General features: G+C 48.3%; 2 protein-coding genes and 1 long non-coding RNA gene across 3 annotated transcripts; 2 read left to right on the plus strand and 1 right to left on the minus strand.

The window, feature by feature from the left end:
* Window positions 1-13,540: 13,540 nt before the first annotated feature.
* LOC104358039 (olfactory receptor 14A16-like) lies at window positions 13,541-14,506 on the minus strand. The gene has a single exon (XM_032990717.2). It carries the CDS (start codon window positions 14,453-14,455, stop codon window positions 13,541-13,543), a length of 915 nt encoding a protein of 304 aa, XP_032846608.1. The 5' UTR covers window positions 14,456-14,506.
* Window positions 14,507-37,596: 23,090 nt separating this feature from the next.
* LOC122153841 (olfactory receptor 14J1-like) lies at window positions 37,597-38,508 on the plus strand. Its single transcript, XM_042797212.1, has one exon. The coding sequence runs from the start codon at window positions 37,597-37,599 to the stop codon at window positions 38,506-38,508; it is 912 nt and encodes a 303-aa protein (XP_042653146.1).
* Window positions 38,509-48,384: 9,876 nt separating this feature from the next.
* Window positions 48,385-50,050, plus strand: LOC122153842. Its single transcript, XR_006165697.1, has 3 exons — window positions 48,385-48,449; window positions 49,009-49,142; window positions 50,027-50,050. It is a non-coding gene; the product is annotated as an uncharacterized LOC122153842 (long non-coding RNA).
* The last annotated feature ends 10,898 nt before the right edge of the window (window positions 50,051-60,948 follow it).

Consider the following 60,948-nt stretch of genomic DNA (forward strand, 5'->3'; position numbering starts at 1 on the left):
GTAAAAGCCATTTGATTATTTCTTTAGCTTGATTCGTGTGACAGGGAAGGGCTTCTGGCCATCCAGAAAAGGTATCAACCCCAACCAGATCATACTGATATCCTTTACATTTGGGTAATTCTGTAAAATCAATTTGCCAATAGTCACCAGGTTCTACTCCTACTTTCAGTTTGCCCATTTGGACTCTCTTCTGTACCACTGGATTATTCTTTAAACATACATTGCATTTTGCAGCAACTGATTTAGCCATCTCTAACATCCTTACTGATACTATGTGCCTCTTCAGGAATGTCACCAGGGCTTCTACACCCCAATGGCATTCCTGATATTTTACTTGTAGTATTTCCCTCATAATTAATGGGGGCCCAACAACCTGGCCTTCAGAGGTTGTCCACCATCCTTCTAAATTTTTCTTTGCATTTAAAAATTGAGCTAATTTCTCATCTTCCTTCGAGTATTCTGGTGGTTCCTTTGGGAGACTTACAGTTCTAGTAGGAATTATTGCCATTTGTAATGTTCGCTGTTGAGCTGCTTCCTTGGCAGCTTGACCTGCTAACCTATTCCCTCCTACTATTTCTGTATTTCCAGATTGATGTGCTTTACAGTGCATGATTGCTATTTGGTCCGGTTCCTGAACCGCCAATAACAACTGTAAAATTTCCTTCTGATGCTTAATATTTGCCCCCTGGGAGGACAATAGTCCTCGTTCTTTCCATAATGCTCCATGGACATGAACCACTCCAAAAGCCTATTTTGAATCTGTCCAGATGTTCACTTTCTTTCCCTTACTTAATTCCAATGCTCGTGTTAAGGCAATTAATTCTGCTTTCTGTGCTGATGTAGTGCTGGGCAGTGCATCTGCCTCTACCACTACTTCCAGTTGTTACCGCATATCCTGCTTAGCGAGTTCCATTCTGTACAAAGCTGCTGCCATCTGTAAACAGCTCCCATTCAGGATATTCGAGAGGGACATCCTTCAAATCTCCTCGACTAGAATATGTATGCTCAATAGTCGTTATACAATCATGTTCAGGTTGTTCTTCCTCCTGTGAAGCACTCAGAAAAAACTGCAGGATTTACAAGATTAGTTTTTTTCACAATCATGTCATCTTGCTCCGTAAGGATTAGCTGATATTTCATCATTCTGCTAGGGGACAGCCAACACCCCCCTTTTTGTTCCAACACTGTAGCAACCATATGCGGAACACAGATTGTGATGGTTCTTCCAAAGGTGAGCTTTCTGGCTTCTTGTATCAATATTCCTGTTGCCACTACTGCCCACCGGCAGGAAGGCCATCCTTTGCTCACCGTGTCCAGTTGTTTAGAAAAGTACCCCACAGGTCTCTTCCAGATTCCCATCCTCTGGCTGAGGACTCCCAGGGCAAGGTGCTGTCATTCATGGACAAACAACTGGAAATCTTTAGTTAAATCAGGTTATCCTAAAGCTGGTGCTGTCATTAAAGATCGCTTAAGCTTTTTAAAGGCCTCCTGTTGTTGTTGACCCCATATGAAAGGGGGTGGATTTTTGGGCCTCGTATAATGGCTTGGCGAAGAAACCATAATCCATAATCCAAAGACGACACCACCCGACCATTCCCAAGAAAGCTCTTAATTCGTGTACAGTCCGAGGTTCCGGAATAGCACAGATTGCTTCCTTTTGATCAGTTCCCAATCTTCTTTGTCCCTTTTAAATCTCAAAGCCCAAATATATCACTGTTTGGCTTGCTATTCAGGCTTTCTTCTTAGACACCTTATACCCATTAAGTCAAAAAAAAAAAAAAAATTAAAAGTTCAATGGCTACCTGTATACAGGCTGTCTTTTCTTCTGTAGCTATTAAGATGTCATCCACGTATTGTAAGAGTAGATGTTCTCATCGCAGAGTCACTGTCTTTTCATTTGTCCATATGTCTAGTTCTTTGGCTATTTGGCTACCGAAGATTGTTGGGCTGTTCTTATAATCCTTGGGGTAGTCGTGTCCAGGTTAATTGTACTTTACGCCCTGTTTGTGGGTTTTCCCACTCAAAAGCAAACAGCTTACGACTTTCCTGTTCCAGGGGTATGCAAAAGAAAGCATCTTTCAAATCAAGCACTGTGAACCACTGATATTTTTCATTAAGGGCTGTCAATAAGGTATATGGATACTACCGGGTGAATGTCTTTTACAATTTGATTTATAGCTCCCAAGTCCTGTACTAATCTATACTCACCTGTGGGCTTTCGGACTGGTAAAATAGGGGTATTATATTCTGACTCACATTCTTCTAAAATCTTATATTTCAAGAATTTGTCAATCAGCTTTTTAATTCCCTGTTTTGCCTCAGGTTTAATTGGGTATTTTTTGATCCTAACTGGTTTCGGTCCTTCCTTTAATTCAATTTTCACTGGTTGTGCCAGTTTAGATTTTCCAGGGACATCAGTTTCCCACTCCATGGGGACTACTGCATAACTCACTTCTGGGGGGATTTCTTGTATCTTTGGTTTTTCCTATATCATCAGAGTTTCCCCTGTTTTTGATTCTGGTATTTTTAACAACAATTCTCCATTTTCAAAAACTATCTGGGCATTTAATTTGGATAGCAAATCTTTTCCCATTAAGGGTACTGGACATTCTGTAAAGTACAGAAATTCATATGTTATGATTTTAGTTCCAAATTGTAAATTCAACGGTTGTAAGAATGGCTGGTTTTCCTACGTCCCTGTGGCTCCCACAATATTTACCATTTTAAATCCTATCATCCCCTTCTGTTTGTTCAGAACTGAGAACGTTGCTCCAGTGTCCACCAAAAATGTAACCTCGTTTTCTCCCAGTTTAACTGTAACCAGAGGCTCAGCTGGTTTCACCTCTGGTCCCCATCAATCTGCATACTCTTGTAGAATCATCACATTAGCTGCTGTTTGCTGACCATTTAATTTCCTTGGACAATCATTTTTCCAGTGCCCCTCCTTCTTACAAAAGGCACATTGATTTATTCCGAGAAGGGTTCTGACAGTCAATCTTCCTCTTCCCCCTTGTATTCCTCCCCTTAAAGGACCTCTTGAGATCTGTAAAAACAATTGCAAAAATGTAGTGTGTGCCCTTCTCTTAAATCAGCACCCTGGGATGATTGCCCAGTCGGATGCCAAGGTCCGGAGTCAGGTCCACGTTCAGGGAAAGGCAGTGGAATGGGGGGGTAGCTGGGAACTGCAGGAATTATTGGGGCAGTAGGAGCAATATCTAATTAAGGACCTGTTTCTGTATGTCCCCTTCCCTTCAGTGCCAAATGTTTAAAGCACATTTTGGTGGAAGTACATGCGAGGCAACGTTCCTGAACCTTTTTATCCTTTACCATTGTTGCCTTTCAGAGGCGTGGTGACCTGGTTCAGGAATGGCATGGCGACCAACCCCAGGCCGCTCGGGCCATCAGCTCACAGACACCAATGTGGTGGATGACAAATGGCGTTTTATTGAGGAATATACAGGCCTTATATAGCTTGGGTTTACAACGTCACTTCCGTCTGCTTACATCACAGCTACATTACTATTGGCTATCGGGCTATCAGAAAAAGGGGCCCTATCTTTCCGTACAACGTGATATCTTCCCACCACCAGGCCCTGACTACCTACATTTCCCCCCTCCCTATGCTAAATCAAGCAAGCTGATTTAATAAGTTACTTTAAAATGGATTTTAAAAAGTTACTTTAAAAAACAAGCCCAATGTTACTACTGAGTCAAATTCATAGATATTGCATGCGACAACAGGCATAAGACACATTGGGCGGGTGGCAATAGGGGAATAATTAGGAATGTCTAAATAACTAGGGATGACTAAGGACAATTGAGAAATACGTTCTTAAAGCAGTTGTTGACGTTCCACTAACATGATGTTAACCGTCTCTAACTGGTTCTTGACCAACGTCATGAGTTTATTCAGTATGCAGGGTCCAAAAACTAATGCCAATATGATCATTGCGATTGGTCCCATTAAGGTAGATATCAAAGTGGTTAACCACGATGAATGGCTAAACCATGATTCAAACCACCCTTGTTGGGCTTCCCTGTCTCTCTTTCTTTGAGCTAATCTTTCTCTTAATTTAGCCATCGAATCTCTAACCAGTCCGGTGTGGTCCACATAAAAGCAACATTCCTCTTTCAAGGCGGCACAAAGGCCTTCCTGTTGCATGAACAGGAGATCTAATCCCCGTCTATTTTGTAAAACAACTTCTGAGAGCGAAGAAAGGGATTGTTCCAAAAAAGTAATGGATTTTTTGATTTTGTCCAAATCTTCGTCGATGGCGGTTTGTAACTGAGCTAGGCCTTGTTGTTGGGTCACCAGGGAGGTCACTCCTGTGGTCGTGCCGGCTGCTCCCAGACCAAGCAGCATCGCTATCGTTACAGCTGTCAGTACTTCTCTTTTTTGAAATCTGCTGTTAGTTTCTCCCCAGTGATAGTACATCTCTTCTTCCGGATGGTATAAGATCCTGGGAACAATCAAAATTTGTATGCAAAAATCAACAGAGTCATTAAAAAGTTCAAGAGACACACAGGGGGTTACCCCTGTTTGGTGGCAAATCCACATCCCAGATGCGGACGGGATCGCCCATTTATGGGTTCTATTAATTACAACAGTTTTTACGCAAACAGCACTTTCCCAGTTTGCCAGTGTGATGTTACTAAAACACACACCCTGGCCTTTGACTTGGCTCAGGCTAATTCCTTTTCATGGTGTGTCCCATCTACACTGGGTCGGGCTGCTATCTGATGAATAGTCAAAGGGAGTATCGAGGGCAACACCCTCATAGAAAGGGGGATATACATCATAACATAACCAGCAAGAACTCGTAAGGTTCGGGTTTGACTGTTTCAGCGACCGGAAGGTAGCATCTAACACATTAAAAAATGGCTTGTTGGGCAAGAGGTGAAAATTCACATTTGATTTACTGAAAGGAACTATTTGCTTATTGTGCAGGGGGCTAGTTGGAATGGGGGTGGAGATCGGCAAGCTCTCTTTTCTCTGCTGGTTATCGTTTTTGATTACAACATTGGGACCAATCGCCGTACCGCTCTTCACTTCCTGTTTTTTGATAAAAAACAGTCCTCCTCTATCTGTACCGGATTCCCAATATCTAAAGCCCCAGGTTTTGCCAACAATCCATCCCAGGTCATTTTAATTACTTACATTCAATATAAGATATTCACACCATTCTTTACCCCTAGGTTTTGCCCACACTCGACTACAGTAGCCCAGCTGCGGTTGATTGTCGCGCCTGATACACTTATGCGGACCCCATGGCACCTTCAAGTATTTATCTGGCAATGGTGGCTTCCAGTCTGAGGCTACAGTTTCGCATCCCCAATAGGAACAATAATACTGATTGGGGGCGTTGCAGTAAGATTTGCCGGGATTAGAGCTAGGGCACATGTAGTACATCATATGTTTTAAACAGGGGTCTGTGGGGGTTAGATTGCAGGGGGATACCTGGAAGCTAGGGGGTCCTGGGGTAACAATCCTTTGTAATATCGTCTGATCCTCCCATCTCACCAACACCCATTCCCATGGTTGATGTTCATACAAGCCGCCGGCTAGCATTACGAGCCCCAAGATTAGAATCACATAAAGGCTTCGCCACCCCGCCCCCCGCAAAGGCTGTTTTGTTGTTGTCTGAAATCTGCCAGTGCGGAACTCTCAGGCTTGGACCAGGTGCTCGCCGACTCGTCAACTTCCCCCGGCACCGGGGTATATGGATTACAGGGGTGTCCGATGCGCCGGTCCTGTGAACAGAAGCTCACAGTTTTCATTAGTTTTATTCTGAAGGTCTGGTTTAATAGACTTAAGCGGACACCATTTGACTCTGCCATCTTTTCTGACAGCAGCATACCCTCATCCTGTTAGAACTAGTCTCCACCCTTGTTCCCATTCCCCCAACTCATTTCTAATTGTAACCGGTGGGCCTTCTTCCAGTGCTCGAGTGGCCCAGTGTTTCTGAATGGGGCTATTCACCTCTTCTCCCCTAGGGAATTGGTTCAAAGCTAACAAAGGGGTCATCAAAAGACGTGTTTGGTCTCTTGAAGGAATGGCATTAGTAAAACCTTCTGTTTTTGCCAAAACCTCCAATTTGGCTTTTAGAGTTTGGTTTGCCCGCTCAACTATGGCTTGCCCTGTACTATTATATGGGATACCATGTATTAGAGTAATACCCCATTTCAAAACGAATGCTTGGACTGATTTAGAAACAAAATTCGGGCCATTGTCTGTTTTAATTTGACTGGGGACACCTAGCCATGCCATGGCTGTCAGCCAATGTTGAATGGTTGCTTTAGAGTCGGTCTTGAAGTGCTGTGTGGCTACAATCACTCCACTATACGTGTCTACAGTTACCGCTAACCACTCTTGAGGCTTTAGCAGCTGACAAAGTGTAAAATCCGTTTGCCACACCTCAGAAGCTTTAAGACCTCTGGGATTAACTCCAGTGGACCACAGTGGCGCTTTCTGACAGTGGGGGCACGTAGCTACTACGTGTTTTGCGTCCGCAACCGAAATCCCACATGTCTTCACTAGTGCCTTTGCTCCAATATGAAGAGACTCGTGTAACTGACGGGCGTCTCTCAGCGTCCACAGTCCTTTTGCAGCGGCATCTGCTTTGTCATTACCGGTTTGAAAAAACCCTTTGATTGGGCTATGGCTATTAACATGGATAACTGATATGGTGCCTTTTCGGGAAGAAAGCTCTTCTTCTAGCATCAATGCTGTTGCAGATATTGACACACCGGGTCCCGACATGGCTAAACAAAGTTTAGCCACGAACATTGAATCAGTCACAATGTCAAGGTGTTCCGTTGGGAACAGTCCGCATGCTAGCACTACCGCTGTTGCTTCTAGCTGTTGGACTGAAAGTGCACGATCGATCATTTTAACGCAGTGCCATTCTCCTTCTGATTGCCATACTGCTGCCGCGGTTGAGGTTGCTGAGGATGCATCTGTAAAAACCGTTGGTCCCTGTTGGGGTCGGTCCATGATTTTCTGTGGAAGATCGATGTCAACAATTGCCAACATTTGAGTCTAAGGGGGCTTTTCATCGTAGCGGATCTCTCCCCCAAATCTGACGAGGGCTATAGCCAAGTACTCTGACATCGCCACTGATTGTGTTGGAAGCTGTTTGCAGAAGGGTAGGTATGTTCTGGCAGGTTCGATGCCTAGATGTCTTAGGGCAAATTTTCTACCTTTCACGATGAGGTTGCCAAGACACTCAACTCCTGGAGAGAATGCATGTGACGGTTTCCCCAGGACTATCCATTGTATTGGTCGTGCTTTTTCTGGGGGACCCTGGGCTAATGCCCCTACCCCCCCTTTTTCCGTGAAGTGTACATACAGATCGAGCAGTGCATCTGGGTTCCATCTGGCGAGTGTGCTTGACGATACCTGTTGCTCGATAAAATCAAGAGAATTCATTGCTTCCGTCGTCAGAGTTTTTCGCTCCCATGGGTTCTTTCCTTTTAGAAGATCATACAAGGGGACCATGGTCTCGGGAGGGATCAGGACGACATTGTGGAGCCATTGCAAGGACCCCACCAACTGTTGCATATCATGGAGCATCTTGATGTGCCGACGGATTTTTATTTGGGGAGGGGTTACGTAGGAACTTGTGATCCCCACTCCCAAAAAACTCACACATGGTCCTCTTTTAACTTTCGCACTTGCAATTTCAAACCCATTTGTTTTTAGAGTTTCTGAGATCGTTGACACTAGCTGGTCCACCTGACCCCTGGACAGCGCGGCGATCAAAATATCGTCCATGTATTGGATGATAGTCGCAGTCGGGTTGTTGTGTCGAACCGGTGCCAGAGCTCGATCCACTGTAATCTGGCAGATAGTAGGCGAATTCACCATTCCTTGGGGTAACACTTTCCATTGAAAGCGCAAATTGGGGCGTTGGCTGTTTGGAAACACAACAGAAAAGGCAAACCGTTCCTTGTCTTCCTCATGCAGGGGTATCGAAAAGAAAGTCCTTAATATCGAGGACGGCGCAAGGCTGTCCCTCTGGTATCATAGAGTTCATAGGTAACAGCGTTTGGACAGGGCCCATTGGTTGAATTCTCTTTTTTACTTCGCACAGGTCAGTCATGGAGGAGGCGAAACCCTTTGCTGGATCGTTTGGGTATTACAAAAACTGGGGTGTTCCATGGGCTAGTAGAAGGTTCAATATGGCCTTGTTGTAGTTCGTGATCAATTAGCTCAAGAAGTGCATCCATTCGAGGCTTTGACAGGAGCCACTGCTCGACCCACACCGGGTCTGACGATTTCCATATCAGTCTGATCGGTGGAAGCGGGTGTGCGGCAGTGGCCCTCACGGTAAATTTGTCACCCTAGCTTTCAATAAGACTAGAGCATCCCTTCCCAACAGGGGTGGAACACCTGGCATGACATATGGGAAGAGGGTAATAGTTTTTTCTGGTCCTTTTTCAGTGTGAACCGTTATTGCTACCAACTGGGCACTCTTCCGAGCCCAGGTTAGTCCTCCGACTCCACCCACCAGGGGGGCGTTTTCCAATTTCCAATGTGGGGGCCAATTTGTCTCAGGGATAACTGTAACATCTGCTCCGGTGTCAATCAAGAAGGGAACATTAATGGTGGTATCATTTGAGGTATTATAAAGGGAACAGATCCCCCACACCACTGTTGGGTCGTCACACTTTACTGCCAGGGCCACCCTGGGGTCTCGCCCCCAAAGGGTGGTCTTTGCTGCCCCTGATATAGGGGAGGATTCGGCTGGATCATCGGTTGAACCATGGAGTTGGTTGCTTCTCGAGGGGGAAGTGGGTTTTGGGACCTCGCCCCATCCGGGGTTGACATAATTGTTGATCGGCATAGAGTTGGGCCGCCTTGTGTTCCAGGTGGGAGAGGGCAGTGCGCGGCCCAGGTGCCCTCTCCCCTTCCCATTTCCCTGACTTTTAGATCTGCACTCCTTGGTGAAATGTCCTTTCTTTCCACAGGCCCAACACGGTCCTCTGGGCCAGTTTTGGCGCGAAGGGAGTGCTGTTGACAGGTTCCCCAATCGAGTGCAATTCACTGAGACGTGACCCGCCTGGCCACATTTAAAACATGCCATCACATTAGCAATTGCAGTGCAAACAGCTGCCTGGATTGGGGCTAAATGCTCTTCCTTCGCGACATGCTTAATCATGTTCGTGATGCTTGACCCCACTGGCAATGATCGCAAGATTTCTTTAGTTGCCGAATTACACTGCTGGCGTAGGCACTCTGCTACAACTGGGCCTTTTGATTCTGCAGGTAGGGACGAGGAGTCGACCGCTGCTTGGAGGCGATCCACAAAATGTGTGAAGCTTTCGCTTTCATTTTGCTTTATTGTGGCCCATGGCGGTGGTTTGGCTATGACTCTAGAAGCTGTACGAATAGCTTCTCTGGCCGCACGAGTAGTTGTAAAAACCTCATGGGCCCACAAGCCCTGGGCTTGCGCCTGTGGGGTAATCATTGTTGGGTCTGTACCCATTAACCGTTGCAGGCTGGAGCCATGTAGCGGGTGATCCGCCCCGGTTACTTGGACTAGCTGCCTTGCACAGTTATCTTCCCATTCTTGTTTGAAAACAATCATCCCTGCCCCATCAAAAATCAGTCTACAGGTTTGTTTTATATCAAATGGGAACATGTCGTCTCCCCCAAAGACACTGTCTATGAGGGCAGAGACCATGGCAGAATTAAGCCCTTTATCCGCAATTGCTTTAACAATCACTTGTATATCCTTAGGGTTTATTGGTGAGTAAACCCTCTGTCCCCCATCCGTCACTCGGACCGGGAACACCAGCGGGGTTGAAGGGGCCCAGTCGGCGCATGCTATCTTGATCTTCCTCCAGTCTGTGAGAGGGAGTTGTTCCCCTTGTGGCTCTTCTTTAATTTGGGTGGAGGTGTGCTGGCTTTTAGCCCTATCCACCCTTCTTCCAATCCTCACTCCCCTTTTTGCTGCAAGCCGCTCTTCCCAGCTACTGTCTGAGTCGGAGCCGGAACAAGACTGACTGGTCACTGCCGGATTCCAGTCCCTTTTCGTTGGGCTCCGGCCCCACCCACTTCCCTTGCAGGCGGGCTGTTCCCTCCCTCTTGACTCTCCCTCATTCTCCTCCCCTTCCCTTTCACGCACGCTTGTTAGTTCTAGCACTTCCTCCCTTTTCCCGCCGAAAACATCTTTGCCCCGCCCTTCCCTCTTGTGCTCGGCGCCATTTTGAGGCACATAGGGTGGTGGTGTGGGCCAGACTTCCCCAGATTCTGATTTCTCCGCGGCTCCCCTAGCTTCCTCCGTTAGCCCGCCCCAAAAGGACTTTGCTCGTTTCTCCTCCTCCGTAAGTGGGTCAGGGTTTGGGGATTGGGGGGGTGCATCGCTCTCCCGCAGGTCCTTAGTCTCGGCAGGATTGTCACTATCTGGAGGGCACGAAGTCTGTGTAGCCGTCCCGACTCCCAATTTCGGGGTGGTTTGCAAACAGTCCCTTGCCGCCCTCCAGGTCTCCTGCTCTTGCAAGGCCTTCTGTAAGGCCTGTACAAGTTTCCCACTACCCGAGAACATTGTCTCCTCGGCTAATGCTTTAGTGCATTTATCCCACACTTCAGGGTGGAGGATATCGACCGGCTGGTCAATGACCCCAATTTTTAAAAGTCTCTCTACAGCGAGAGTAAAATCTTTGGGTTTACAATCAATACCCCACTGCTTATGAATTTGTAATACGACCTTCACAAGGGCTTCCATCCTCCTTGTTGGTCTGGGAGCGTCGTCCCCGCCGGGCTGGTCCTGCCGCTCCGGCCGCCGTTCACCCGATTCCAGGAGATTCCTGGGTTTTGGCACCGCTTGTTGCCTTTCAGAGGCGTGGCGACCTGGTTCAGGAACGGCACGGCGACCAACCCCAGGCCGCTCGGGCCATCAGCTCACAGACACCAATGTGGTGGGTGGCAAATGGCGTTTTATTGAGGAATATACAGGCCTTATATAGCTTGGGTTTACAACGTCACTTCCATCTGCTTACATCACTGCTACATTACTATTGGCTATCGGGCTATCAGAAAAAGGGGCCCTATTTTTCCGTACAACGCGATATCTTCCGGCCGCCAGGCCCTGACTACCTACATACCATAAGAGACATCATTTGATTAATCAGCCCACATTCTTTTTGCCACTCTGTTTTTTCTCGCAGATAAAAGAACAGATCTACATATGGAACCTCATCCCATTTTTCTTCCCTTTTACAAAATAACATTAATTGCAAAATAGTATTATAACTTATGGTCCCATTCAGGGGCCACATTTCTCTGTCTTCTAATTTATACAATGGCTATTCATGATTACAAAATTCAGTATTTTTTCACTTTTACTTAATTCATCATGCATCTCTTTCCAGTGAGCTAAAAGGCAACCTAAGGGAGTGTTTCTTGGTATAGAACTCTTACTCCCTCTCCCTTCTTTAAACAGGTTTGAAAATTTAAATGCCATATTAAACCGACTGTATACATTTTTTTTTCCTCTTCTTCTTTTTTTTTTTTTTTTTTTTTTTTTTTCTCCTTTCACTTCGCTTATCTCGGGTTGCACCCCTCATGGGATAACAGAACCATTTCAACAGTGTTTCATTGTTTCCTGTATTACCAAAGTTACAAAGTTACAAGATTCAGAAGCACAGAAATTACAGAATCTGAAAGATACAATTTCTCGTATCAAGACCAGAAAGTACCGATGTGAACACCGAAGTGTTCCTGACCAGATGTATACCAGTGAGGAAAGTTCCCGGGAGCGCCCAAGAGAGCCCTATTCTCAAGGAGTCCTGCGGGCCTGGCTCCTTTAATTCCCTTTCACCACTGACACTGATGCTGTTGCAAATACCTTAATAATATAGTTTGAATCCTAGAATATCATTTTGATTTTAGTTTAAAAAATGACTTTGATTTAAAATGGAGTTATAGCAGTTATGACAACATAAGGTACGTTGAGGCCCTTAGGAACAGATAACTAGTATGGTGTTTGCTTTAATCACTATAGGAATCGTTATTAATTAGTATGGTGTTTGCCTTAGTCACTATAGGAATTGTTATGGACTCTGAATCAAAACAGTGGGTACTGATTATGGATCTTGAGTTAAAATGACTATGTAACCATGACTATGTAACCATGACTCTGCTGAAAAAGTGTATAAATATGTGGTGTTTTGTACCTGTTGCTGAACACATCTTTGGCCGAGTTATCCCCCATGTTCCCCAGCGCTGGAATAAAGAAGTGCCTGCTTATCTGCTGTGTGTAGATAAGTTCTTTCGCAATTGCTTTCAGTTTCAGATTGGCTTTCAGTTACATCATCTTATCTATATTCCTATTTTACAGAAATCATTGGTCATCTTTACTGATTGATTTAAATAGAATGGGGGGAGAGCAATGATCAGCACATTCATGTTATTTCCTGGGAATTATTATCATATGCAAATGTCTCTAACCCATGCGTGGTTATGCTGGATGGAGGTCCTCTGGTGGTCGTCGATAGTCTTCCTCACTGTGTCCGCTGATTGAACTCCATCCTTGCGCATGCTCACTCCACCTTTGGTTAATGTTCACCTCTTCCTTGGCCGATCTTCCCAACCAAACCAGTTTTCCTCTGGTACCTGTTGTTTCAAGTCAAGATCCATAACCAGTACCCATTGCGTTAATTCAGAGTCCATAACGATTCTCATAGTGTTCAAGGCACACAGCATACTAGTTGCTTAATCCTAAGGGCCTTAGTGTACTTTATATTCTCATAGCTACTGTAGCTTTATGTTAAGTCAAAATCATACTTTTAAACTAAAATCAAAATAATATTCTAGGATTCAAACTGTTTTATTAAGGTAACTGCAACAATATTATGATTCTTCACATACTTTTATACTAGTTCCTAGATGATGTGCTACAAACTATTTGGTTTCTTCAGAACATGCCAAAGACTGATTGGCTTACACTCCACACTGTGCATTCACCGACTGGCTAATGCCAAAGGCATCTTTCTAAGCACCCACTTTATCTACAACAATCTATATTGAACAGAGACAATAGTTCCTCTTTTACCGGGTGATTGTTTTTTACAGCCTCACCCACCCATGATTCTTATGTAAATATCGAGCCAGCACTCTGTTTCTTCTAAACAAAGTTCTTATCTTTCCCAAGGCCTGTGGCTGACAAGTTCCAGCACGTCTCCTTCTATCAATTGTGCAGTGCTGAGGGGTTTGCTGAGAGCAGCCAAACCCTGCCCCACACCCTCCACTGCACACAGGCACCATCCCGGTAGCTCCAGAGAAGTTCTCAAAGGAAGGAACACAGGAAAGTCACTACAGGCTTACTTGGTTTGTTTAAACACACAGACAGTATGACTCCTTATTTACACAGATATTTGTCAACAGAATTTGAATACAACCATAATTAAAAATGACATTAAAATTACATTTAAATGTGAATGATATTCTGCAAAGTAAACCAAAACAAATACAAATGAATCCCACAAAAAAACCCCAAGAAAATTTCAGGATTTGGACTTGTTCTTATGAATTACATTATGAGTGATTTGAAGGAGATAACAAGCAGTTCATTGCTTTTGGAAACCATCCAGTCAACAGTTTCCACAGTGCCTCTTTGAGCTCCTTGTTCCTCATGCTGTAGATGAGGGGGTTCACGGCTGGAGGCACCACCGAGTACAGAAATGAGACCACTAGGTTCAGAGATGGGGAGGAGATGGACGGGGGCTTCAGGTAGGCAAACATGCCAGTGCTGATAGAGAGGAAGACCACAGCCATGTGAGGGAGGCACGTGGAAAAGGCTTTGTGCCGTCCCTGCTCAGAGGGGATCCTCACCACATCCATGAAGATCTGCACATACGATACAACAATGAAAACAAAACATCCAAATGCTAAACAGGCACTAACCACAAGAAGCCCAACTTCCCTGAGGTAGGAGTCTGAGCAGGAGAGCTTGAGGATCTGGGGGATTTCACAGAAGAACTGGTCCACAGCATTGTCTCCGCAGAGTGGTAGGGAAAATGTGTTGGCAGTGTGTAGGACAGAATAGAGAAATCCAGTGCCCCAGGCAGCTGCTGCCATGTGGACACAAGCTCTGCTGCCCAGGAGGGTCCCATAGTGCAGGGGTTGGCAGATGGCAATGTAGCGGTCATAAGACATAACGGTGAGAAGAAAATACTCTGACGATAGCAAAAATAGAAAAAGAAATACTTGTGCAGCACATCCCATGTAGGAGATGTCCTTGGTGTCCCAAAGGGAATTGTCCATGGCTTTGGGGAGAGTGGTGGAGATGGAGCCCAGGTCGAGGAGGGAGAGGTTGAGGAGGAAGAAGTACATGGGGGTGTGGAGGTGGTTGTCGCAGGCGATGGCTGTGATGATGAGGCCGTTGCCCAGGAAGGCAGCCAGGTAGATGCCCAGGAAGAGCCAGAAGTGCAAGAGCTGCAGCTCCCGCATGTCTGCAAATGCCAGGAGGAGGAACTGGGTGATAGAGGTGCTGTTGGAATTTTTTTCGCTCCAGGTGTGGAAGTTGAAGGAGGAGAAGGCCATGACAAGTGAGGCTATTATCTTTCTTTGATGTAACTTTAATGTACTCCTTTTTGCCAGCTCATATTTGTGGTCTGCTGAGTGCGGGCATGTTCTGTGAAGAGGCAGAAATAATCATCTTGCACATTGCTCTCAGCCTGAACATGGGGGAGCCCTGAGAGACAAAAGGGCTCCCTGTACCCTAGAGCAGGGTCAGGAGAGCTGCTCTGCCCACGAGTGACTTGCTCGTCACCACTGAGGATGCTCTGTGCTGACAGATATTTCCTCTGGAGGATGATCTCCCTAACACCACACTTAAAGAAGAAATTGAACTTCTGTAAGTGTAGAATATTCCATATTGAAAGACATGTTCTCTAAACTGTTCTCTCTTTCTCTGTACAGGTGAGCAGAGAGGGATACAGTGCACTGGCCTGGCTCTCAGCTGCCTGAAGCTGTCCCTGCCAGGACCAGTTCCTCTGTCCCCATGTCACCTCCCTGTCACTGCTCCCAGCCCCCATCCCACCTGTTGTGTTCTCATCTCTTCCCTGCAGACTAATCCTGGCAACACTGACACTGCCCAGGGGCAGCTCCCTCTTCCCAAGTCCTAAGCAGGAAATCAGACATATCCTTAAGACTCAAGCAATTGTGATGCTGGTGCTGTCTGTAGATAAAGGAGTGGGTGAAGGCACTTTATGAGGTTTCTGGCAGATCTGCTCATCCTTCAGTGTAATGTTTCAGGAACCTCAGTGAATTACCCAAAGTTGATAGGCCACTTTCCCTGTCCCTTGAAAAAAACTCAGATCAGAGATCCTGGAAGTAACCTCATCTATGAGGTAGATCCTGTCCTGATCTTCAAATGCCAATGTCCTAGAGGTGATCTGGAGCTGTGAGCATCCTTGATCCACGCAGCAGCCTCTGGAGAGCAGAAGGAGCTTGCCCTGGCGGGGGTCTCTACTTCCCCCCACAGCTTCTCCCCACAGAACCGTGGGGAGCTCCCCGGGCAGGCTGAGTGCTGACCCTGGCAGGAGGCAGAGTCCCTGCCCCAGCACACAGCCCCCTGGGGATCAAGGACCCTGCTGGGAAGGACAGCCCTGGGTACCCCTGCCTGCACACCCGGCTGCACACCCCTGCAGCCGGCCCCGCCAGAAGGCAGCCCTCATGCCCTGGCCCTCGCAGGGGGCACCAGGGAAGCCCTGCCGGGGAGCAGCTCCTCCTCCTCCTCCTCCTCCTCCTCTAGGCAGGAGGCAGATTCCTGGCGGCTCTGCCGCCTTCCCCAGATCCCTCCCCAAGCTGCAGCTGCATTGCCCTGCACCCCCAGACTTACTGTGGCCAGGGCCCTGACGCTTTCTCCTCCTCGGAGCTCTCAGCAGCCTCCCAGCCCAGGCTGCCTTGAAGCTGTGTGTGCCTCGCTGCTCTGCCCTGGGTGCCTGCAGGCAGTGCCCTCAGCTCTGCTGCGCTTTGCAGAGGAGCTGCTCCTGGGCAGAGCTGTCTCTCTGCAGCGCTGCCCACTTGCCAGGAGCTCCCTGCGGCCCAGGAGCCCGGCCCAGCTCAGCACCACAGCAACAGCCCAAGGCAGTTTAATGACCCCTCAGGAGGGTTTGGTGCCAAGTCCATGAACCTCAGGCACAGAGAAGAACCTGTAAGAACCTCTGAAGAAGTCAGAGTTAAATTGAAACTCCAAAGTTTCTTGTAGCTTTAATGGCTCCCACTGAGGGCCACTGTTGACAAAGCCTCCCCAGGCTCCAGTTAGAGCAGAAATCTGGAGGCATTGATGACAGTTTGGAAACTAAAAGGGAAAGGTGGCTCTGATGCTGAGTAAACCTGGATGTGTTGCATTAATCCAAAGTTCCAAGCCCTAAGCCCATTAACCATATGTCCAAGCCATGACCCCCAGCCTCTGGGAAGGGAGATCCTTTCCCTCCCACATTCCTCAGGGCTCTTCCTGGGGTAGGGGCTATGGAGATGTGCACCTCCCAGGCTCCTGAGGATGCACAAGGGGGCCATGAGGCCCCCGTGTTGCAAGGGACTGTGTGTCCTCACAGGCATCAGTGACAGAGACAACAGCCATAGCCAAAGTTGTGAAATGGTTGACTTTACTGGGGGTCTTTCAGCTTACCCACAGCCCTCTGTCATCTCCACCACAGGCTGTCCTATGGGGTTGCATCCCCTGCGCCTCTTTCCCTGCAGGCTGTCCTCATCCCCCCAGCTCTCTTACCTTGCTCCCACCTGAGCATCTTCCGTCCTTTCCTGATCTCTCGCCATCCTCCCTGACTCTTCCTTGAAACACAAAGCCTTGGGCCAATCTAGAATCCTTCTGAGTGATGCATTGCTTTGCTGCTTGTGTCCACTCTGGCCTTCCCCAGCTGCACTTTGTGGCATTATTTCTTTCTCATGCTGTTTTCCACTATGAAGGAAATCAACATCTCTGAAACCTCTCTTCAAGCACTGTCAGTCTACTCCTAGACTGTCCCATGTCTCCACTCCACTATCCTACGACATTCAACCTCCCTATACTGCTCATGCGTTTGAGGCTTCCAAACCCCATCTCGGGAGATGTCTGGGCACTCGCCATGTTGTTTGTATTAAAATAGAGTGGTCATAGACCAAGAAAGATGAAGTGAGGTTTTTTATCAGGGCCTGTATTGGCAGGACAAGGGACAATGCTTTTAGATTTAGATGTGATTTAAAGAAGAAATGTTTTACCATGAGAATGTGGAGACAGTGGAACAGGTTTCCTAGAGAAGTTCCAGGGAGGACACATCCATCACCTCTTTGGGCAACCTGTTCCAGTGTCCCATCACCTTCACAATAAAGAATATCTTCCTTAGATCTCAATCTAACCTCTTCTAGTATTAAACCTTAACGTTTGACCTCTCCCTACAATCCCTGATCGAGAGTTTCCTGCCATGCTTCCTGCAGGACCCCTTTAATTACTGGAAGACAGCAAGATGGTCTCCCTGGAGCCTTCTCTTCTTGAGGCTGAACACCCTCAGCTCTCTCAGCCTGTCCTCACAGGGGAGGTGCTCCAGCCCCGTGATCATCTTCATGGATTCCTCTGGCCCAGCTCAAGCAGGTCTGCATCCTTCTTATGCTGGTGGTCCCAGATCAGGACACAGCACTGCAGGTAGAGTCTCATAAGAGCAGAGTAGAGGAGGAGAAAAACTTCTCTTGACCTGCTGGCCACTCTTCTCTTCATACAGCCCAGAACACAGTTGGCTTTCTGGGCTGCGAGCTCACGTTGCTGGCTCACTGTCAGTTTTCCATCCACTCCTACCCCCAAGTCTTTTTCTGCGGGGCTGCTCTCAGTCCACTCTTTGCCCAGCCTTTACCTGTGCTTAGGATTGCCCCGATGCATGGCCAGGACCTTGAACCTGGCCTTGTTGGAATTCAGGAGGTTCGCACGGGCCCAGCATTTGTGCATGGTGGAGCAGGAGAATGAGAGGATCCCAGGGCCAGGTTCTGGATAGATAGAAGTTTCAAGTCCAACTCTTGGAGGGATCCATTTTGTCTATCTATTTAGGTACAGATGTTGCAGTACAATAGCCTAGCATAGCAACAGCCCACCCTTGTTCCCTTTCTCCACCACAAATGGTTTGGATTGGCCTAGACACCTTCCTTCCACCACGGGTCTTCCCTTGACAATAATGTATTTATGGGGCAGGGAGGTTGTGTCAGTGCAGGGACAGGGCTGGCTCTGACAGGGATCATCAAGTAGCTGCCAGGAGGTGACAGCAAGGACAGTTTACAAAGAACAAATTTATATGTATGGACTTCATTGTTTTTAGGAAGGCAAAGCTTGCCTGGAGCTAGTGGTTGAAAGGAAAAGTCAAGACCAGAAGGAAAAGCTTCAATTACACATTAGAGACCAAGGCTGAAGAAGGAAATTACAGATGCTGCTGATGAATGCTGAGGGTGATTTAATAACAACAGAGGCAGGTGGGGATGGGGCACTCAATGTCCTCTTTGCCTGAGTCTTTACTGAAAAGGTCTCCAGGCCTGTGTGCTGAGGGAAAGGGCTCAACGAGCAGGAGAGCACGTATTGGCAGGAACCTCAGGCAACCCAGCAAGGCCAAGTGCCCGTGTGTGACCCTGCAGGACATCCCCCTGGCAATGGCACAGGCTGGGAGCTGCCTGGCTGGGAGAAGCCCCGTGGGAAAGGGCTTGGTGGGTTGGAGAGGAGGCAGCCGTGTGCCCTGGCAGCAAGGGACGCCAGCTGCATCCAGGCCTTTGTGGCCAAGAGAACGGCCAGGAGATCAAGAGAGGGGCTTGTCCAGGTTACTGTGTCCGGATTGCAGATTCCCAGTACAGGAAGGATGTTGGCAAGCTGAAGGCAGTTCAGTGAATGGCCCCCAAGACAGGCCGGGCTGGAACACTTTGCCTGTGAGGAGAGGCTGAGGGAGCTGGGCTTGTGCAGCCTGGAGAAGGGAAGGCTGAGGGGCACCTCCCTGCAGCCTCTCCGCACCTATGAGGAGGTCTCCAAGAATACAGAATGGGGTTCTCCACCGTGGAGCATGTTAAGAGGCTGAAAGAGGAAGGTTCGGTGAAACAGGGGATGTTCACCCTGGAGATAAGTACAAGATTTTCCATCAGTCTCAAGGCTAGTCCTGAGCAGTGTGGCCATGAGCCCTTCCTGCACTTCTGTCTGCCATGGCTGCTCAGGTCACAAGAACAGAGGTGCCCCCAGAATCAGAATGCAGGTGGGCCTCTTCCACCTGCCTCAGCCCTCCCCTCCCCAAGGAGGTAATTTCTGTTGGGTGGCTTCTCAGATGAACTGGATGACCTCAGAATGCCTGCTGGCCAGCATGTCTCCTGAGGGCCAGTCAGGCTGCTGCAGTGGAAGCCACCTCAGCATCATCACCATTCCTGCCATCTGCCTTTGGCCCATCTCTCCCCTGCCTCTCTGTCCCTATCTTGTCTCTGCTGGGATGAGCGGTTTTGCGATGCATGTGTTGGCCCCAAATTGCTGGGGCCAGCTGCTGGCCAATCAGGCTCCTGTAACTGTTGTGGCCTCACAATCAACACCACAATTGGTGTTGCTTTTGCCCATTTCTCCCCGTCCACTCCCTTGACCCTTCATCTCTGCTGGAGCCCACGTTCAACAGCCAAACCCAGCCCCTTTCCTGCCCTTTCCCTCTCCCTTGTCCCACAGCTGAACAGAGCCTGGGTGGGACATGTTGTGTTTTGGCTTTGCAGTGCTCGTGAATATTTATTGTGACAAAGTGGCTGCTGAGATCAGAGTTTGTGCTGTGGAGCAGACCCCATCAAGAAATGACAGTCTTAAAGAGTAGATTTGCAGTGGTGGCAACAATACCAGTTTCGCAAAGGGAGCTTCTATCCAGTTACTAATAGGATCTGTTACTACCAAGATGCATTTGGTGTTTCAAGTTGTCACTGGCAGAGGTCCCACGAAATCAATCTGCAGTTGTGCCCGTGGGTCTTTACTCTGTTGGTGCTGGACTGGGGCTTTAACTCCAGCGTAATCTGCACTGGCCATGGTAGGAGAAAGAGAGCTCCTACACCAGAGATCTACATCCTTCTTCCTGTTAGGCCAGCACTCACTGTCCTTCCCTCTGCTCAGAGGGTTTGCCTTAGCTCATGGATGAGATTAATTAGATTCTACCCGAACATTCTAAGTTACTTTAACTATGGGTCATCCCCAAGAATGTGCTGGCAAGGGTATCAGGATCCATGGTGCAGCCCACAGGAACCTGGGCCTTCCCGGAAGATCCTGTGGAATTTGAAGAAGACTTACCCTTGAATTCCCAGACTGCAGTGAAGGCATTGCATTTATTGACAATTATGATAGTGAAAATATGTTCCTCTGCTAGAAACTGAGAGACTGTTCCAACTTTCTCTAGCTCATTTACAAAAATCTTTCATTCTCTTTCTAAATCTTGTGGTTGGCCAATATCTAGCTGCAGTTATTTAATTTGTAACCAGAGTCTGTGTCTGTGGACCCTAAGATCTTATGCTGTTTTGATTAAGACAGTTCACTTAATTTGGGAAATTTCCCCTACTTCAATTTCTGGATGTCTTTTTGCATTTTCTTTACCTTCTTACCTGTTCCACTCAGGTCAAACCTATTTCTGAATGCACCAGATTGGAGCAAGATTCTCTATTGCTGGGGCAATGGGAGAAGCCCGATGAGCCCCTGGGCCAGGAGTCTTTTCCTGGGCCAGGGGCTGGCACAGAGGGGCTTGCTGGCAGGGGACAATAAGGATGCCTGAGAGACCGGAGCAAGGGACACTGGGAGACACTGGCCTCCGTCTCCTCATGCCATGGCTGGCCCTCAGCCCTGGGGCTGATGGGGAGGCTGAGACACCTCTCTTTCCTTCCTTCACTCCCCACACTTGGATGGGCCTCAGGAAACATCCAGGAGCCTGGAGGATGCACAAACCTCCTGGGCTGAGGTCCCATTGCTGCAGGGGAAGAGGAAGGGTGTGTGAGACAGATAGGAGTGCAGGGAGAGAGTGGGGGGAGTGTGGTAGTGTGTGTGTAACAGAAAGGAAGTGCGGAGCAGCGGAGGAACGACACACCGAGATGGACTCAATGTGGGTGATAGAGCATTGTATCCCTTTATTGGTCCAGGGTACATATATTTATACAGACAACGCTAATTATTATGCCTACTAGTCACTAGCTGATTGGATTAAGCTCTAAAGGACGTATTCTCACGGTCCACCTACTTGCGGTTAGCTAACAGCACAAGCTTCTCATAACACTAAGTTTCTCAAGTCACTATTTCTAATTCCTCTTAACTTGTTTTTGATACACAACGGTACCATAACACAAAGTTTCTCAGGCCAATGTTACCATAACACTAGGTTTCTCAGGCCACTTTTTCTAATTCCTCTAAACCTGTTTTTGACACACCACGGTACACAAGGCTGAAGCGTCCTTGACATTCCTCATGTATCAGCAGCTGCGAGCAGCTGCAGGCAAACCCTAGTGAGGCTCAGCATCAGCGAAGCAGCATCAGCCCTTAGAACAGGCTCTGATCATACAACTGCTCGGTGGGCTCATGACCCTTGTCTCTGAGCCATTCTCCAACAATTACCCCTTTTTCTTTTTGTACGAGCAGAGCCTGCCCCAACATTCGTTCAAAGATTTTCTTAATACATGATAAAGCACAACTTAAACATGCAAGCCCAATAATGACAAAGATCAGAATAAGAAGCAAACTTTGGAAAAGCCTTTTAACCATCCACCTAATCACATCCAATTAGTGACTCCGTCCAGTCCAAAGAACCCCACATCTTATTTTATCTTTCGGGTATGTTCTACAGGCTGTTTAAGTTCCATATGAATTGACCTTGATTTGTCTTCCAAATCCATAGAACACATACCCTCAAAATCCTCACAGCCATGACCATGCGCCAAGAGTAGGAAATCAATGGCCATTCGATGTTGTAATATGGCATGTTGGACTTCGTTCATACCCTTGGCTAGGCCTGAAAGTACAGTGCTAGTAAGATTTGCCTGTTTTACCACCCAGCAAGATAATTTCTCTAACTGTCGGTACGCTCGGGCAGCAGAAGCACCTGGGAGAAAGAAAGAAGAGAATATGCTTCCCATTTGTTCCATAAGCTGACATTGTCATCACAGGCATTAGTGAGGGTCTCTAGCGCGTGTCTGTATCGCCGGACTGGATGGGTTTTATTAGGGTGATGATGGGGTAAGGCCAGGCTGAGATGCCCAATGGTGCAGGGCCCCCCAGTGGGTCGGAAGGGGATCCCCTGCCACGCCCGATCACCACAAATGAGAAATAGGCCAGGAGGTAACCTCCTGGGCGTGGTAGTACCAGGGGCTGGATGCAGCCTGCTTCGGCTGATTGACTTATACCAATTTCCCCAACGGGGGCTACTGCCTTGTGGGGATACCTCAGTTCCTACTGTGTCCTTGCAAGGGTACCTGTTCCCTTCACTGCAGGGGTATTTAGACGCATCAAGGAAAACACAGTAAGAGGCATTCGGTGAGTCTACTAGTTCAATTTCCTGGGGGTATGGGCCAATGGGGAGGCGGTTAGCCCAAGAATCATATTTGTCAAACCAGCTACTCATGTTTGATGCAAAAGCCCTATACCAGTTCCTGGATTGGTTCCCGCATTGTGCATATTCTGCAAGTGTTTGGTTTAGAGAACCCCAGTCGGCATCGTTCAGGGGGACGCCTACCAAGCATGTTAGAAAGGGTGCACTTGGGGTGGCGAGACTAGCGCAAAAGGTGGTAGTGTTTGCGGCTCGGCCTAATGTTACCCGTACATTTTCTCTTGGATCAAACGTGGTTCTCCTTATCCCAACAACAATCGAATTCGCGCACCGCAGAACCAGTAACAGAAACCACCACATTGCTTCAGTTATCCCAAAGAAATTTAACTATCTGGAACTTCAGAGTGTCCAACGTCCAAAGCGGCCTTAGTCCATCCAGCAGGAATCCACTGGGAGCCTGAGGGAGTAAGAACACACATATAGCCCTTACCAATGAACTGGACCTCATCAGGCCCCTCCCACTTCCCTGTGGATAGGTCTCTATAATAGACTTTCATGTCCTGTGGTTTGTTGTTCCTGGAGGCGCCAGAATGTTTCTTAGCCGGCGCTACATCTGAATCTCCAAAAATGCAAAGGTAATTCATCACAAATAGTGCCTTAGCTACTCTCTCTTGGATATCTTTGACGTCGTGGAATTTTTGTAAATATCTTAATTGTCTGATGTGATCTTTCAATTATAGCCTGCCCAGTTGGAGAATGGGGAATAACCTGTCATGTGTGCAACCCCCCAGCTCTGACAGAACTTCGTCATTTTTTCACTAATATAAGCCGGACCATTGTCTGTTTTTATCTTCTGTGGAACCCCCATGACAGCGAAGCAGCTCGTCAGATGGCGTACTACATGCAACGCCTTTTCACCTGTCTGGGGTGTGGCCCATACAAACTGGCTGTAAGTATCAATTGTGACGTGCAGATATCTTAACCGACCAAACTCTAGTACGTGCATCACATCCATCTGTCAGAGGTTGCAGGGATCCAACCGTTGGGGATTAACCTTGACTCCCAGGCCAGGACTATGATGGCTGCTCTCTGGGCAGGCTCTTACAATCCCTTTTGCTTCTTCAGTGGTTATATTAAACTGTTTTTTCAGGCCTTTTGCATTCTGATGGAAAGTAGCATGAGCCTCGCGGGCCTTGTCAAAGTCACTGAGTGACACTGTTAGGGTGACGGGTCGGTCTGCTCTTTGATTCCTTTCCCCTAGTCCTTGGGACCACATATGACTTCTTATATGAATGACTGCATACAGCTTCTGGCGCTGTTGCAAAGCAGATTGAAGTCGGCGAAATAGTTCATTTAATCTGGGATTTTTTGAGTCCCTGAGTCATGCATCTTCTATACGGTGTAGCACTCCTGCAACATATAAGGAATCAGTTACTACATTGAGACGTTGATCATGCCATCGAAGGACAACCCAAACCACTGCTGACAGTTCAAGCGTTTGCAATGAGTCCCCTGGAATAGCTGACAAAATATGGTGGTGCCATGCTTTATCCTCCAACCAGTTGACTGCGGCATGCCTAGATTTTTTTCCGGCATCAATGAAAGCAGTAATGGCGTTTGATAGAGGCGTCTCACTGCATTTGGAAGGCACGATCCAGTCGTATTGGCTGAACCATTGCAGTACTGGAGATTTGATTGGAGTCACTGCTATATCCTGAGCTGTGGTTAGCAGGCTGGCTTACAACTCTTCCAATTGTCTGATGCACCATTCAAGCAACTCCCTCTTGATGGGTAGATGTATACTGCCCGGTTCAGATCCTGTAATCTGTAGGAGGCGAGTTCGGCCCTTTCTAATTAATTCTGCTAGATTCTCCAGTTTTTGTTGAATGGATTTCTGAGGCCGTAGCCTTGTGTATACCCATTCTAGTACCTTGATCTTCTCCCCCTTTTTCTTTTGGTGTTGAGTTAATGCACCGATGAGCTGGGATGGGCCATTTAAGATGGTGAGGTCTACCGGCAGCCGGGGATCTCGGCAGTCAACCCATCGTTGGGTAACGTAGTCTGCAATTCGGGACAGGATTGATTGTTGTTCTTCTGATAAGTGCACCGGGCGAGCGGGATCGACCCCCTGGAGTAAGGGTTGGAGGACATCCAAGTCATCATTGGCAATTCCTACCAAAGGGCGAAACCATTGTAGGTCTCCAAGCAACTTCTGTGCGTCATGTAAGGTACAGACATCAAGCTGTATCTGTAATTTCTGTGGTCGTATTTGTGAGTCCGTTATCAGCCACCCAAGGTACTTCCACGGTGCCGAAGACTGAACCTTTTCAGGAGCAATAACAAGGCCTTCCTTTTGAAGAGCGTGAGTCAAAAAGGAATGTTGCTGGTCAGAGAAAGGGCATTCTTGAGCAATCAGAATGTCATCCATATAATGATATATAATTGCAGTAGGCCAGGCAATTCTGACAGGTAAGGCATTGCTTACAAACAGTTGATAGAGTGTTGGACTGTTTTTCATTCCTTGTGGCAATACTGTCCACTCAAATCGCTGAGCCGGTGCTTCATGATTAATCGATGGTAGGGTGAAGGCAAAGCACTGTGTATCCTCTGGATGCAACTGGATGGTAAAGAAGCAGTCTTTCAGATCAACAATGAGTAGATTCCAGTGTTCAGGCAGCATAGATGGATTGGGCATCCCGGGCTGGAGGGCTCCCATGGCCTGCATCTGCGCATTTACCACATGCAGATAATGGAGGAGGCGAAATTTCCCTGACTTTTTCCTGACGACGAATATGGGTGCATTCCACGGGCTAGTGGACAATCTTAAATGTCCTTGAGACAGCTGTTCCTCAATTAGTTGATGCACTGCTGCAAGGCTTTCCTTTTTCAACGGCCACTGCTCGATCCAAACCGGGGTGTCTGATAACCACTTCAACAGGATTGGGAAAGCTCTAGAAGCAGTGACCGTTGCTAAAAAGGATCACTGGTCGTCAGGATGACACCAGTCTTGTCCAGCACATCACGACCAATTAGGCCACAGACTCCTTGAGGCAGAGGCATAACTGTTACATACGTATTTGCGACTCTCCCATCTATGATCACTCGAATGTGTTCTCTGCTGCGCATCACTGATGAGTGTCCCCCAACTCCTTCGACCCTGCGAGCCATAGGTACCAAAGGCCAGTTGGGTGGCCAATGGTTATTGTCCACAATGGTGAGGTTGGCTCCAGTATCCAATAATGCAGTAAGGCAAATCTGTGTCCCATTAGAGGAAAAAGTAATGTCGGTCACCAGACGGCGATTCATTGCCATAGTTAGCAGAGCCAACTCTCCTGTTGATCCAAAGCCAGCGGTTCCCTTGGTAACCGCCGGGGGAGGCCTCCATCTCTTTGGTCAGTTGGGGCAGAGGCACTAATTGAGCAATTTTACTGTTTGCTGGAATATGAATTGGGGGAAATAAAGTCTGTACCATTATGCATATAGTCCCAGTAAAGTCAGCATCAATAATTCCTGGTAAAATAAACAGTCCTTTAATGCTGCTTGATGATCGCCCAATTAGTAAAGCGCCTTGTAGTTGTCCATTAATTAGTATTGGGCCCTTAACCTTAGTTGCAATCCTTTGCAGTTGTTGATTGATCAGTGTAACATCTATTGCTGTCGCCAAGTCCAGGCCGAGGCTCCCTCTTATGGCTGGCCAGAGGGCACCCGCAGGAATGGATTCTTGTTGGCAGGGGCTGGAAGTTGTTGCTGAGGCAGTATGAGGCTGTTGTCTAGCCGTGCAGGGGCTGCCACTGTTGTCGTTGCGTGGCGGCCCGTCGCGCTCATTTGGGCGTTTCCCGATCGCCCACATGCACCGGTACTATGGTTATTCATGTTGCACTTCCCGCACCAGACTCGTCGGACAGGGCATTCTCGTCAAATGTGTCCTTCTTGCCCGCATCAAAAACACTTGGGACGGCGCCGCGCTGGTGGTCGCTGTTGCTTCTCAGACGGACATAGTGGGGCTAGGGCTGCAAAGGTTTGGTACTGGGCCTGAATCAGGTCCCTCCCTAACTCCCGAACTGCCTCTACCAACATAGCCTGGGGGCTTACAGGCACCCTGCTCATACGTTCCAACATCTGCTCTATCGTAGCATCCTCAGACAATGTTAGTATAATAGACTTTGTTGCTGGGTTAGTATTTTCTAAAACACATTGCCTGAGAAGCGCAGGTTTCATCCACTCTTCAACCTCTGCCTGTTCTATAGCTGCAGTTACCTGATCAATGAACTGTGCAAAGGTTTTGTCCCGTCCCTGTTTTATTGCCATATAAGATGGAGATCGGGGGGCTGTTTTAACTGCGGCTATGGCTAGCCTTGCTGTATGCATGGCCTCCAGGCAGATCTGGACCTTGCTGTATTTGAGCATCTATGGTAATATATTGCCCCACTCCCATAAACTGTTCCACGGTTACCCCAAATAGTGGGTTGTCCTGCTGTCTGGGCTGTTGAGCTGATATCTCACAGAGTCATTGCCAGTGGGCCTGCCATAGCACTAAGATTGGGTCATAATAATTTTCATAACAACCTTAATATCTTCCTGACACAAAAGGGTTCCCCCCCATATGTAATTTAATAACTGCTTCGTGGGTTCACCATGTAACCCAGACTCATTAACAGTACTACGCAACTGCAACAGCATTTTCCAATTCAATGGACTATGGCTACCATAAATGGCTTCATCTTCAGCCGATTCGAATCGAACTGGAAATGCCAGATTCTCAGAGAGGGTACCAACAATGTCATACTGCTTATCCTCTGCCGCCTGGCGCATGATCTCCCGCCAGTCAACATGGCGTACCCACCCCTGTGCTTTCGTTGTATCTGACTGCATTGGGCGGCCATCTTCCCTCTCCCCCCCCGCCTCCGAGGTCGGGGGTGGTGGTGGGGGGCATGACTGTAAGGGCACTGGGGGGGGTTGGCCTCCAGACTTCCCCTACTTATGTTAACTGAAACCGGCACTCCTGTTGATGGTACAGGAATACGATCACTGTCAAAGAGCACAGGTCCGGATGCATCACTTTCTGGGGTAACAGTGGAACTTTCCCCTCTCAACTTTGTAGTTGCCACAGCTGCAAGGTTCTTTTCAAGCTGATACCGCTTACTATTATTCGCCACCTCCCGCCATGGTTTCATCATTTTCCTAGCAGCTTTATACTCGTCAATTACCATATCCCATAAAACATCACCTAATCGTCTCCACTTCTCGACATCAAAAAGAGAATTAGGATTTTAAAAACATCCTTTGACCCGTACTAACACTACTAATACCTCGACTGATTTTATACAATCTCCCCACTTTTCTAAAAAACACTGTAATAAATCCAGGGCATCCCACAGCACAAGAGCAAGGACAGCGTCGCAAGTCAGACTCCAACCCTACTTGAGCACAAGTCAACTGCTGGAAAATTTAAAACAAGAATTGGAAATAGGCAGGAATGTATCTGTGCTTTGCACAAGCACCTTGCATCAAAATCTGCCAGGAGTTCAGACAAAGTGCATTTGGAGAGACCGTTTTTTTCATTCATAAAGAAATTCCAACCATTTGCAAGCAAGATGCGACTCTGGGTTATCCTTGGCAGCACATCAGAACAATTTGTTCCCCCAGCCGCTGCCGACATTCAAAACCAAAACGTTTTTTGTTATTATAATAGCATCCTCCAGGATGGGGCGTGATGCAAATGCACGTGGTCGCTTTGGGGTGTGAACAAGGGGTGGGCTGTTTGGAGAGCTGCGGGCAGCTGGGACAGCAAATCCTCCTCCTCACTACTACAGAGACAGGGAGAAGTGAAGAAAGCCAAAAATGACCTGGAGAGTTCTCTTATCTCATCACACCTCACCTGTCAGGATAGTAGCCATGCACCTGCATATCTCAAGGTACTGCTGGGGTTTACCTTCTGGTCCAAGAAAAAAACCCAGGAAGCTGGGGAAAGAAAGAAAAAAAAAAAATGGGAGAGGAGAACATGCCCTTGCTCAAAGGACAACCAAGGGGATCCCCAGGAGCTACCAGCCCAGAGTACGGCTCGAGAGGGGACTCACAGGCTCACCGACTCTGCGGTGAATTTGAAATTCATCAAAACCAACCACAAATTGAATTTTTGGGCCAACTTTCATTAAAATTGGCCAATGGGTTTAAAAGATACAGCAGGGAAGGGAGAAATGACAGAGAGGAGATGCGAGAGGGAGAAATGTGCTTGGTCCCACTGGCCACGTTCCCTTGGGACACCAAACTGATGCATGCAATTTAATGTGGTTTTGTTTTTTTTAATAAAAAAAACTTTGTGCTTCTCATTCAGACCTTACTGGGATGGGAACTTCCATCATGCCCGAGAGGAGGACAGCTGGGGTCAGGCGGACAAATGCCATGACGGGCTGCTGGAGAAAATCCATCTCTCCTACACGCATGTCGGACCCTTCAGCCCTGGTGGGAATTTTCTTCATGAAGTGCAGCTCCACTTGGGCACAACAAGTGATTTTCAGGCAATTACCCCAAGTGCAAAGACCACAAGACTCTGCAGCCAAGTTTGCAGGAGCAAATCTGGCCCTAAATGCCAGAAAGCTCCGAGTGTCTCCCCCTGCTTAAATCCATTGCGCTGGTCTCATGGTTCACCCCATGTTTAGCTTCTGCAGTTGTGGCAGGAGGGTGAGGGGGGAGCGTTTGGGCTGGTGGGAAAAAGGAAGACACTCAGAAAGATGGAGAAAGAGCAACTGGGATGCTTCTCCTTTGCCAGGAACCCTCCCCTGGGCCCAAAGCCCTGCAGGAACCCTCCCCTGCCTTGGTGGGGGGGTGCAGCTCTGTCTGTCTCTCCCTCCCATCACCAAACAAGTGGGCAATGGGGACAAGGTTGTTTCTTTCCTTCTCCTTCTATGGCGATGCTTCTGCAAAAAGACTTCTCGAACTTTCACCCTCGGCATGCCCTCGGCAAACTCCGTGGACTGTTCCTGCCGGGCCAGGATCATATCTGGGGATGGCAAAGGGAAATGAAGCCATCGCAGCAGAAAGCCCCTCCGAGTCCTGACCCCCGGAGCCCCCGGGCAAGGCTGTGCCACGCAGGACACCCCAACGCAGGCTCAGCCTTGCTTAGCAAGACGTTTTATCACAATTCAGCCTGTGCATGGAAAACAAGAACTTTCTTTTGCTAATAAACAGCATCAAAGTACATGTTCATTGCTCTGCTAAGGTAATTATTTCCCATTCTAAATAATGCAATTTTCTTGCTGGATCTGGCCTTTCGGTCTGACTCTACACATTTAACCAAACTGGAAGCAATCTATAGCAGAGACTTTCCCAGAGTTTCCTTGCCCGAGCAACTGCAATTTGACGGCGCCCATGGTACCTGCAATCTCTTTGATGCTGTTGGCACAAATGGCCAGCAGCACTGTGCCGCAGAGGATGCAGCTCCTCAGCTCAAAGAGGCTGTGCAAGGGCAGCGTGACATCTTCCACGTCCTCCGCAAACTTCAGCCACCTGTGGACAGCAGGCACCATCAGCCCCACGGCAAGAAAACAGCCCCACCTCTGTAGCCCCTTGGGTAGAGCTGTGGGGTGGCAAGAGGAGAAGGCTCCTCGCAGCAGCACCTGCAGCTGCAAAAGCCTCACCTGCCGGGGAGCAGACAGCAGAGCCCGCGGGCGGTCGCCACCGGGACTCCTCTCCTACCGCAGCCGGCAGCAGAGATTTACCTTGCCCTTCCCTTCCACATGGCATCTTCGCCCTCTCTCACGCAGATCTCACCCAGCTCGGTGAACAAGCCTTGGGGGACATGCTGCTCGTCCTCCTCGGTCCCGAGGATGAACTGCACCCGCTGGGACGGGGTGTCTGGGGGCAGAAGACAAAGCCCGGGCCCGTTACCGCGCTTGAATCCGGCCCGACATGCTCACATGCAGAGTGGGCATCAGCTCGGTACCAGTTCAGCCATAAATATCGGGCTGGCCCCTCTCCCCAATTTGCTCAGAGCCACGGAGAATGAGAAGCATCAATTCCACCTCTGCACAAAGATGGGCAGCTTTCGTGCCCCACATTTCCATTTTTAGAGCCAGGATCTCTCGGAAAAAGGCAAACCTAAATCCACTATCCATTTAAGTGCCATAAAGGAAAAAAAAAAAGAAACTGGGAAAAGTCTGGAAAAAGGGACTCCACCCAGTAGTGGCAAATCCATATATATTACTGATAGCCCTTAAAGAAACATATCAGTAGTTTACAGTGCTTGATTTGAAAGATGCTTTCTTTTGCATACCCCTGGAACAGGAAAGTTGTAAACTGTTTTTGAGTGGGAGAGCCCAAAACCAGGGCGTAAAGTCCAACTAACACGGACACGACTACCCCAAGGATTTAAGAACAGGCAGCAGTCTTTGGTAGCCAGCTAGCAAAGGAACTGTAAATCTGGTCAAAGGAAAAAGACGGTGACATTTTAACTGCTACTGAAGAAAAGTCAACCTGTATACGGGTAACCACTGAACTTTTAAACTTTTGGGGACTTAATGAATAGAAGGTGTCTAAGAAGAAAGCCTAAATAGCAAGCCAAACTGTAATATATTTAGGCTTTGAGATTTCAAAGGGACAGAGGAAGTTGGGGACTGACCAAAAGGAAACAATCGGTGCCATTCCTGAATCCCGAACTGTGCAGGAATTAAGAGCATTTCTGGGAATGGCTGGGTGGTTCCATCTCTGGATTATGAATTATGGCCTGATAGCCAAACCATTATATGAGGCCCAGAGGTCTGTTCCTTTCATGTAGGGCCGACAACAAGAAAAGGCCTTTCAAAAACTTAAACAAGCTCTAATGTCAGCACCAGCTTTAGAATTACCTGATTTAACTAAAGATTTCCAGTTGTTTGTCCATGAATGACAGCACCTTGCCCTGGGAGCCCTGACCCAGAGGATGGAAGCTGGAAGAAACCTGTGGGGAACTTTTCTAAAGAACTGGACACGGTGAGTGAAGGATGGCCCTCCTGCCGGTGGGCAGTAGCGGCAACAGGAATACTAATACAAGAAGCCAGAAAGCTCACCTTGGGAAGAATCGTCATGGTTTATGTTCCACATATGGCTGTTACAGTGCTGGAACAAAAAGGGGGGTATTGGTTATCCCCAGCAGAATGATGAAAAATCAGGTAATCCTTACAGAACAAGATGATGTGGTCCTAAAAACAACTAACCTTGTAAATCCTGCAGCTTCCCTAAGTGCTTCACAGGAGGAAGAAGGACCCGAGCATGACTGCATAACGACTATTGAGCACGTGTATTCCAGCCGAGAAAACATGAAGGATGTCCCTCTTGAAAACCCTGAATGTGAGTGACCCTGTTCAGGGATGGCAGTAGCTTTGTACAGAATGGAACTCACTACGCAGGATACGCGGTAACAACTGAAAATACTGTGATAGAGGCAAATGCACTGCCCAACGCTACATCAGCACAGAAGGCAGAATTGATTGCCTTGACGTGAGCTCTGGAACTAAGTAAAGGAAAGAAAGTGAACATATGGACAGATTCAAAATAGGCTTTTGGAGTGATTCATGTCCATGGAGCTTTATGGAAAGAACGAGGACTATTGTCCTCCCAGGGGGCAAATATTAAGCATCAAAAGGAAATCTTACAATTGTTACTGGCGGTTCAAGAACCGGCCCAAATAGCAACCATGCACTGTAAAGCACATCACTCCGGAAATACAAAAGTAGCAGAAGGAAATAGATCGGCAGAGCAAGCTGCTAAGAATGCAGCTAAACAATGAGGGTTACAAATGGCAGTAATTCCTACTAGAACTGTAACTCTCCCTAAAGAACCATCAACATAATCAAAAGAAAATGAAAAATTAGCTCAGTTCCTAAGTGCAGAGAGAAATCCAGAGGGATGGTAGACAACCTCTGAAGTTAAGGTGATTGTGCCCCCATTAATTATGAGGGCAATACTAACAGGTAAAACATCAGGAATGCCATTGGGGTGTAGAAGCCCTGGTGACATTCCTGAAGAGGCACATAATAACAGTAAGCATGTTAGAAATCCTAAATCAGTTGCTGCAAAGTGCAAAGTATGTTTAAAGAATAATCCGGGGGTACAAAAAAGGGTTCAAATGGGCAAATTAAAAACAGGAGTAGAACCTGGTGACTATTGGCAGTTTGGTTTTACAGAATTACCCAAATGCAAAGGTTATCGGTATGTTCTGGCTGGGGTTGATACTTTTTTATGGATGGACGGAAGCCATTTCCCTGTCACACAAATCAAGCTAAGGAAACAGTTAAATGGCTGTTATAAAAAATAATCCCAAGATTTGGGGTGCCCATTGGAATATCATCAGATAGGAGACGGCATTTTATAGCAACTGTGGTGCAGGACACGAGCAAAGCTTTAGGGATAACCTGGGTTTTGCATGCTCCCTGGAGACCACAATCCAGTGGAAAAGTAGAAAGAATGAATTAGACTTTAAAGAGACAAATTAGCAAAAGATGTCAAGAAGTTAACTTGAAATGGCCTCGAGCACTCCCACTGGCATTACTACATATTAGAATACAGCCGAGGAGTGAGATGTCAGCCAGCCCCTATGAATTACTTTATGGAAAACCATATGAGACGCTGGAACCCAATCCAAATATTCATGTAACAAGAAAATAAAAAGTATATAATTACTTGATTTCCCTTGGAAAAACTTTAGTTAAACTCTGGAGTGTGGTGGTGTGGAATGCCGTACAAGACTTCCAACCTGGGGACTGTGTCTGCATAAAGACCTGGACAACGGAGCCCCTACAAGAGAAGTTGAAGGGACCTTGCCAAGTGCTGCTAACTACATTCACCACAATCAAGATTGCTGAATCAGATGCCTGGATCCATTATACAAGAATAAAGAAGCCATCATCTACAAACTGGAGAGTGACTGGAGACCTGGAAAACTTAACAATTGACGTTGAAGCATGATTAAATATTTGAATTTTGTTTTTCTGTAATTTTTATAGTCTATGATGGTGGAAACATGGTTGAAGGAAAAAAAATCGTTATCAGGCCTGACACAGGTGACCGATGATGTTCGTAGGGCTTGGTCTGACATGCATTGTGAAAAATTAATTGACCCATAAAGCAGAGTTTAATCGAATGATTTTACAAGCAGCGGCGAGGCAACGAGACCAGTCATTAAAAGATCCACCATCATATGACAATTTGGCATTCAGTGAGACCACAATTTGAATATGTGAAAGTATTGGGTATGATTATCAATCCTTTCAAAGGGGGGGAAATGTTGCAGTTACCCTAATAAAATAGTTTGAATCCTAGATTAGTATTTTGATTTTAGTTTACAATATGATTTTGATTTTAAAATGGAGTTATAGCAGCTATGAGAATATAAAGCACGTTAAGGCCCTTAGGAATAGGTAGCTACTATGGTGTGTGCCTTGATCACTATGAGAATCGTTATGGAATGCAAATTAAAACAATGGGTAGTGGTTATGGACCTTGAGTCAAAACAATAAGTACCAGAAGATGCTTGTTTTGGTTGGGAAGATCAACCAAAGAAGAAATGAGCATGCACAGGGATGGAGTTCAATCAGCAGCCAAAGTGAGGAAGACTATCGACGACCACCAGAGGAGCCCCGTCCAATATAACCACGCATGTGTTAGAGACATTAGCATATGATAATGATTTCCAGTAAATAACATAAATATGCTAATCATTACCCTCCCCTCATTCTATTCCAGTCAATCAGTAAAGATGACCCATGATTTCTGTAGAATAGGAATAGAGGTAAGGTGAGGTAACTGAAACCCAATCATTATTAAGGTCAAATTAAACTTTATTAATTTTGTTCATCTTATGTAACTGTCCTGGTTTCGGCTGGAATAGAGTTAATGTTCCTTTTTGGTAACTAGAATACTGCTGTGTTTTAGATTCAGCATTGGGTTTGGTATGAGAAGAATGCTGATAGCACACATGTTTTCGGCTGCTACTGGGATTTCAAGGACTCTCCAACTCCCCATGTCCTGCCCGTGCACAAGTGCACAAGAGACAGGGAGGGAGTACGGCCAGAGCACCAGACCCAAATTGACCAATGACATATTCCGTATCATGTAACGTCATGCTCATTATATAGAGGAGGGGTGGTAGGGAAAGGGCTCTCTCGCACTCACTTCTGGGCTTGCAATTGCAGGATCTTAGTATTTCGGGATCGCTAGCTGGGAACAGGCTGGGTATTGGTCAGTGTGTGGTGAACAATTACACTGTGCATTGTTCGTTTATATTTGCTATTACTGTCATTTTTCTCGTTTTATTACCATAATTAAACTGTTTCTATCTCAATCTGCAAGTCTCCCTTTACCCCTCCAATTCCCTCCCCCATTCCCAGGTGTGTGTGGGGGAAGAGTGGAAGATCAGCTGCAGGGTGGTTGGCTGCCGACCAGGCTCAAACCATGACATTCCCCCGCCCTGTAGATTTTCTATTCAACCTGTTCATGTATCTTGACTGTCTCATCAAAAACATTTATTCTTCATGTCAAATCTATATCAAAAATGATTGCCCCTTCTCCTGTCACTACTGGCCTAGATAAAATGTCTCACTCCATCTTCCTTGGTCTTTGACCACTCTATTTTCATCTGTAAGCACCTTGGGAAATGCCCAGATATCTCCCAAGATGGGGTCTGGAGGACTCAAACACATAACAAATAGAGTCTGAATGCCCTTGGCTCAGTGATGTGGACACTTGGAGCAGTCTGGCAGTAGCGCCACAGTGCTGGAAGAGAGATTTCAGAGATGGTGGAGCTATTCTTCTTAGAGGAAAACATCCTGAGAAAGAAATAATGCCATAAAGTGCCTCTGATGAAGGCCAGATTGGACACAAGGAGTAAACACTTTCACTCCAAGGGCAGTGCTGCGGTGCAACGCATCACCCAGAAGGAGATGGGATCACCCCAAGGCTTTGTTTTTCAAGGAAGAGCCAAGGAGGACGGAAAGACATCAGGGAAGGAAGGAAGATGCTCATGTGGGAATGAGGTGAGAGAGATGGGGGATGAGGACAGCCTGCAGGGAAAGAGGCGCAGGGGATGCAACCCCATAGGCCAGCCTGTGGTGGAGATGACAGAGGGCTGTGGAAAAGCTGAAAGCCCCCAGTAAAGTCAACCCCTTCACAACTTTGGCTATGGCTGTTGTCTCTGCCACTGATGGCTGTGAGGAGGCACAGTCCCTTGCAGCACGGGGGCCTCATGGCCTCCTTGTGCATCCTCAGGAGCCTGGGAGGTGCACATCTCCATACCCCCTACCCCAGGAAGAGCCCTGAGGAATGTGGGAGGGACAGGATCTCCCTTCCCAGGGGCTGGGAGTCACTGCATGGCTACTTGTTTACTGGACACAGGGCCTGGTCCTTTACCTTAATGCAATACCTTCACGTTTACTCAGCACCAGAAAAACCTTTCCCTTGCTTTTCTGAAACTGTCATCACTGCCTTCAGATTTCTGCTCTAACAAGATCCTGGGGAGGCTTTGTCAACAGTGACCCTCAGTGGGACCCATTAAAGCCACAAGAAACTTTGGAGTTTGAATCCAACTTTTTCAGAGGTTTCTTCAGCTTCTTCTCTGTGCCTGTTTTCCGTGGAGTTGGCACCAAACCCTCCTGAGGGGTCATTAAAGTGCCTTGGGCTGTTGCTGTGGTGCTGAGCTGGGCCGGGCTCCTGGGCCGGAGGGAGCTCCTGGCAAGTGGGCAGCGCTGCAGAGAGACAGCTCTGCCCAGGAGCAGCTCCTCTGCAAAGCGCAGCAGGGCTGAGGGCACTGCCTGCAGGCACCCAGGGCAGAGCAGCGAGGCACACACAGCTTCAAGGCAGCCTGGGCTGGGAAGCTGCTGAGAGCTCCGAGGAGGAGAAAGCGTCAGGGCCCTGGCCACAGTAAGTCTGGGGGTGCAGGGCAATGCAGCTGCAGCTTGGGGAGGGATCTGGGGAAGGCGGCAGAGCCGCCAGGAATCTGCCTCCTGCCTAGAGGAGGAGGAGGAGGAGGAGGAGGAGGAGGAGGAGGAGGAGGATCTGCTCCCGAGCAGGGCTTCCCTGATGCCCCCTGCGAGGGCCAGGGCATGAGGGCTGCCTTCTGGCAGGGCCGGCTGCAGGGGTGTGCAGCCGGGTGTGCAGGCAGGGGTGCCCAGGGCTGTCCTTCCCAGCAGGGTCCCTGCACCCCAGGGGGCTGTGTGCTGGGGCAGGGACTCTGCTGCCTGCCAGGGTCAGCACTCAGCCTGCCCGGGGAGCTCCCCACGGTTCTGTGGGGAGAAGCTGTGGGGGGAAGGAGAGACCCCCGCCAGGGCAGCGTTCTTCTGCTCTCCAGAGGCTGCTGCATGGGTCATGGGTGCAGATTAGCCCCACCACACTGTCAGAGGCAGCTTTTCAAGAAGCACATCAGGGCAGGGTCTATGTGAAAGGAAAGGGGCTTTCTAGGATATGTACCTAGAGTTTCCTGATGTATTTGGGAGGGTGTGAATAGTAGTGGAACTATTATGTTTGACCCAGATTCCTACAGCATTAGAGTGAGAGCTGTGAAGTTCTGTCAGGAAACTGCTTAAGTCCTTTCACCTGTTGCTTTGCCTACTGAAAGCCCCGTCACTGCTGTGGTGTCCTCTTACAACTTGACAACACAAGGCTATCCCTGGGCAGTGCCCTATTGCCAGGAGGGGTCTGCAAGGCAGAGCTGAGAACACAGAGGGTGGGGTGGGGGCTGGCAGCACTGTCAGGGCAGTGACATGGGGACACAGAAATGGCTTCTGGCACAAAACAGCTCCAGGGAGCAGAGAGCCAGGACTTGCTCCAGCATTCTCTTGACTCTCTAATAAGGAACAGGGAGACGCTTTTTCCCTCAGGTCTCCCCTGTGTTCAGGCTGAGAGAAGTGTGAAAGATGAGGATTTCTACCCCTTCAAAGAATGTCTTCTCTGAAACATCACAAATCTGAGCTCATAAACAGGAATTGAATATATTTCCCCCAAAGAAAGAGAAATAATTTTGAGGAGACTTTTTGGTAAACAGCATAAGGTTGAATAAAAAGAAGTCTGTCCTAACTTGTCAAAGTCTTATAGTTCAACCTCTCTGCCTGCAGTGAACAAATGTCCAACAGCAGCTCCATCACTGAGTTCCTCCTCCTGGCATTTGCAGACAGACGGGAGCTGCAGCTCCTGCACTTCTGGCTCTTTCTGGGTATCTACCTGGCTGCCCTCCTGGGCAACGGCCTCATCATCACAGCCATCGCTTGCGACCACCACCTCCACACCCCCATGTACTTCTTCCTCCTCAACCTCTCCCTCCTCGACCTGGGCTCCATCTCCACCACTCTCCCCAAAGCCATGGCCAATGCCCTCTGGGACACCAGGGCCATTTCCTACATGGGATGTGCTGCACAGGTATTTCTGTTTTTATTTTTGCTATCATCAGAATATTCCCTTCTCACCATCATGGCCTATGACCGCTACGTTGCCATCTGCCAACCCCTGCACTACGGGACCCTCCTGGGCAGCAGAGCTTGTGTCCACATGGCAGCATCCGCCTGGGGCACTGGATTTCTCAATTCTCTCCTGCACACTGCCAACACATTTTTCCTACCACTCTGCCAAGGCAATTCCATAAACCAGTTCTTCTGTGAAATCCCCCATATTCTTAAGCTTTCCTGCTCAGATTCCTACCTCAGGGAAGTTGGACTTATCATGGTTACTGCCTGTTTAGTATTTGGTTGTTTTCTTTTCATCATGCTGTCCTATGTACAGATATTCCGGGCTGTGCTGAGGATCCCCTCTGAGCAGGGACGGCACAAAGCCTTTTCCACATGCCTCCCTCACCTGGTCGTGGTCTCCCTGTTTATCAGCACTGTCATTTTTGCCTACCTGAAGCCCCCCTCCATCTCCTCCCCATCCCTGGACCTGGTGGTGTCATTTCTGTATTCAGTGGTGCCTCCAGCAGTGAACCCCCTCATCTACAGTATGAGAAACCAGGAGATCAGGGACACACTGAAGAAGCTGATTTAGTCAGTTGTCTCACAGCAGGAATAAACTGCCCATGTCTCTTCAGAAGTCATTTGCAAATCTTATCTGAAACCTTCTGTGCAGTAAGCATTTTATTTGTGAAAATCTTGTTTGTTCCAAAATGTCTGCATCCTCTCCTCTACCTCAGAGACATGAACCAGCCTCTCTGACCCAGAACACTTCTGTGCGTGTGTCTGGTAGGACAGTACAGCTGGCCTCCCATGTCACATATCTATAATAAAAGAGGATTTTTTCACTGCCTATGCCTGGAGGTTGGTCTGTTCTTCCAAAGCTGAGGTCAGGAACAGGCTGAAGGAATTGCCCCTCTGAGCCTGCTGCTGTGCTGGGGTTCTCCAGGGGTTCAGGGCAGGAGGGCATGGGGGGATGTGTTAGGGAATAGGCCTGTGCTGCCCCTTCACGTGGGGGTGCCCAGTGCAATGGAAATGATGGCTGATCCATGGGGATCTCCCTGGGACCATCTCCCCGTGGCTTTCAGCCACCACTGCCCTGCAGAGCAGCACCGCCAGCTCAGGACCATGCCTGAGGTGACATCCTGTCCTGGGTTGAGTGAGTGGTGGAGTTTTTTGGTGGCAGGGGAGGGGGCTATCGGGGCGGCCCCCTGTGAGAAGCTTCTCGAAGCTCCCCCAGCTCCACGTCAGCTCCACTTCTGTTTGGGAAATTGAGCCAATCGGCTGCGCCTCTGCGATAACGTATTTAAGTAGGGACGTGGTGACGGGCAGTCGGACTTGTGAGGAGGAGTTGCTGCAGCTGCATGAACACCAAGGTCAGTGGAGGAACGGAGGAAGAAAGGAGGGGGGAGGTGTGCTGGAGCAGAGACCCCCCTGTATCCTGTGGTGAGACGGCAGGGCGGCCCCCCCCTGCCACCCATGAAGATCTACGGTGGAGCAGACATTGATTTACAGCCTGTTGGTCCTGCTCGGCTGATCAAGGTTCTGTGCCCGAAGAAGGCCGGGGTCTCATGGAAAAAGGCAGCCCAGCTGCTGTAATTCAGTGCTGGGAGGATTGCAGCATGCGGGGGAGTCCCACGCCGGAGCAGCTCGGGAAGGGCTGCAGCCGTGGGAGAGAATCCAGTCGGAGGAAGTTGGTGACCCATGACGGAGCAGTGTGGGGAATGCTGCAGCCCATGGGAGGAATTCAAGTCGGAGAAAGTTTGTGGAGGACTGTCTCCTGTGAGAGGGGGACCACGATGGAGCAGGGGGTAACAAGTTTTGGACACTCCCCTCACCGAAGATGAAGGAAGTGGCAGCACTGACTGCACCCCCCATTCCCTGCCCCTGCGCCACTGGGGGAGGAGGTAGAGATATCGGGAACAGAGCTGAGCCCGGGAAGAAGGGAGGGGTGGGGGGAAGGTGTTCTCAAGATGTGGCAATGCTTCTCACTGTCCTACTCTGTTATGTGTTGTTAGTGTCTGTAATAAATGTATGTTCTTTTTTTTTCTTCCCCTAACGAGTCTGCCTTTTGCTCGTGATCATAAAAGGGGGATTTTCCCCCATCCCAGTCCTATCTTGAACCCCAAGCCTGGCTCTCTGTTCCTTCTCATTGCCGGAGGGGAAGGGAGAGAGAGGTGCTGCATTGTGCTTGGCTGTCAACCAGGCCTAAACCACAACACATCCCGTGACAAGAGCAGACCTATTTCTGGAGGCACCAGTTTGGGCAGCTTTTCTCTCGCTGGCACAGCAGGAGCTGCCTGGGGAGCCCCCAGTGCAGGAGTCTTGTGCTGGGGAGAGGGACGGGCACAGAGGGGCTGCCAGCACTGGGCAATCAGGATCTCTTGGAGAGAAGAGCAGCAGAGAGAGGGAGATGCTGGCCTGCTCGTGCCATGGCTGGCCCCAGCCCTGGAGCTGATGGGGAGGCTGAGAGCCCTCTGTGCCCCAGGAGCTGCTGTGACCTTCCAAGGGTCTGGGGCTGTGGGCTGAGTGCCCAGAGCTCTGCAGCACCCTGCGCTGGGAAATGCCATGGGGCCAGCCAAGACTGGGCTGTTGTGCTGGGATGGGCTGGGCTGGGGAGAGTGTCGTGGAGATGGGGAGTGCTGGGGAGGGTCTGGGCTGCTGTTGAATGTACTCGTGAGAGAAAATGTCATTGCACAGCTTATACTGTGTGAGCATGCAGAGAGAGCACTCATGTTAGAAGTTGCAATTGCAAAGAGAACGTATCCACACAAAGCAGATCAGCAGGCACTTCTTTATTCCAGCTCTGGGGAACACAGGACATAGCTCCACCAAATACATGTTCACCAAAAGGTACAAAACACAACATTGTTATATACTATTTCAGCATTGTCCTTGTTACTGCTTTGATTTGAGCCTGGTCAGCAGCCAACCAGTTACATAACAGTTACATAAGATGAACAAAATTAATAAAGTTTAATTTGACCTTAATAATGATTGGGTTTCAGTTACCTCACCTTACCTCTATTCCTATTCTACAGAAATCATGGGTCATCTTTACTGATTGACTGGAATAGAATGAGGGGAGGGTAATGATTAGCATATTTATGTTATTTACTGGAAATCATTATCATATGCTAATGTCTCTAACACATGCGTGGTTATATTGGACGGGGCTCCTCTGGTGGTCGTCGATAGTCTTCCTCACTTTGGCTGCTGATTGAACTCCATCCCTGTGCATGCTCATTTCTTCTTTGGTTGATCTTCCCAACCAAAACAAGCATCTTCTGGTACTTATTGTTTTGACTCAAGGTCCATAACCACTACCCATTGTTTTAATTTGCATTCCATAACGATTCTCATAGTGATCAAGGCACACACCATAGTAGCTACCTATTCCTAAGGGCCTTAACGTGCTTTATATTCTCATAGCTGCTATAACTCCATTTTAAAATCAAAATCATATTGTAAACTAAAATCAAAATACTAATCTAGGATTCAAACTATTTTATTAGGGTAACTGCAACATTTCCCCCCCTTTGAAAGGATTGATAATCATACCCAATACTTTCACATATTCAAATTGTGGTCTCACTGAATGCCAAATTGTCATATGATGGTGGATCTTTTAATGACTGGTCTCGTTGCCTCGCCGCTGCTTGTAAAATCATTCGATTAAACTCTGCTTTATGGGTCAATTAATTTTTCACAATGCATGTCAGACCAAGCCCTACGAACATCATCGGTCACCTGTGTCAGGCCTGATAACGATTTTTTTTCCTTCAACCATGTTTCCACCATCATAGACTATAAAAATTACAGAAAAACAAAATTCAAATATTTAATCATGCTTCAACGTCAATTGTTAAGTTTTCCAGGTCTCCAGTCACTCTCCAGTTTGTAGATGATGGCTTCTTTATTCTTGTATAATGGATCCAGGCATCTGATTCAGCAATCTTGATTGTGGTGAATGTAGTTAGCAGCACTTGGCAAGGTCCCTTCAACTTCTCTTGTAGGGGCTCCGTTGTCCAGGTCTTTATGCAGACACAGTCCCCAGGTTGGAAGTCTTGTACGGCATTCCACACCACCACACTCCAGAGTTTAACTAAAGTTTTTCCAAGGGAAATCAAGTAATTATATACTTTTTATTTTCTTGTTACATGAATATTTGGATTGGGTTCCAGCGTCTCATATGGTTTTCCATAAAGTAATTCATAGGGGCTGGCTGACATCTCACTCCTCGGCTGTATTCTAATATGTAGTAATGCCAGTGGGAGTGCTCGAGGCCATTTCAAGTTAACTTCTTGACATCTTTTGCTAATTTGTCTCTTTAAAGTCTAATTCATTCTTTCTACTTTTCCACTGGATTGTGGTCTCCAGGGAGCATGCAAAACCCAGGTTATCCCTAAAGCTTTGCTCGTGTCCTGCACCACAGTTGCTATAAAATGCCGTCTCCTATCTGATGATATTCCAATGGGCACCCCAAATCTTGGGATTATTTTTTATAACAGCCACTTAACTGTTTCCTTAGCTTGATTTGTGTGACAGGGAAATGGCTTCCGTCCATCCATAAAAAAGTATCAACCCCAGCCAGAACATACCGATAACCTTTGCATTTGGGTAATTCTGTAAAACCAAACTGCCAATAGTCACCAGGTTCTACTCCTGTTTTTAATTTGCCCATTTGAACCCTTTTTTGTACCCCCGGATTATTCTTTAAACATACTTTGCACTTTGCAGCAACTGATTTAGGATTTCTAACATGCTTACTGTTATTATGTGCCTCTTCAGGAATGTCACCAAGGGCTTCTACACCCCAATGGCATTCCTGATGTTTTACCTGTTAGTATTGCCCTCATAATTAATGGGGGCACAATCACCTTAACTTCAGAGGTTGTCTACCATCCCTCTGGATTTCTCTCTGCACTTAGGAACTGAGCTAATTTTTCATTTTCTTTTGATTATGTTGATGGTTCTTTAGGGAGAGTTACAGTTCTAGTAGGAATTACTGCCATTTGTAACCCTCATTGTTTAGCTGCATTCTTAGCAGCTTGCTCTGCCGATCTATTTCCTTCTGCTACTTTTGTATTTCCGGAGTGATGTGCTTTACAGTGCATGGTTGCTATTTGGGCCGGTTCTTGAACCGCCAGTAACAATTGTAAGATTTCCTTTTGATGCTTAATATTTGCCCCCTGGGAGGACAATAGTCCTCGTTCTTTCCATAAAGCTCCATGGACATGAATCACTCCAAAAGCCTATTTTGAATCTGTCCATATGTTCACTTTCTTTCCTTTACTTAGTTCCAGAGCTCACGTCAAGGCAATCAATTCTGCCTTCTGTGCTGATGTAGCGTTGGGCAGTGCATTTGCCTCTATCACAGTATTTTCAGTTGTTACCGCGTATCCTGCGTAGTGAGTTCCATTCTGTACAAAGCTACTGCCATCCCTGAACAGGGTCACTCACATTCAGGGTTTTCAAGAGGGACATCCTTCATGTTTTCTCGGCTGGAATACACGTGCTCAATAGTCGTTATGCAGTCATGCTCGGGTCCTTCTTCCTCCTGTGAAGCACTTAGGGAAGCTGCAGGATTTACAAGGTTAGTTGTTTTTAGGACCACATCATCTTGTTCTGTAAGGATTACCTGATTTTTCATCATTCTGCTGGGGATAACCAATACCCCCCTTTTTGTTCCAGCACTGTAACAGCCATATGTGGAACATAAACCATGACGATTCTTCCCAAGGTGAGCTTTCTGGCTTCTTGTATTAGTATTCCTGTTGCCGCTACTGCCCACCGGCAGGAGGGCCATCCTTCACTCACCGTGTCCAGTTCTTTAGAAAAGTTCCCCACAGGTTTCTTCCAGCTTCCATCCTCTGGGTCAGGGCTCCCAGGGCAAGGTGCTGTCATTCATGGACAAACAACTGGAAATCTTTAGTTAAATCAGGTAATTCTAAAGCTGGTGCTGACATTAGAGCTTGTTTAAGTTTTTGAAAGGCCTTTTCTTGTTGTCGGCCCTACATGAAAGGAACAGACCTCTGGGCCTCATATAATGGTTTGGCTATCAGGCCATAATTCATAATCCAGAGATGGAACCACCCAGCCATTCCCAGAAATGCTCTTAATTCCTGCACAGTTCGGGATTCAGGAATGGCACCGATTGTTTCCTTTTGGTCAGTCCCCAACTTCCTCTGTCCCTTTGAAATCTCAAAGCCTAAATATATTACAGTTTGGCTTGCTATTTAGGCTTTCTTCTTAGACACCTTCTATTCATTAAGTCCCCAAAAGTTTAAAAGTTCAGTGGTTACCCGTATACAGGTTGACTTTTCTTCAGTAGCAGTTAAAATGTCACCGTCTTTTTCCTTTGACCAGATTTACAGTTCCTTTGCTAGCTGGCTACCAAAGACTGCTGCCTGTTCTTAAATCCTTGGGGTAGTCGTGTCCGTGTTAGTTGGACTTTACGCCCTGGTTTTGGGCTCTCCCACTCAAAAACAGTTTACAACTTTCCTGTTCCAGGGGTATGCAAAAGAAAGCATCTTTCAAATCAAGCACTGTAAACTACTGATATGTTTCTTTAAGGGCTATCAGTAATATATATGGATTTGCCACTACTGGGTGGAGTCCCTTTTTCCAGACTTTTCCCAGTTTCTTTTTTTTTTTCCTTTATGGCACTTAAATGGATAGTGGATTTAGGTTTGCCTTTTTCCGAGAGATCCTGGCTCTAAAAATGGAAATGTGGGGCACGAAAGCTGCCCATCTTTGTGCAGAGGTGGAATTGATGCTTCTCATTCTCCGTGGCTCTGAGCAAATTGGGGAGAGGGGCCAGCCCGATATTTATGGCTGAACTGGTACCGAGCTGATGCCCACTCTGCATGTGAGCATGTCGGGCCGGATTCAAGCGCGGTAACGGGCCCGGGCTTTGTCTTCTGCCCCCAGACACCCCGTCCCAGCGGGTGCAGTTCATCCTCGGGACCGAGGAGGACGAGCAGCATGTCCCCCAAGGCTTGTTCACCGAGCTGGGTGAGATCTGCGTGAGAGAGGGCGAAGATGCCATGTGGAAGGGAAGGGCAAGGTAAATCTCTGCTGCCGGCTGCGGTAGGAGAGGAGTCCCGGTGGCGACCGCCCGCGGGCTCTGCTGTCTGCTCCCCGGCAGGTGAGGCTTTTGCAGCTGCAGGTGCTGCTGCGAGGAGCCTTCTCCTCTTGCCACCCCACAGCTCTACCCAAGGGGCTACAGAGGTGGGGCTGTTTTCTTGCCGTGGGGCTGATGGTGCCTGCTGTCCACAGGTGGCTGAAGTTTGCGGAGGACGTGGAAGATGTCACGCTGCCCTTGCACAGCCTCTTTGAGCTGAGGAGCTGCATCCTCTGCGGCACAGTGCTGCTGGCCATTTGTGCCAACAGCATCAAAGAGATTGCAGGTACCATGGGCGCCGTCAAATTGCAGTTGCTCGGGCAAGGAAACTCTGGGAAAGTCTCTGCTATAGATTGCTTCCAGTTTGGTTAAATGTGTAGAGTCAGACCGAAAGGCCAGATCCAGCAAGAAAATTGCATTATTTAGAATGGGAAATAATTACCTTAGCAGAGCGATGAACATGTACTTTGATGCTGTTTATTAGCAAAAGAAAGTTCTTGTTTTCCATGCACAGGCTGAATTGTGATAAAACGTCTTGCTAAGCAAGGCTGAGCCTGCGTTGGGGTGTCCTGCGTGGCACAGCCTTGCCCGGGGGCTCCGGGGGTCAGGACTCGGAGGGGCTTTCTGCTGCGATGGCTTCATTTCCCTTTGCCATCCCCAGATATGATCCTGGCCCGGCAGGAACAGTCCACGGAGTTTGCCGAGGGCATGCCGAGGGTGAAAGTTCGAGAAGTCTTTTTGCAGAAGCATCGCCATAGAAGGAGAAGGAAAGAAACAACCTTGTCCCCATTGCCCACTTGTTTGGTGATGGGAGGGAGAGACAGACAGAGCTGCACCCCCCCACCAAGGCAGGGGAGGGTTCCTGCAGGGCTTTGGGCCCAGGGGAGGGTTCCTGGCAAAGGAGAAGCATCCCAGTTGCTCTTTCTCCATCTTTCTGAGTGTCTTCCTTTTTCCCACCAGCCCAAACGCTCCCCCCTCACCCTCCTGCCACAACTGCAGAAGCTAAACATGGGGTGAACCATGAGACCAGCGCAATGGATTTAAGCAGGGGGAGACACTCGGAGCTTTCTGGCATTTAGGGCCAGATTTGCTCCTGCAAACTTGGCTGCAGAGTCTTGTGGTCTTTGCACTTGGGGTAATTGCCTGAAAATCACTTGTTGTGCCCAAGTGGAGCTGCACTTCATGAAGAAAATTCCCACCAGGGCTGAAGGGTCCGACATGCGTGTAGGAGAGATGGATTTTCTCCAGCAGCCCGTCATGGCATTTGTCCGCCTGACCCCAGCTGTCCTCCTCTCGGGCATGATGGAAGTTCCCATCCCAGTAAGGTCTGAATGAGAAGCACAAAGTTTTTTTTATTAAAAAAAACAAAACCACATTAAATTGCATGCATCAGTTTGGTGTCCCAAGGGAACGTGGCCAGTGGGACCAAGCACATTTCTCCCTCTCGCATCTCCTCTCTGTCATTTCTCCCTTCCCTGCTGTATCTTTTAAACCCATTGGCCAAATTTAATGAAAGTTGGCCCAAAAATTCAATTTGTGGTTGGTTTTGATGAATTTCAAATTCACCGCAGAGTCGGTGAGCCTGTGAGTCCCCTCTCGAGCCGTACTCTGGGCTGGTAGCTCCTGGGGATCCCCTTGGTTGTCCTTTGAGCAAGGGCATGTTCTCCTCTCCCATTTTTTTTTTTTCTTTCTTTCCCCAGCTTCCTGGGTTTTTTTCTTGGACCAGAAGGTAAACCCCAGCAGTACCTTGAGATATGCAGGTGCATGGCTACTATCCTGACAGGTGAGGTGTGACGAGATAAGAGAACTCTCCAGGTCATTTTTGGCTTTCTTCACTTCTCCCTGTCTCTGTAGTAGTGAGGAGGAGGATTTGCTGTCCCAGCTGCCCGCAGCTCTCCAAACAGCCCACCCCTTGTTCACACCCCAAAGCGACCACGTGCATTTGCATCACGCCCCATCCTGGAGGATGCTATTATAATAACAAAAAACGTTTTGGTTTTGAATGTCGGCAGTGGCTGGGGGAACAAATTGTTCTGATGTGCTGCCAAGGATAACCCAGAGTCGCATCTTGCTTGCAAATGGTTGGAATTTCTTTATGAATGAAAAAAACGGTCTCTCCAAATGCACTTTGTCTGAACTCCTGGCAGATTTTGATGCAAGGTGCTTGTGCAAAGCACAGATACATTCCTGCCTATTTCCAATTCTTGTTTTAAATTTTCCAGCAGTTGACTTGTGCTCAAGTAGGGTTGGAGTCTGACTTGCGATGCTGTCCTTGCTCCTGTGCTGTGGGATGCTGTTTCTTGCTTTGCTCCCTGCAGAAAGGGTGCAGATACCACCTGGACCTTTTCCTGGTGGCCGTGATGCTCGGGATGTGCTCCGTGTTGGGGCTGCCCTGGTTTGTGGCTGCGACCGTCCTGTCCATCACCCATGGGAACAGCCTCCAAGTAGAGTCTGACTGCTCAGCTCCTGGAGAACAACCCAAGTTCCTGGGGATGTGAGAGCAGAGGGTCACTGCCTTGATGATCCCTGTGCTCGTGGGCTGCACTGTCTTCTTCACATCTGTGTTAAAGGTGGTGAGAGGGAATTGCAAGACACCCAACAACCAGGAGGGTTTGGGAGGTTATACAAAAGGGGTCCCCTCTCTCCAGGCCCGAGTGGTTGTGGAGTGGAGGAGGAGGCGATGCTAAACCTTGGGGCTTGACCCCCGGTGGAACCAGCCTTGGGTAACTTTCCAGCCCTTCAGACCACGGTTTGATGTGCTCGAGGCAAGCGAGCAATGCAACTGCTTTAATTTTCAGGCGTCTTTCAGGCCCACCTGTGTTTATGGGTTACAGTTAAGCGTAATCAGACCAGTACATCTGCTCTCTTTTGAGCAAGCAGCACTTTACTGGTTGCAATTTGCTCCCCCAAATGCCCCAGCACAGCCATTCCCAGTAGCTACACACACTGGCATCATCCCCACAGGCTTCCTTGCACAAAGGAATCTCATCTCTAGGCTAAAAGGAGGCACGTGGCTTTTGCCCGTTGCCACAAGAACATGTAGAAATGGTTTTGTATTGACACAGAGCGCAGCATATGGTAGCACAGGTGAAATCACCAGTTTTCCTCCAACCTTTCTGGAAAAGAGGCTTATTCTGATGAAAGGCCACTCCAAGGTTCAGCCTAAAGTAGAGCATTCGCTCACTCGCACACACAAAATCTCTGAGGGTGAAAATCTGACACTCCTCTAACCCTGTGGAAACGGGTAAGCTTTGGGCAATTCTGGGCAGTGCCTGTAGAAGAGAGGGGTAATACTGAAAATGCCGTTTAAAAAACTAAATGCTAGCATTCTTTGTTTTCAGTTCATACCAGTGCCTGTGCTTTGTGGCGTCTTTCTCTACCTGGGCGCGTTGTCACTCCGAGGAATTCAGGTGCGGACTCTTGTGCAGCGTGTGGGCTCCCGGGGGATTCATCCCTGTAGCAGCAGGAGGAAAGCAGTGACATGGGAGAAATCCCCTCCGAAATCCAGCAAGGAAAATATTTAGTGTCAGGGGTGGATGGGTGGGGGCATGGGAGGTGCAGAGGGCAGGGAGCACCAGGCAAGTCCAGCACGCTCTGTATCAGGGTTTAGGGCAGGTCGGTGTTTGATGCTGTGAAAATGGGGGAATTCAGGGCAAAGGGAAGGCAATTTCTACCAGTGGTGGAAATCCTTGCTGGGCAAGAAAGGCTAATACTAGAATAGAGTGAAATAATTGCAATTTGGAGGGCAGCTCTTGTGGGCAAGCTGGTTTGAGATGGGGTGGAGGGAAGAGGGGTGCTGCTCCCAGGAGGAGCACAGTGGGATCCAGGATTTCTCATCGCCCTTGAGACCCTGAAAACTCCCCCATGATGGTGAGAGCCGGTGCCGCTTGGCAGCGGGACGGTCGTGGTGCTGGAGTGAGATGTCGCCTCATCTTGGGCCTCACCACATCTTCCCTCTTACTTGTGAAGGTTTTGGCTCTCGTTTTTGTCTGGAAAATTATGGATTTCTGCTTCTCGAAGCGAGAGCTCAGCGTTCTGGTGACCATATGGCAGGAAGCAAGAAGTTGTTGGACGGTGCCAAAAATGAAGCCAAAGGAGAAGAGGTAACACTCGCTGGGTGCTGGAGGCTGGCCGTCTCCCTCGGGCTGTGAGATTGCCTCTTGCTATCACAGCCTGTCTTGAACTGTTGGGGGAAGATCAGAACTCAGTAGCAATAGATCCTAATAGCCTGGATCCCACATCATAACATTTTTTTCCTAAATTAGAAAGGAGCTTAACACTTGAATTGAGGTATAACCTTTCAAATGAGTCATTTATAACAGTGATGAATATGATGACGATGATGATTGTTATTATTCAGGCGCGGAATCATGACTTTAGAACCAGGAAGGTTATACAGTAGCTATGTTTATTCAGCGCTGGGCGCATGGGGGAATCATTTCCTCCAAATGCACACGCGCCTTGGAGCCAAAAGCGGCTCCTTTTTGTTACATAGAATGTTACACCTGTATCACAATTCCGGGAATAGGGAGGGAATATTACGATTAGTTCTGAGAAACCCTTAACATATCCCCCACCCCAAGGCCCACCACCCCCGCCCCGGCGTCGACCCTCCCCTAACAACTCCCACGTTATCAGATAAACGGTATGTCTCAACAAAACATGGGGCATGTCCCAACAGACAAATGGCATGTCCCAACAAGCAATCTTAACAGACAAAGAGCATGTCTCAATCCCCAGGGGCAACGTTTCCTGAGGGTGGGGGGGCCACCTGGTTTCCTTAGATCATTATTATGGAAATGTTTGCTCATAATAGTGTGTTTAACTCACCCCCTGCCAATGCTTGGAGTGAAAGGTCTCTGCCCTGCTGCACTAATGGCTAAAGCTGCCAAGGAGCAGAAGGAGAGGGCAGCATGCAATGTTTTTGCTGGGTGTTGAGTTTACCTTCACTTTGATCAGAGAACTTGATTTGTCCCTTTTACATCAGGAGTCCCAGAAGATGCCGGAAACTGTTGATGCGCATTCAGTTCAGCTGAAGCTGGGGAAGACCAGTGACTTGGATAGCCCAGAGCAAAGCAGTGGCAGGTAAAGCCCCACTGAGCACCAGGACCCCCAGCAAGATGAGTCTGAAGGCTTCTGGCACAGTTTTCTCCCCTTGCATCTTTATTGAGCATCCCGCAGACACCAGCAGTCAGCTTGGTGGGAAAATCAACTATTCAGGCAGGGCTGCAGGAGGTGATCACAGGGCTCTGCCCCCAAGCAGAGGGGCTGCCCAGCTCACGTCTGACCCCCAGAACTTGCATCATCAGTGACTTGACGGCAGCTGGAGATGCTCATGCCTAACCAGGAGGTGTTGCAGGCATGATCCGTACCAGCAATGGCTCAGGAGCCCACTCCAGGGCTAAACAGCAGCAAGACCCTTGGCTTGGAGCTGCTGCTCTGCAGCTCTTGGGCTTGCCTCCCCAAACTCCCCGGCCAGCAAAAGCTCCCGTGCTTACACTGAGCTTTGGATCTCCAGGCCTCCCTGCTCCTCTGGCTGATGGAAATGAACTCGGTGGCACCAGTGCCCATAATCCCGGGTTGCTCTGTAAAGTATTTGTTGCAGGACCGATCCTTCTGCAGTTAATGTCTCGGGTGGAATGTCGAAAACAGTCATGTGGAAGGCTCTCCCTGTCGACACAGAAACACGCTGAATGTGGGGAGGAAAGAGGTGAGGAATTGCCTGTGACTGTGACCGTGCTCCTCTGCAAGCGGCAGCGTGTGCCTGCCGTTTGCCCGTGCTTTGGGTGGCGATGCCGAGCAAAGGGCCCATCCCCGGGAGCAGGCGGCAAGGACCGTGGCACGCAAACCAGCTCCTCTCTGCCGGGGTGGTCCCACGGACGGGGATGAGCCGACAGCGGCCGGCAGGTCTTCCACTGATGGTGCTCTCCCGCTGTTTCTCTTTTTGCCCCCAGTTTTCCTGGTTAGGCATCTTGACTTTGAAGGAAAGGAGTGAGAATGTGACTCAAAGCTGTGCCCACGCAGACACAAACGGCTTTTTTCCAGCTGGAGGATTCCCATTAAAGCCGTGCAGCTGTTTTCAGTTGTCCTTGGGGTGCTGCAGGCATTCGGTGTCTCTAGAGCAGCAAACGGAGGTGCACGGCCCAGTCACTGGGAGGTCGGGGGTGTTCAGCCTCCATGTGTATGAGCTTGAATTCCTGTGGAGGTAGAAGCATCAGGGCTGTGACCTGCACTGGCTGTGGAGCTGGGTGGCTGTGGTACCAGTGCCATTGCTGCCCTGCCCCTAAAATGGAATTACTGGGATTCTACTGTGGGACAATTTTGTTTTTTCCCTTTTTATTTTCCTCTACGTGTGAGGAGAGAGCTGGGCTGGACTCCCCTCCCTCCTGTCAGGGGCCAGGGCCAGGGACTGGGATTGTTTTCAGCACGTGCCTGGCACCTCTCCAGCTTGGAAAGAAAGAAGGAAACCCACCCCGGAAGGAAAATGGTGCCGGTTTGAATGAAGAGTGGGCTGGGTCCAGCCCCGTGGGGCTCTGTATCTCCCCTGGGCCTGGGGAGCTGAAAAAATGGTGGCAGCTGCCCTGGGTGTTCCCAATTGGAAAAGAAAACCAGGCGGGGCCATCTCCTCCATTTAAAGTGTTGTTCTTGCTATTTACAGGGCTAGCAATTTTTCTCTATTTATTAATTTTTTTTTTACTTACATGAAAGATGAGGTCTTGCTTGGTAATGTGACTTGGGGCTGTCTAAAAGATGGGTGTAAGGGCCTGGGCTGGCTGTGAGACCCAGTGCTGTGGCTGCCCCTTTATACACCGTAAACCTGTGGCCAGCTCCTGATTTGGGGAGGCTTTAGTATTTCTCTGTGTGGAGGAAAATCATGTTGGGTGGAAAAACCCTCTCAAGGGTGTTCCTGGTGTCGCTTTAGGACTAAAACCACAAAATCCCATGAAGGCACCAGCCATGCTTTAGTTGGTAGCAACCTCCTTCCCAGCCTTGCGGGACGGGGGCTGGGTGTTTTCCTCACTTTGGTGCCTTAAAACAGCTCCCCCCAAACTCCTGGGGGCCCCTCTCAAAAGCTTCCTAAAATGAAGTGCATGGGAATCCCAAAGGCCTGTGCAAAAGTAATAAATAAGGTGCTGGCCCATTTTTTTTTTATTATTATTATTTTTCCCCCAGTGTGCCACATACAGAAATACAGGAACTTTATTTTGGAGATGCTGAAAAATATATTTTTTTACTGTAACAGAAGGTCTAGTTTGGAAACATTTTGTGTTGTAAATAAAACTGAGGGAGGGAAAAAATCCTTCAAGCAAACCAGTGTTATTTATCACTTTGAATCTTTGTCTGTGTTTTTTTGTTGGTTTGTTACAGTGTTTTATTTATTTGGGGGTTCATTCTGTAGCACTCAAATAACATAGATTTGTGTTGCTGTCTTATGGGCCCCATCTGTGAGGTGTTGCTGCTGACTGACGGGTTCTACCCCCAGAGCCATCTCTGGCTGGCTGATTTTTCTCTTCTTGCCCAGTGACTGTAATGGGACAATAAAACAATAAAAATCTTGTTTGTCTTGCTGTGCCGCTCTGGTGTCCTTTGAGGGGGGGAGAGGAGTCGGAAGCATCTTTGGAGCTTTTTAAGGGGCTTTTTGGAGGTGATGGGGGAGTGGGTAGTGCTGCTTTGGGGGAAATCCATCTCCCTGGGCTCTGGGGCAGGAACCCTACGATTGCTGTTGGCTCAGGAGAAGGATGGGGGAAGAAAACAGGGTTTCAGGCCCACAGTGGCATCCTGCATCCTCCCGGCAGGAGGTGCCCAGAGCAGGGGCTGTGTTGGATGAAATGTCCTGGGCAGAGTCAGTCAGGCCGTGCCTTACAAAGACGTCAAGCTTTCCCTTCCCTCAGTCTGCCCCTCGCTCTGGGAACGGCCCTGGGGATGGAGGGCTGGGGGACGGAGCGCCGAGGGAAATGGCCACCTTCATCTCAGCTCTGCCCAAACCGCTTGGGAAGGAGGAGAGCAACTGAAGTGGAGATGAGATGTTTAGGGCCCCCCGTCCCCCCTGGGGCTCTCCTCTCCTCGGCCCCAGGCAGCACCTTCCCCCCCTCCAAACTGGCCGCAGGCACGGCAGTGACAGAGGATTTGTGGCCTCCTCACTGGCATGAGCGAGCCTGGGCCTCAGCTTCCTCCTGCGTGGGCTGCTACAAGGGCAGCTGGGGCCTCCCTCTGGGGAGCCCCCTATCCAGGCTAAATAATATTAATCAGCTGCAGGGGCATCCCAGGGCTGGTTTTGCCCAGAGCAGCCCCCAGCAGGGTGCAGGCACAGGGTGGGTGTCACCTGGGCTGTGGCTGAGCAGAGGCTGAGGGCGGCCATGGAGCGAGGGGGCCGGGGGGACCAGGACCCCATTGCCCGTGGAGGGGCTCACAGCTGGTCCTGGGTCCCGGCCCCTGCGTGTGTGATGTCGTTAGGAGGTGATGCCATAATGGGGCACGTTCCAACCCCCCCGGCAGACAGGGTTTCAGAGCTTCAGTGTTCCGGCCATGCCACCACCGGTCCCTGCCGGCACGCTGCTCTCTGTCCCAGGGCTGCCGGTGTCCTCCCAGCCCGCCCAGCTCCACCCCGTCACCTCCCAGCTGCCACAGGCCAGCGTCTGGCAGGGGGTGCCAGGGCCCATGGGGGAGGTGACAACGCAACAGGGACAACGCGGCGGCAGGCAGCAGCAGGCAGCAAGTGGGCAGCAGCAAGCGGAGAGCATCCCATGGCAGCAGCGTGCCCACCAAGCGAGCCAGAGCCCTGAGGTACCCCACGGGGCAGAGTGCCCCACACCGCCCCAGCCGCTTCTGACAGCTGGGCACAGAAGCTGTGGGGCACAACCCCTGGGACATGCGACCCGCACCCGCCCGCCCCAGCCCCAGCCCCCTCCCATCTCTCTCTTTCCGTCTTCAGTCATTAAAGGGTTGAGGATTGTTTCACAGCGCCTCTGCCAGCGGGCATTCCTGCAGCGGGAGGCGGGGGGGTTAACGCAGCCCCTGCCCCATGCGTAGATCTGACCCTCCACCTCGTCACCCCACTGTATGAGGAACCCCCCATGATTGGAGATGTTTAGTCAAAATGTTAATCCCCGCACTCAGGGTAAACAAACTAGAAAGAGCTCTCAGAAATCTATCTGCTGCCATGGAAGCCACAGCAATCACACAGCAGATGCCACTTCAGCCTCACAAGAGGAAAATCCTCATTTAGCTTTGATAGCGGGACAAAATCATCTAGTACTTGCAATGCTTACCCTGCACCAAGGAGGTGCCTGTGCATTGATTCACAGTGCCTCTTGTGCCGATGTTAACAAATCTCAACAAACTCAACACAACGTCCCGTGCCACTTCCAAATATTTCCACGTTACATCAAATCACAATAGATCCTGCTGGATTTTCACTTTCTGAGCTGTTTAGTTAGATACCATCTCGTTATGGTACACCAGAAATCATTGGGCAACTTTTCTGATTGATTTGAATACCAAGAGGGGAGGGTAATGATTAGCATATTCATGTTATTTCCTGGAAATCATTATCATATGCTAATGTCTCCAGCCCACGCGTGGTTATGTTGGACGGGGGTCCTCTGGTGAACGTCAATAGTCTTCCTCACTGTGTGTGCTGGTTGAACTCCATCCTTGGACATGCTCATTTCATCTTTGACTGATCTTCCAAACGAAAACCAGTCCCTTCTGGTACCTACTGTTTTGCCTCAAGGTCCATAACCAGTACCCATTGTTTTAATTGTGAGTCCATCACAATTCATACAGTGATCAAGGTGATCTAAGGAAACCAGATGGCCCCCTCACCCTCAGGAAACATTGCACCTGGGGATTGAGACATGCCCTTTGTCTGTTAAGATTGCTTGCTGGGACATGCCCTGTGTTTGTTGGGACATGCTCTGTGTTTTGTTAAGACATGCCGTTTATCTGATAACATGGGAGTTGCTAGGGGACGGTTGGCGCCAGGGGATTGGGGTGGGGGATATTTTAAGGGTTTCTCAGAACTAATTGTAATATCCCCTCCCTGTTCCCGTAATTGTGATACAGGAGTAACATTCTACGTAACAAAAAGGAGCCGCGCACGCATTTGGAGGAAATGATTCCCCCGTGCGCCCAGCGCTGAATAAACATAGCTACTGTATAACCTTCCTGGTTCTAAAGTCGTGATTCCACTCCCCAAAGGCACACCCCACCCTAGCTCCCTGTCCCTAAGGGCCCGAGCGTGCTTGCTCTTCTCCGAGCTGCTCTCGCTCCCCTTGAAACCCCAGATCCCATTGCAACCCCCCATCCCAACACTAACCCCGGCTGGCTCCCAGCTCTTTCCTTCAGTGCCCGCAGCAGCCCCGCCCCCGGGCCGGGGCGGGCTGCGGAGCCCCGAAGGAATGACACGCCGAGACGGATTCAATGTGGGTGATAGAGCATCATATATCGTGTGTGTTTATTAGTCCAGGGTACATATATTTATACAGACAATGCTAATTATTATGCCTACTAGTCACTAGCTGATTGGCTTAAGCTCTAAGGGTCGTATTCGCACGGTCCACCTACTTGCAGTTAGCTAACAGCACAAGCTTCTCATAACACTAAGTTTCTCGTGCCACTATTTCTAATTCCTCTTAACTTGTTTTCAACACACCACGGTACACAGGGCCGACGCGTCCTTGACATTCTTCATGTATCAGCAGCTGCGAGCAGCTGCAGGCAAACCCTAGTGAGGCTCAGCATCAGCGAGGCAGCATCAGCCCCTAGAACAGGCTCTGATCGTACAACTGCTCGGTGGGCTCAGGACCCTTGTCTCTGAGCCATTCTCCAACATCTCATCAATGGGATTTCCTGTCTCATTAATTAAGAGTGTCATTGTTACATTTTTATATGCTGGTGGGTCAGTTTTAATCAATCGATTCCTATGAGTGACAGACAAGGCAGCTTGCACCATTCTGTCAGGGTCTCCTATAAAGATTGACAATTTCATCCCTTCCTCCTTCATCCGCTGTATACAATCTCGCAAAGTATACCAGGGATGTTCCCCACCTGGCCAATCACTCTCTGTGGGGTATTTATTAGTACATCCCCGGGTGGCCAAGGTTAACAAATTTGTATCCGGAGGATTATTTTGGAATGCATCTTGCACAGAGTCCGAACTCAAAACTAAAGACTTCCTAGAGTCCCCTGGATCTAGGGTTACCCCCGTTGTGCAAATGCACCATCCAAGAGAGCAGGGGTTCCCCCGGTCTCTGCTTAAATCTTTCAATTATTTCATGCTGAGTATAATCCTCTATCACATCCTATCTTACTTGTTGCCCATTAGTATCCAATTCTATTTTCCGTCTCCACACTGGTTTTACATCCACAGGTTCATCTGAGGAACCAGCCTCAACAGAACCCGTAGAATCCCAAATATCTCCACCCCATCTGTCAGGATCCCACTGTACCCCTGCTTCTGCAATCACAGCATGCACGTTCCTACAGTTTACTCGTCCCCTTCTTTTCTTATACTGTGCAACTCTTACTGCAGCCCTTTCAGCTAAAGTCTGATAAGGATCCAACTTATCAGCAAGCAACTTGTTTTGACACTGTAACATTACAATTTGATTTTGCCAATCACACATCTGTTGCTCCACGTCGGAGCGCTCTAACAACAGTTTTCCTTTCTGTTGGTGCTGTTTCCGATATGTGCGGAGTCGCGGACGAACGACACGCCGAGATGGGTTCAGTGTGGAAGATAGAGCATCAATCAACGTGTGTCTTTATTGGTCCAGGGTACATATATTTATACAGACAATGATAATTATTATGCCTACTAGTCACTAGCTGATTGGCTTAAGCTCTAAAGGTCGTATTCGCACGGTCCACCTACTTGCAGTTAGCTTACAGCACAAGCTTCTCATAACACTAAGTTTCTCATGCTACTATTTCTGATTCCTGTTGACTTGTTTTCGATACACGACAGTACCGTAACACAATGTTTCTCAGACCACCGTTATCATAACACTAGGTTTCTCAGACCACTATTCCTAATTCCCCTTAACCTGTTTTCGACACACCACGGTACACAGGGCTGAAGCGTCCTTGACATTCCTCCTGTATCAGCAGCTGCGAGCAGCTGCAGGCAAACCCTAGTGAGGCTCAGCATCAGCAGCTAGAGCAGGCTCTGATCATACAATTGCTCGGTGGGCCCAGGACCCTTGTCTCTGAGCCATTCTCCAACAGATATGCTGTTAACAAAACCCATCCCCATTTTTCTGAAGACACAATTTCTTTTCCTTTTTTGATAGATAATTTTTGCATGCATTTTAATACATCCAGAGGTTCAGCTTCTTTTACCCAACTTTCCCACTGTTCACATGGTCCTCTGACCTTAGCCCACTCAATAGTCAGCAAACTACATGGAAAGATCTTCCCATCCAGGAATTTCAGATGGAGCCGATTCATTAAGTTTAGATTTAAAAAATGACATTTTGTTCTGATCCTGTCCGTGATGCCAAATTTGTTTTGCCAGTTGACGGGGTTAACACAAAGGACACAGACACCAAGCTAAAGAAATAGGCTTATTTTACTTTAGTTTAAAGCAGCAGAAAGAATAAGCAAGGTAATGTACCTAGTCATTACTACATAAAGTTAGCTATAGTGTTTAAGAAAGATCCATCACCAGTTGCCCTCCTACTTTACCATCACCCAGACCCGTGCACCAGCTGGGGATCCCCGTCACAGCGAAGGGTCGGAGAGCCTTTCCCGGCAGCTGGGAAGTCCCACGCAGGGCGTCCGCTCGTAGGTGAGGTCTGTGTCTGTGCTGTGAGAGGGTCCGGCTTTTATACAGTTTAACAAACAAGTCTATACAAAATGCACAGGAGATATCTGGTAGCTTGACATGCCTCACTCAGGCATGGCCGGATCTGGCCAGGATCCGGGCACGTCTGAGGAGTTTCTGTTTTTCCTTACATTTGGGATTTATAGTTACTTCCTGTTGTTTACTTAGAGTTTTCAGGGGTTGTTCCCAGGGTTGCATTTCATGCTGATAAGATGCTGGTCGCTGGTCAGGGAATTCACTCAGAAGTCAACTGTGCTTTGAGGCTGATTGTTTAGGCCTTTTTGTTTCACTGTGTCATTCATCAGTGTCTAGAGACCTCACAGAAACCAGCTTCCTAACACAGGAATTTAAATGGCTTAAGATCAGTTGGTGAATTTTTCAGAATTCTTGACAAATTTCAAGGCATGTTTCAGGTTTCCCTGCAGATGAACCTGAAGCATGCAAACAGTCTTTGCTGTTGTGGTGAATTCTCGTGCCCGTACACAGCCTGGTCTCATGTCGGTGACGGATCCAGTCTCAGACGCCAATATGGTGTGCAGAAAGCGCTCGTTTATTAAGCCTCAGTGATACATATTTATCTTATTCTGTGTTCCGTACACGCGCCAAGCATGCATACTACATTACAACTATAGGCTACTAACTACATATGTTAGTTTGTGATTGGTGCTGCAGGCCGATCACTCGCTGTTCACGCGCCTTAGTGGATTGGCTGCTCTTTTTCCCAAGTCCATTCCCAGCTTCTTCTCTAAATGTTGATCCATCACTTTGTTTTCCATCACTTTGTTTTCCTTGTGTCCTTGGTTGCCTTGGTGACTCTTATCATAGGTCCTGATATGGCTGCTGGGCCGCATAAACCCCCACATTTCCCGCTTTTCCCTATAATTGAAAAGATACAACATTTATACAATGAAAGAGGCAACTAAACATGAGAAGGGCACATAAGAGAAAAAGGAACAAACGGAGACCTTCTTTGATTAGCTGGCTAAGCCAGGGTCCAAGACCCCAGCCCGTGAAGAAGCTGTCAAATGGTGAGGCGCCTTCTTGAATGTGGTTGATATTTTCCTTTAGCTGAGCTAACTGCTTGTGGATATTTACATGATGGTCTGACAAGTTCATGCAGCACATGCCTTCGAACTCCTGGCACCCATGTCCCTAAGCTAATAGGAGGGAATCAATATCAGCTCTGTTCTGCAAGACTGCATGGTTAATAGAGGTGACATCGTTTAAGAGCTGTTCAAGCACAGCTGAGGTGATGTTGCTTTGTTTTACAGACCAGCAGGCTAGGTGTCTTAACTAATTTAAAGCGTGTCCCGCTGCAGCACCTGGGATAAGTATAGCTAAGGCCGCATCAACAGCTTTTGAATTTAGTTTAACATCATCATCACAGTTAGAAGCAAAAACGTGTAAAGAGCGTTTGACTCGAGTCGTGTTAAGTGAAAGCAATTCTCGAAAATGTGGAGCAAACATGGTCAATTGTCCCAGATAACATGGTCCTGAAAGGATCGCCTACAGTTTGCAAGCTTAGGCAGAAATCCATATTCTCTGTTTGGTTTGCCCATGTTACCCAGACATTTTTTTGAGAATCTATGCGCGTAATTATTGCTAAAGCAACTGTTACACAAGACAAAAGTATTAGTAACAAGGATCTTGATGCCATTGCCAGTGTTGCAAAGCCTGCTCCCAATTATTGGCTTTGATATTCTGAAAATGTGGCAGTCCTAGGTGTTTCTCACACCAGACTCCCAATACTTACTGTTGCAAAAGCATTTGGTTTAAAATTATCTGATTTGTTTCAAAGAATTTACAATGTATTATGGCACATGGCATCAAATCTCCTATTAATCACAAAATTTCTGTCTCAATTACCAGCCTTTCTAACTCAGTGCAGGGTAGGCCTAATGCTGTGGCTTCAACTTGACAGGTGAGGTCGAAGTCTGCTTCTACCCAGTCTCATTCCTGGCGTAGTCTTTGCCGTCTGATTCTTGGCTCTTCTGGGTAGTCTCTGGAACGGGTGCTGTAATAGGATTGTTGCATGAAGTATGAATGTCAGGTTTCATCCATTTAGAGGGTATCCACTGTGGTTCTTTCCCCTGTGTTGAAACACAAGCATATCCTCGACCATATGTTAATAACAAATATCCTGATTCCCACAGTTGTGTTTTGGGGTTCCATACTTTTACCTGAGGAGGTTTATTTGGTGTGGTTTCGGTGCGTGCATGTCTTTGTGCTGCAGTGGTATCATCGAGCACCGAGAGCCAATTGAGCACAAATAGAGTTTTATTCAGAAGTTCTTGGGGCAACAGGTCCTTTTCCCCCTCTTTCAATAATGTAAGATACCGTTTTAATGTGGCGTGTTTTCGTTCCACAATGCTCTGGCTTGTGGAATTATAAGGGATGCCTAGTGTGTGTAGGAGGGACTGTGTCATACAGAACTGTGATACTTTATTAGAGAGGTAAGCTGGGCCATTGTCTGTACGGATGGTAGCTGGCTTACCCATGGCTGCAATAGCAGCTCGCCAATGGGCTAGAACATGCTTGGCTGATGCCGTGCTGTGTGCCGTGGCCCATGTGAAACCCAAATTGGTGTCTACCGAAACATGGATATATTTATAGCGACCGAAAGGGGAGTATTCTGTGACATCTGTTTGCCAGAGGGCGTTTGGCTGTAAACCTCTAGGGTTTACCCCCTCACCCAAAGCGGGAATTCTGGCGCACCCAGGACACATGGAGATTATATCACGAGCTACCTGTAGAGGAATATGAAATTGTTTGACAAGCGATTTAGCAGGCTGGTGAGAAAATTTATGTGATGTCTCCGCTTGAGCCCTGAGGTTTACCTGAGCAGAAGAGACCAATTTTTCTGCTTCTGCATTGCTGTGTGTCAGATATCCGGGGGTGTTAGTATGGCTTTGAATAGGCATGATATAGAAAGGTGATGATCAAGCATTAATCAAATTTCACAGAGTGAACAATTCCTGAAATAAAATTTTGTTATCAATATATTTTAGAACTGCACGGTGTAAACAAGGAACCAGTGATGCTACGTATTTGGAATCTGTGACAATGTTAATAGGTTGAGAGTG

This window comes from Tyto alba, unplaced genomic scaffold (genome assembly GCF_018691265.1).
Source record: "Tyto alba isolate M040663 unplaced genomic scaffold, T.alba_DEE_v4.0 Super-Scaffold_24, whole genome shotgun sequence".
NCBI lineage: Eukaryota > Metazoa > Chordata > Aves > Strigiformes > Tytonidae > Tyto > Tyto alba.

Excerpts from the sequence above, each read along its gene's own strand:
- LOC104358039 (XM_032990717.2), bottom strand. The coding sequence starts at position 14,455 with ATGCGGGAGCTGCAGCTCTTGCACTTCTGGCTCTTCCTGGGCATCTAC.
- LOC122153841 (XM_042797212.1), top strand. The coding sequence starts at position 37,597 with ATGTCCAACAGCAGCTCCATCACTGAGTTCCTCCTCCTGGCATTTGCA.